Consider the following 66756-nt stretch of genomic DNA (forward strand, 5'->3'; position numbering starts at 1 on the left):
ACGGTAATGTCCCCTGCTTTCACTGAAAAGGGGATATTAATTTGGGACCGTCTGTCCGTCTGTCACAGATGAAAATGAACCATCGGATATTTTGACAATTATTTTTTATATTCTCAATGAATTCTACGTATCTGTTATTAATTTAATGAGTCGTCATAATTGCTTCAATCAGTCAGATTTATCGATTTTGAAATGTTTATAATTATCTTACTTACCCATGAGTGATATGACCAGATGAACTGTGCTTTGCGTGACTTATTTATTGTTTATTACAATGATCATAATCTTTAACTCTACTTGTAAATCATATAACTCAGGTCATATGTTACTCAAGTTCTTTATTGACTTTGAGCTGTATAGCTCATCAGTACAAACAAATACAAACATGACTGTGCAGGTTTACAGGAGAATATGATAATTATGTACATATGATACATATATGTATGACATAAATAATATGACATAAATAATTAATTTAACATTTCTTTTCTACTTTTTAGACTAAAGTAAATAAATTTACCTAAGTTGCATAGTTCTGTTACATTTTCGACATTAAAAAGTTGCAACAATTTAATCATATGTTACTCAGAATCATCATTTATTAATCTTGTCTATAAATACAGTTTTTTGTTAACATTCGGAGAGTTGGAATCGGGACGCGCTTGTCCTTGATACTGTCCGACCCGACGAGAAAATTTAATAAAGGTCTGCAAATCGTGAGGCGGCTTTATTTTCATTTACCTATAGTCCACCCTAGTGGCTTTCCAACAAGCACACGCATCTAAAGCGAATGTGTGATACGCCCGTCCGTATTTCTGTCTGTCTGTAACGCTTTCGTTCTATTAGTTGCAGAACTGTTTCTCTCCGAAAAATATATTGACAGACTGGAGAGCTATAGTGCCACTCATTGGAAAAAAAATGTACATTTTTTGCGCACAAAAAGTGCGCTGTCTCTTTATTTATTTCTCCAAGTTTTAAACTGTTGTCTCAAAACATTACTAATCGTATGTTCGTGGTCCGTGTAACACTTAACAATTCAAATTTCTAAAATGGTTTCGATTTTTAGAATGTTAACATACTAGTTCAACTTTCTAAATTTCAAAACTCAAACTTATTTGGTATATTGAAATTTGATATTTTAGTTCAAAAATCTAAAATTTTCAAATTTCCAAACAGGTTTTAGAATTATAATATTTTAGATTTTTACCTTAAAAATCAAAATTCAAATTTCCAAAAACGATTTTTGTTATTTAAAGCTTTCAGTTTTTAGTCTACCGTTTGTTCAGAAAGTTTACATTTAACAATCTATAGTTCCTGGTGCGTAGCCAGGCGTACGTCCACATCATTTTTCAACAAAAAGAAAAGAAAGAAAAAAAAAGAAAGAGAGAGAGAGAGGAGAGCGAGACAGGTAAGTATTCTCATCATTTTGCATAATATTAGAAAATAATTTTAAAAAAGAACTTAGAAGCAATTCAGAATTAACGAAAAAAAAAATAAATAAATAAAAAGAAAATCACCAGAATCACTTTTAGGGGAAAATACGAGAGTCTACACCTCTCTGACATCAAAAGATTTTCCCGGATTTTGGTTTACTATCGAATATTGCTGAGAGTTTTTCCAAGTGTAATTACATTCTAAAGAGTTTCTCTATTGTAGATTTCACACTATGAAACCCCAGTCGACTCTCTTAAAACAAACGATAATTTTATTTAATGCCAAAAATTTCATTTTCTATTACTGGAAACTAACTTCCGACCGTAATGCTTAACTTCTGTAACGATATCCCTCCCCTTCCCGAGGAGTGAGGAGAGATAGTGAGATTGAGGAGAGAGAGATAGTGAGGTTGAAGCTGCAGAACTGTAGCTCTCTGCTTGAGCAAATTCGGAATGATAAAGCAGAGAGCTACAGATCCAAGTTGTAAAAACCTTCCATTTACGCCGACGATTTTTTGTCGCTACTTCAGGTATTTATTTCGTGTAGTTTAAGCTTTCTCTGGCTTTTAGAATGGTATCTTATAATAATTCATATATCTAACTCTTATATTTGATACTTTGTTTACCTTTGAACGATCCGAAACAGTCCTGTATATAGTTTTGTAATGTAATTCAATTTCGACGTCCGTAACCACAAACAGCCATTTGTTAGCGTTGAGAGATAAGTAATTGATCAGGAATTAAAGTTGAGAATGTAAGATTAATTATTTTATACCTTTTAAAGTAAATTCAGAGTATAAAATACACGAAAAAATACCCATAGTGAGCTACAAAAAATCTTCGGCGTAAACATAGGCGCTTGGGGTATGGACCCCCCCCCTTTTTTCCATTTTTTTTTCTTTTTAAATCTGGGGTTGAGTCACCTTTTTCCTATTTTTCGATTCTAATATGCACTATATGTTATTAATAATGTAACTCTTTTGTCTCTACAGGCTGTTTTTAAATATGTCGTTTTCGACTGATACATATAAAAGGAAAAGGGGGGTCCATACCCCAAGCACCTATGGGCGTAAATCGAATTTAAGGTTTTTACAACGCTTATATCTGTAGCTCTCTGCTCTATCTGTCCGAATTTTCTCAAGCAGAGAGCTACAATTCTGCAGCTAGGAGAGAGGTAGTATGTGTGAGGAGGTAGAGAGAGTGTGAGGAGAGAGAGATTGAGAGTGTGAGGAGAGAGAGTGTGAAGAGTGTGAGGAGAGAGAGTGTCAGACTGAGGAAAGAGAGTGTATGAGAGTGAGGAAAGATAGTAAGGAGTGTGAGAAGAGAGAATGTGTGTGAGGAGAGAAAATGAGGAGAGAGAGAGTGTGTGTGGGGAGAGAGTTTAAGGAGAGAGAGTGTGTGTTTTGGGAGAGAGTGTATGCTTAAAAATTTGTTGAATGTAGAAGATCGGGTAAGACAACTCAGATTAAACCATGTTTATAATATATACCATGGCAATGCACCATCTTACTTATCAGAAAATTTTACTCTAAGATCAGCTGTGTCTTCACGCAACACCAGGGCATCCACTAATGAAGATTTTTTTATACCTCATGTGAAAACATGTCAAACAGACACTTTTTATTATAATGGCATAAAGGACTGGAATTTTTTACCAGCCTCTATTAAGTGTACAAAAGGAAAGAATACTTTTAAAAAACAAGTAAAGAGTTTTATCTTACAAAAAGGTATTTTAGAACATGAAAGTGATATGTTTCAATACTAGTTTATAAAATATATTTTATATTTTATTGATAATGCCAATGTTGTCATACTTAAACCTAATTTAGATGTGTATGCTAAAATTATTGTGCCAAAAGTATCATAGTGCTGTAATGATAGAATATTTATTACAATGTATTGTTATTTATTTTTTAAAGTTATTTAAGATAGGACCCCATTGGAAATAAGCTCTCGAGCTTTAATGAGTTATCCTGGTATCTATCTAGTCATGTTGAATAATTTATTTAAAACATCTTGATTACCAACTTCCTTCTTTTATAAGATATGTATAATTATGTGTATTTGTTTTATGTATGATGACATGATACCAAATAAATACTACTACTACTACTACTAGGAGAGGAAAGAGTGAGGATAAAGAGAGTGGACAGAGAGAATGTGTAGTTGAGTGGAGAGAGTTGGGGAGGAGGGAGAGAAAGATGGGGGACGATAGGAGATAGAGAAAGAGGAGTGGAGAGAGAGGAGAGAGTAGTGAGAGAATGGTAAAACAAAACAGATATGCACTGATCAAAATCGGGACAGGGGTGGGGGTGGGGTTGAAGCGGAGATCCAATCACAGAAACACCACTAGGCTATACACACAATTAAGTAAAGCCTGGAACTGTGTGCTATTTTCTAATATTATACTTTCATGTAAATTACTTGAATCTGATTCGTCGAGAAACATTTGATAAAAAAACAATACTACCTGCTGAATAATGAAGCCACGCCCTCCTGCGTAGCAACAGTCAACATTGCTTGACGACGGGTGGTATTCCAAAAAATAGCGACTGCGCGGAATTTATCCGCGCACGGTTCACTGTAATATGTATTTGTATAAAACATTCAGTATAATATAATAGATATTGCATGCAGTTGAGTGTAACATTGAAAATTTTCACCCCTCGAAAACCACTGTCAACCTCGGCTGCGCCTCGGTTGACAATCGTTTTCTTGGGGTGAAAATTTTCAATGTTACACTCAACTACATGCAATATTTATATAATGTCTATTTAAACTGTTATTCCAAAACAAGTTTTAATTTTCGTGTACTTTGAATTATACATCGAGCGATATTTTTGTCCCCGCTGAAAGTGAATATTAATTTCGGTGCGTCTATCCGTCCGTCTGTAGTTCTGTCTGTGCGTAACAATGACTCTCTGTGGTCTTAGGTCGCTATTGGTTTAAAGTTAAAAGGTCAAAGGGAAAGGTCAGAAATAAAAAAAAAATCAAAGTTTTGCTTTCGCATTTTATACCACAACCCCCTATGGCTTAAAGGAGACCCCTATCAAATTTTGAGGTCAAAAGGTAAGGTCGTAAATTCATGAATTATATTGTGTGTGTGTGTGTGTGTGTGTGAGAGTGTGTGTGTGTGTGTGTGTGTGAGTGTGTGTGTGTGTGTGTGTGCGTGATAATTTCATTTCCGGACGATATCTCAGCAAGCTTTTGAGTTTTTGCCATCAAATTTTATTATAAATACCATTACTCTTTCTGTTTCCCTCCCGCTCTTCTGTCCGTCCCTCCGGACTGTATTTCTGTCTGTCTGCATCACTTTGATTTTCAAGCGATATCTCGAGAAGCCTTTGAACTTTTGTGATTAAATTCTACATGACAATTCCCTATGACCTAAAGAAGACGCCTATTGATTTTGAAGTCAACAGTTTTAGTAGAGAATTAACTAGACACACCTGGATTTATATGTTTACATCACGTTCTACATTGTCAAAATTTTACAAAAACGCATGAGTTAACGTGTTCAAACTTTTATTAATATTGTATGATAAATATTTTATAATTTAAGAAATTCTGCAAATCCGTGGAAGGGGAGGATGGTCGACCCCCCAATTTAAGCATCTTCACCTTTTTTTTCCTTTAGCGGGGGGCACAATTCCCTGAATTAGCTTGTTGTTATTACGACTACCACTAAGAACTACGATTTTTCATACTAAATAAATTCGTGGATACAAAAATCGGACTGAGATAAAGGATATGAAAAGCTTAAGCATTATCATCAAATTATTGAATGTAAAGGCAATACAACATCTACATTGTTAATAATAAGAGTCTAAATGCTGTCAAAGACAACAAAAATTAACATGATACAAGAAATATTTAGACATTAGCATGAAGGACTCCACATGATTTCGTAACTTGTTACGAACACACTTTCTTGATAAATTGCACAGTTTATGAATGTTTTTTTTTTTTTTAGATACATCATTTTAACCCTACAATTGCTCTTATTATTATTTCAATATATTTCAATTTCTATCTGTTTTCTCTGTGATAACTCTTTGAAAGTTATTGGAAAGTTAGTGGAGTTGCTTTCTTGATAATTCCACTGGAATGTAAATTAGGCAGGCTAGGAGCTTAGGTGGCCTAATGTACATGTGAATCTCGTCTGCGTATGTCTTTGTGTTTAACGTCAGTGGGTGAGGACAATTGATATTGACATGGGTGTAATCTAACTCTATTTCAAATACTGGTAGTTATGCAAATTATCCCAAGTTTCCCACTATCATTGATGTCCTGGCATACTCTACTAAATAGACAGTGATTCCATGAGTAAGTATGATCAAAAGATTTTTTAAAAATTAAATAAATGAAGTTTTTCAATTCTTTGTTACTTTGGTAACGCTAGTACATGTAAAGGTTCTTTTCCGAAATATTTTTAATACTTACTAGACTCCCTATTATGTTCTAAACTTTTGGATAGCGACTGCTAATTGACCATAGGCGCTTGATTTCAGGATGGTGTTTTTTGTGTATTATGTGTTTTTCTAGGTGTGTCTAAATACTCTTTTTATATACAATAAATATGACATTTTTAAAACGTGCTAATTTCAGCGAATTTTTATTTTTATGTTGATAATAGTATTAAGGCACACCTAGAAAAACACATAATACACACACAAATAAAAAACACCATCCTGATACCAAGCGCCTATGGTCAAATTCAGTATAAAAACAAGATGTGTTTGTGAAAACTATACGCCCGGCGGCAACAAAAATCTAAAATGCTATTTTTAGCATACTAGCATAAGTAACAGAAAAGGTCAAAAGGTCATTGACCTTGGTGTCATTTAAAAGAACTTGATTAGTGGAGTATGCACATCAAATATGAAGTCTCTATCTTTTATGGTTCAAAATGTATGGTTCAAGTTACGAAAAAGATATTTTTAGCATATAGCATATTTTAGCATATAGGTCACTGTCAAGGTCACTAGGTCATTGACCTTGGTGTCATTTGAAAGCACCTCATTAGTGAAGTATGCATACCAAATATGAAGTTTCTACCTTTCATGGTTCAAAAGTTATGGCGAAGGTTAAAGTTTGGAGACAAACAAACAGACAGACAGACAGACAGGACAAAAACAATATACGCCTCCCGATCTATCAATCCGGGTGCATAATTAACAAAATGCCTAAAAATTAGTATGAAACAACATCGGCCATAATTTTATCTCTCCTATGCGATGTTTTTCTTATTTTACAATGATTTTACAAGAAATATATATACCAGAGTCAAAAATCGGCCACAAACAAATTTACCATAATTGATTCTTTCATGAAGCAATTAGAAATTGTATTCTTATATTTATCTGTCAATTAATATATCCCTGTGACATTAAACATTTGAATGCGACATTCGAGGATTTTCTTCAATACATAATACATGTAAACTTACGGGGAAACATCCTCCGGTAGTGTAGATTCAAGTTTGTTCAAATCATGACCCCTGGGGGTAGGGCGGGGGCAAAAATGGCTGACCAAAGTTTTATATAGAAATATATAGGAAAAATTTTTCATAAATCTTCTCAAGAATAGCAAAGCCATAATTGATCATATTTATATGGAAGCATCTTCAGGTTATAGATTCAAATTTGTTCAAATCAGGACCCCCGGGGGTAGGGCGGGGCCAAAATGGCCGATCAAAGTTTTACATAGAAATATATATAGGAATTTTTTTTTTGAAAAAATCTTCTTCTTAAGAATTGCAAAGCCATAATTGATCATATCTATATAGAAGCATCCTCAGGTTGTGTAGATTCATGTTTTTTTCAAATCATGACCCCCGGGGGTAGGGCGGGGCCAAAATGGCCGATCAAAGTTTTACATAGAAATATATATAGGATTTTTTTTTTTTTAAATCTTCTTCTTAAGAATTGCAAAGCCATAATTGATCATATTTATATGGAAGCATCCTCAGGTAGTGTAGATTCAAGTATCTTCAAATCATGAATCCCGGGGGTAAGGCAAGGGCCACAATGACCGACCAAAGTTTTACATAGAAAAACTATAATTGATCATATTTATATTGAAGAATCAGCACATAGTGTAGATTCAAGTTTGTTGAAATCATGATCTCCGGGGGTAGGGGTAGCGAAAATGGCCAACCAAAGTATTACATAGAAATATATAGGAAAATTCTTTTAAAAAATCATCTGCTCAAGAATAGAAAAGCTATAATTGATCATATCTATATGGAAGTTCCTCAGATAGTGTAGATTCAAATTTGTTGAAATCATGACCCCCAGGGGTAGGGTGGGGCCGAAATGGCCCATTAAAGTTTTACTTAGAAATATATAGGAATTTTTTTAAAAAGATTTTCTTCTCAAGAATTGCAAGGCCATAATTGATCATATCTATATTGAAGCATCCTCAGGTAGTGTAGATTCAAGTTTGTTCAAATCATGATCCCCAAGGGGTAAGCCGGGGCCAAAATGGCCAACCAAATTTTTACATTAGACATATATTGGAAAATTCTTTAAAAATCATCTTCTCAAGAATCACAGAGCCATAATTGATCATATTTTTATGGAAGCATCCTCAGGTAGTGTAGATTCAAGTTTGTTCAAATCATGACCCCAGGGGTAGGGCGGGGCCACAATGGCTGATTAAAGTTTTACATTAGACATATATAGGAAAATTCTTTAAAAATCATCTTCTCAAGAATAGCAAAGCCATGATTGGTCATGGGATTACTTTGGAACTTCAATAATAAACCAATTTCTACTTTTTCCTAGCCAGTGTTCAGGTGAGCGATGTGGCCATGGGCCTCTTGTTTTTTTTTTTCCATTTTTTGTTCTTTCTGGGGTAGTGTAGATTCTGAATAGTTAAAACCCCCAGGGGTAGGGCGGGACCACAATAGGGAAATCAAATTTTATATAGAAATAAATAGAAAATATCTTCTACTCAAGAACCAGTGGGCCAGGAAAGCTGAAACTTTGGTGGAAGCATCCTGAAGTAGTGTAGATTCTAAATTGTTCAAATCATGACCCCGGAAGGGGGGGGGGGGGGTAGAAGACCACAATAGATATAAGAAGAGGGGAAACCTGGTAAACAACTGCTTCACCAAAGTTACTCAAGTGAGCGATGTGGCCCATGGGCCTCTTGTTTTTCTACTTATAGGCATCAACTCAAAATTGTTAACATTCATTTGAAGAGAGCAACAAAGTTTCTTAATAAAATATTAATTTTGCACTCATTGCAGCAAAACACTGCAAGATGAATTGATATTTTACAATGATTTTAGAAAAGTTTGATCAGCTGAGTCTACTGGCACTCCATACATCCAGTGATGTACATACAGTGAAACCTGTCTAATCTGACATTAACTGGGAGATCAATTTTGTGTCAGAATAGACAGGGTGTCAAATTGCAGTGTAAAAAATGGAAAATAGTAAAATGGGAAAGAAATTTAACTTCGGAATTCAAAGGATTGCACGTGTCAGTCAAATTAGACAGTTAACACCAAAACTTCTCCTCTGCTTTTAAGGGCTTGGAACCTTCTGCTTGAAATAACATGTAAATATGTTATTTCAAGCAGGCAGCATTAAAAGTATTGTGCCTTTTTTTCAGTTTTGTTACGTTCTCTCTTTTTTTTGGCTTTTTTTTTTGTTGTTTTTTTTTTATTTTCTTTCTTTTTTTCATTATTTTTTGGTTTTTCTTCCTTTTTTTTTGTTTTTGTTTTGTTTTTTTTTTTTTTTTTTTTTTTGTTGTTGTTGTTTTCTTGTTTTGTTTTTTTTTTGTTTTTTTTGGCACAAAACTTGCCAATGAGATTAAATAATTTCACATTTACAATTCACAATTTCACATCAACAATTCACAATGTCACATTAACAATTCACAATGTCACATCAACAATTCACAATTTCACATCAATAATTCACAATTTCACATTAACAATTCACAATGTCACATCAGCAATTCACAATTGCATTAAAGAATCATGATTTAACATTTCAAATTATGATTTAATTAACATTAACAAAATCACAATTTAATATTTACCAATTACAATTAACATTTTTAGAGGCAAATCAATATCTTGCATTTTCAAATGCAATTAATAATTTTACATCCATTTCTTTCACTGCATATTTAGTCACATCAGTATATAATACATTCATGCAATTTCACAATAAGCTAATAACCAAGAGATTACACAAATTATTATTGTTACAATAGCTGGAAAAATTTACACATTCTAGGAATACTTATGTCATATTTAGCAATCATTACATCTGGAACATATTCAACTTCATCTAAACAATTACAATAATGAACTATCACCTCATTGGCATAATAATGAGGAAAGAGAAAAGTGGGGGGTCAGTGTGGGAGGAAGACGGAGTACCCGTAGAGAACCCACGTGTCCGAACGGGTGACCCCATACCCTAACATAATTCGGACACCCTTTACAAACATATTTTAAAAATAGTCTTTGAGAAAAAACTGTTACTAGAATGCATAATGTCATCAGTGCTTTGAAGATTTGGATTGATCCTGCATTAATTAAGTCCTGCTTCTTCATCCACATATGTTACTTCTAAAATTTCTTTTATTTTCTGTAAATAAACAAGGCAAGATATAATTGTAAGGTTTGAATTAAAAAAAGAAACTAACAAGAGACCTACGTTACATTGCTTAACTGAGCATTACTGAGCACTAAGGCAATCAGTTCAGTATTGAAAAACTTAAACTTGAATCTACACTACCTATGATTTGAACACACACTTGAATCTTCACTATCTGAAGATGCTTCTGAATTAATATGACTTATCATAGCCTTTGCTGATATTAAGAAGAAAACTTTATTTGATATTTCTTTGTATAACTTTGATCCCCAGTTGTGGCCTCTTTTTACTCTTGATGGAGGGATCATGGTCTGAACAAACACTACCTGAGGATGCTTCAGTAAAAATATGACCAATCATTGCTTAGCTGTTCTTGAGAAGAAAATATTCAAGATTTATTCATTGTACAAGGTCCATTCAATAAGTTAAATTTCTTTTTTTACATGTCAAAAGTTCATTGAAAGAGCTCCTAAACACAGAAAAACCCATGAAATGTCCTCACAAAGAAATTCACTTTTAAAGTAAGCATGATCACTATCCACACTGTGCTGAAAACTTCTTATATGATCTCTGCCAAGAAGATGAGAATAAGAGCAGAAATGTGAAAACTGTGCTTTTCACATAAATTGCAGCAGAATTCATATTTAAGATCTGACCAAGTTGTTCTTGAGAAAATGACTTTTAGATAAAACCACCTAATTTTTACCATTTCTTAATTATTCCCACTTAGAAGAGGGTGTGGCCCTTCAAATGAATAAACTAATAACTCCCTTTACCCAGGATATCCTGTGCCAATTTTAGTTAAAATTGGTTTCATGGTTCTTCACACTCAGAAAAGAAGATGAAAATGTGAATTAAAAGTTTATGACAACAATGACTCCGACAACAACAGACATCGGACAAATTTTGATAAGAAAACCTAATGCACTTGAGCCTTTAATTTACTCAGGTTAGCTAAAAGATACAAAATAGCAATCAAGGTCATTTTCCATACCTGAAGGATTCTCATCCTTGATAAGGTCAAGAAAATCCACATAATGACATGAATCCAGTTTTATTCCTTCAGTCTGTTCTCCAAATCTTAAACCTTCAAATAAAAGGAATATATTCAGAAGTATATACATACATTAATTTTAATAACATGATTTTATAAAAAGATTCTGAGAAACTGAAGACAATTATAAGTAATAACACAAAATTGGTTGTTTCTATATGGCATAGTAGCATTAAAATAGAAGTATGTCCATCGGACATGAATGTCCCTCCAAGGGTATATTAGTAATGCAACATGAAAATTTGTAAGAAATTTGATCAGAATATCTTGAAAAGTGATGCAGTTGAATTGCTTACATCAGTATGTATCAGCATATGAAGTTTAACACTAATTTCTGAAAAGTGAGGTTTAAGGTCAAATGAAAGGTCAAGGTAAAACATGTTGAAGCAGTTGAATTGCTTACATCAGTGTGTATCACCATATGAATTTTGACACAAATTTAGGGAAAAAGAGGTCAAAAAATGTTGTTTATACAGTTGAAAAGCTCTCATCAGCATGTATCAGGATAAAAAGTTGAAAAAAATATGGTTTCTTCAAAACTGATATAAAAACATTTCAATAAAAGTGAGGTCAAGGTCAAAGGAAAGGTCAAGGTCAAAATATATTGATGTAGTTGAATTGCTCTCATCAGTATGTATTAGCATATTAAGTTTGACACTAATTTAGGAAAAGTGAGGTCAAGGTCAAAGGAAAGGCCAAGGTAAAAAATGTTGATGAAGTTGAACAGCTCTCATCAGTATATGAAGTTTGATAAAAATATCTTAGATGGTTTCCTAACAAGAGGCCCACGGGCCTTATAGGTCACCTATATCATGTAACAACTTTCCAACAATTGAATTTGGGCGTGTTTTAAATCAAAGGCCATGAAATTCAAAATATTTAAAGAGGCACTATTGCTTATAATAACTATACACTTAGCTTGCATACTTTGGTTACTTAAAACCCAGAGGTAGATCAGAGTAACAAAAAGAAAATGCATTTCCACTTAAAAAACCAGTTGTGCACCCCACCCCACAGGAACCTCTGACCCTGCGTGCAAATTTTCAAAATTCTGGAAATTTTATTATAAAGAGCAAGAGCCATGTTATGCATAGAATGGCCTTGTACTTATATCAATTAATTAACTATCACCCTCTTTCCCATTTCATATATCAAAATAAAGTAGACACTTGGTGCTTTCATTTTCTATAACAAAATTTTGTTTTGAGAATCCAGATACATGTATTGGAAAACAGGTTTGAGAAATTGCAATGTTCTTAAAATTTACAGAAAAATGTGTATTTGACTATCTTTAGCAAAGAATTAAAATATGAGCACAGCCCTCGATCAAAAAAAACATAAAACATGTTTTTTGATCTTCAGAAACACAGCTTTCATTATGTATTAACATATTTTGGATCCGAGATTGTGTCTCTATATGAAATATTGAAAAAATGCCTTAATTTTAGGTCATTTTCAAAGGAATTTACAGGATATGGGGAAAATGATGCATTTTGTGACGTCATAATACATTGACTAGATGGAAAATTATGTCACAAATAATAGATACGTGGTCACCAACATTCCAAGTGATAAATCTGCATTTGCAACCTAAACTGAGCGTTTTTGATTTTTGAGAAATTCTCAGGGCAAAATGAGGCCCAAAGTGGCTCTTGCTCTTTTACTTCATCATAAATGGTTGATTAATACTAAAAAGTAGATTTCAAAGCATTAATTCATTTTCAGACTATGTAATCCCCACCCACCCTCCAGTACCCTGATCCAGGGGTCCTGAAATTAACCATTTTGAAAGAGGCACCTTTCATCATCATTAATATGTACTTAGAACATTGGCATCATACCCAGGAGCAAAGGAAAATGTTTTTGAAGAATTCATGCATTTTCACTATATACCATTAGAGCCCTGCCCTAACACCAAAACCCCTGACCCTGGGGCCCTGAAATTCACAAATCTGGAAGAGGCATCCTTCTTCATCATAACTATGTACATAGTTCATTATATTAATGCTCAGGAGCAGAGAAGAAGAAGATTTTTAAAGAATTAATGTATTTTCACTATATAATCAATAGAGCCCCACCTAACCCCTGACTCTAAGGCCATAAAATTCACAATTTTCTTATGCAACATAAATATGTACTTGCCTGGTTAGTTTATTTAATACTCAGTAGCAAAGAAGAAGATTTTCAAAGAATTTATGCATTTTCACTATATAATTAATAGAGCCCCGCCCTAACACTAGAACCCCTATCCCCGGGGCCAAGAAATTCACAATTTTGGAAGAGGCAGCCTTGTTCAACATAACTATGTATTAGGTTTGTTTATTAAATACCCAGGAGCAAAGAAGATTTTCAAAGAAATAATGCATTCACACTATATAATCTATATTGCCCCGTCCTAGCACCTTAAAACCCCTGACCCTGGGGCCATGAAATTCACAATTTTGGAAGAGGCAGCCTTATTCAACATAACTATGTACGTATTTTAGTTTATTTAATGCCCAGGAGCATAGAAGAAGAAGATTTTCAAAGAAATAATGCATTCTCACTACTGTAAACCAACTTTTATTCGCGACGACTTTATTCCACGATTTACCATGGATAAATTAGTTCGCGATGATTTATTTTCACGATCAAGCCTTTTTGGATCTGTTGTTAATAGACACATTCACACTAAGGACTGGTTCATGGCGAGAAATATTCACGATGACGAGGCTCTCGCGAACTTCGCGAAAATTTCTCGCATGCGAATAAAAGTTGGTTTACAGTATATAATCTATATAGCCCCACCCTAGCACCTAAGAACCCCTGACCTTGGGGCCCTGAAAATCAAAATTTTGGAAGAGGCAGCCTTATTCAACATAACTATGTACTTATTAATTTTATTTAATGCCCAGGATCAGAGAAGAAGATTTTCAAAGAAATAATGCATTTTCACTATGTAATCTATTTAGCCCCACATTAGCACTAGAACGCCTGAACCCAGGGCCATAAATTTCACAATTTTGGTAGAAGACTCAATGCTGATTACAATCATGCAAACAGTTTGACTGCTTGATGTCTAGGAGTAAAGAAGAAGATTTTTAAAGATTGCATTAATTTTAGTGGATTTGGTCCCCCCCCCCCTCAGGCCTCAGGAACCATGAATTTCACAATATTTTTACCCTTCACCCAAAGATACTTTATGCCAAATTTGGTTAAAATTGGTTGAGTGGTTGCAGAGAAGAAGCTGAAAATGTTCAAAAGTTAACACACGATGCACAACGACGGACAAAAACGGAAACACTAATATAAGAAATGTGATCAAAGGAAAGGTCAAGGTAAAAATGTTGATGCAGTTGAATAGCTCTCTCATCAGTATGAATCAGAACATAAGGTTGGAAAAAAATATCTTAAATGGTTTCTTTAAAACTGAGCTAAACAGTAATTTACGAGGGGCGTTCAATAAATAATGTCATTGGGGCACAGAGAAAAACAAAAAACGCTTTTCTATGACTTAGTTTTTATGATTTAACTAAAATATTCTCTTTCAATTAAAACGCATATCCGTAACATTTTCATTCAATTTCTAATTGTTTTTCGAACACATATTTGAGCATGACCCTTCATATACTGGAATATGGCAGATCCTATGATTCGCTGTTCTTGTTTTTTTTCTTTCTAATAGATGTTTTTCTAAGTTTAGGAAATAAAACAAGTCAAAGGTTGAAAGATCTGGCAAATTTTGTTGGTGTGACAAAACATTAAATTTCTGTTTATCCCCAAAACTCCTTTACTCTTCATCGTCTGTGGGTTTGGCCGCCGTCATGAAGACATTTAATGTAACTTGTATTCCTCTGTTTCCTTCCTCTCATAAACCTTTCAATTTTTTGCAAAAAAATGTTTTCTAGACTCCTAAAACTAAAAATGAATTTGAAGAATAAGACCGCTAATATTTAAGAAAATGGCATATTATTTTATGCTCCTGCAATTCTTTGCTCTTCTTAGGGCTTTGCAGTTTTGTCAAGTGCATCTTATTGTAAATTTGTTTTGAGGGCTTAAAGAAAAATGCATTCAAGTTTCATTATCTGCTAGAATTTCATACATACATGGATAAGTGCAATTTTTTATTTTTTTTAAACAATTAATTGTTTGGATATTCTTAGAATCAAAGAAAATTCATACAAGCATGGATATAAGTGCAATTTTTGATTTTTTAAAAATAATTGTTTGGATATTCGTACACCGTGTCATTTTCACTCATTTTTTATAATATAGGGTGACCTTTGAGTATTAAACTTTTTTACTATAAAATGTTTATTTAAAACAGTATGAACTATATGATTTTTATCAATTTTACTATGTGTCTTAAAGTCAATAAAACATAATCAGTAAATAATTTTTATTTTGCAAATTTATATATATTTACTATATATTTTTGTTTATTGAAATCTACATGTTCACCTGTCTAAGTTTTATTTCAGTGAATATAGATATTAACAAGTTTTACAGCTGCTTTAATGAAGTGTTTAATTTTACTCAAGTTTATTGATTCTTGACCATTAATTTCTAATGCAGTGTCTTGAATAGCCATTGATTTCCAGCTTTCCACAATGAAATAATGCGATGAAAAGTTGTCACACAAACTGTTATCAATTTATTAAAGATTCAATAATGAGATAAAGTCAAGCTTTATGTCATATGACGTACTATGTTGTATGCCATCGAGCTAATGACATTATTATACCCCCGCTGAAAAGTGGGAGGGTATAATAGTAATCGGTATTTCCGTCCGTCCGTCCGTCCATCCGTCTGTTATGCTTTGGGGTACCCATTTCTTATCCGCAACTCCTCTCATATCACTGAAGGAAATTTAATAAAACTTTCTCAGATTCTTAATTACATATTGCCATTGTGCACCTTCTATTTTACTTTTTGATCTGACATATATTTTTGATTTTCCAGAGCAAAACATGGGCACTGCCATTATATTATATAAGAAAAAGATTTTTAAAATATACTTCTCAAGAACCAGTGGGCCTGAAAAGCTGAAACTTATGTGGAAGCATCCTGGGATAGTGTAGATTTTAAATTGTTCAAACCATGACCCCTGGGGGTTGGGCGGGGCCACAATAGGGAATCAAATTTTTACATAGAAAAATATTGGAATTTTTTTTTTAAACTTCTTAAAAACCACTGGACCAGAAAAACTAAAACTTATGTGAAAGTATCTTTGGGTAGCATAGATTCTAAATTGTTCAATTCATTATTGCCCAGCAGTAGGGTGGATCTACAATAGGGAATAAAAGTTTTACATTGAAAAGTATTGGAAAAACTTTAAAAATCGGTTTCTCAGGAACTACAAGGCCAGAAAAGCTGAAACTTATATGGAAGCATCATGGGGTAGTATAGATTTTAAATTGTCCAAATTTGATGGTCATTGACCCCTGGAGTCACAAAATGTAATACAAGGAGGAAATCTGGTTAAGAACAGCATGGTCAAAGCAAATCAAGTGAGCGATGTAGACCATAGGCCTCTTGTTTAAATTTTGCAGGTATTAATTTTGCGCCTGGATCGATAGGTCCGAGGCGTATACCCGGGTATTGTTTTGTCCCGTCTGTTTGTCTATTTATCTGTTTGTCTGTTGTCAACCTTAACCTTCGCCATAACTTTTGAACTGTTAGAGATAGAGACCTCATATTTGGTATGCATACTCAACTAAATAAGGTCCTTCAAATGACACCAAGGTCAATGACCTTGACTGTAACCTATATGCTAAACATGGTTTTTGGGAACTTTGTTGCCACTGGACGTTTGTGTTTCAAAAACGCATCTTTTTTATAGATTAATTTTAATGCATATTTTGGACATTATGATGCCACTGATCTTCAAATCTTGTCAGCTGATGCATCTTTGGGCCTTGAAGTGTGTCAACTAAAAGTTTGGTCACCATGAACCATTTTGTGAATTTTATAAATAACCTTGTTCTAGAGTATTTAGTTCATCATTTCACATGCTGAGGTTTACAACCGTTCAGCCTTGTAAGTTGTACCATCACAGTAACTCAGTTGATAAAGAGATTACTCCCTGATCAGAAGGTCCTGGGTTCAATCCCTGGAAGCAACTGACCTATGTTGATAAAAATAGGTAGCAAGTGTTTGTTTGCTAAGCACTAGGCACTGTGAATTAAAAGTTGCAGGTTCTTTGAATAATACTTTAACAACCCAAGCCCTGTGTCAGAGCAGGCATTGGCATCCCAGACTCTGCAGTAAAAGATCTCTAACTGTTCAATGACCCCAAGTGCTGAGTAAAGGTCTAAATCTGAAGCCATTTGTTGGTATATGATGACATCTCTATATAGTGTAAAAAAATCTCTAATGGGAGGGATGTTAACAACCAACTACCTTGTAAGTTGATGTACCTTGGAGTCTTGAAATGTTTCTTAGAAAGTCTGATCATTGATCATACCTAAGTTTCTGAATTTTTCAGGCATTTATTTATGGATTGATTTTGATGCAATTCTATATGTTGGACACTGCAAAGTTTGGGATCATCATCCTTGTCAGCTGACATGTCCTAAGGTCTCGGAGTATATTAGCAAAAACGCAATTTTTTATTTTTACTAAATTATCAATAGAGTATGTGCCACTCTTATACACCAGAACCATGAAAATCACTTTACCCTGACCATTTTCACAATAACCCCCTTCCACTTTTTTTAATGGGTTTGAAGCACATTTTAAACTAGAACTGTCCAAACGGGACAAAATACCCCCCAATGGGTTTTTCAGAAGTAAGTTTTTCCATAATAAAGATATGTATCAAACACGAATTATGAAATTTTTCTTCCAGTGACCTTGAACTTCCCCAAATGACATTGGGTCAAGGTCATGACACACCCTTGGGTCATGGGCAATCTTTGAGTGAAATGAGAACCTACCAAGTTTATCCATAAGAAAGATATGGACCGGATACGAATTATGAAATTTTTCTTCCAGTGACCTTGAACTTCCCAAAATGACCTTGGGTCAAGGTCATGACACACCCTTGGGTCATGGGCAATCTTTGAGTGAAATGAGAACCTACCAAGTTAATCCATAAGAAAGATATGGACCGGACACAAAATATGAAATTTTTCTTCCAGTGACCTTGAACTTCCCCAAATGACTTTGCGTCAAGGTCATGATACACCCTTAGGTCATGGGCAATCTTTGTGTGGAGTAGTAGATTCTAATGTTCCGCTTAAGGGTGTGTATGACCTTGAAAGATATGGACCGGACACGATTGCGGACATGATTGCACAGACGGACAGACAGACAGACGCACAAGGTGATTCCTATATACTCCCTCAAACTTCGTTTGTGGGGGGTATAAAAATATAGAGCTTTTGAAAACTTGTAATGTTTGTCTCTGTTATATCCATACCTGGAAGTAAAGATCATTTATCTCTTCTCCTGCTGCAATTATTGAGGAACTATAGAAAGGTTTTGACTCCAGAAATGTCAAAAGGTCCTTCATCTGTTCACAACCAAATATCAGGACTGTGATTATATAACTTCATGTCGGAGGCACCCTGACTCATGTGCATCTTTAAGGCATAAACCATACGGTTCAACTTCATTTCAATTTATTTCAGGAATCTGTGAATAAAATGGAAAAAAAATGAGGACAATGAACATTATATAAAACAAGAGATGTTTGTAAAACAATTATGCCCCCTCCTCCAAATGATTGGAATTTTTCCAAGTCCAAGGGGCAAAACTCTGTCATCAATAGGTTGATCGTACTCAAAACAAAACTTGACTTAGACATTTTTATGATAAATATATCATAATGTGTGTCAAATTTCATTTCAGCATGTGCAACTGCTGCGACAGGCAGCTGCAAAGCAATATGCCCTCCCTTTTTTGAAGGGTGTATAATTATTTTATGGTTATGTATAATTATGAAAACATCATTGTTCAATCTAAAGTGTATGCATTATAAAACAAAAGTAGATACAATACTAGTTATACGATCATGTTATGCGAGCAACGAGAGGTCTTCCGTCCGATTCATGAAAAAAAAAAACATGTAAAATCGAGCTAAAAAGTGATTCAAAATTTTGATCACAAGGAGGAGTGAATCCACGTCGCCAACGTGAATGCGCCTTTTTTTCTCTTTTCTTCCCAACGCGCGAACCATTTAGCTATTGGGAATACTGCTTTAAATATACTTGTGTATACTTTGGCAACAGTACACCCGTCTAAGAATCATAAAAGGCGGGCCACTATTCATAATTTCGTGTCAAACGCCACGCGTAAATATTCGCATCTTTCCTTTGTACTGATCTATTAAAGAGGTGCAATAGCTTCAATGAAATTAATTAATAAAACATTCTTATCAGTTAGTTTATTTTTTCGGCGTTAGGAAAGTATATTCAATAACACATTGTACACATTACATATCGTATCTAGCCCAGTAACACTAAAGCAGTGAAACGGAAATTAAGATTTTTAAGATTGACACTGAATTGCAACGTACTACTACGTAAGAGTTACAAGTAGTTTTTTGCATTTCATGTATCCTTATGTCAGAATGGTTTAATCAAAGAATTTATGAATTTTCCTATATAACCATAAGCCCCCCCCAACACCGAAATGGCGGGGCCATAAAATTCACAATTTTGGTTGACCCGCATCATAACTATGATTTTCAAATATTAATATCTAGGAGCAGAGAACAATATTAAAACAACTATATATAGTAAGCACACACATAGAAGTGTCTCTAAAATTCATAATATTCCAAAAATAAATGAAAAATATTAAAAAACAAAGAAAAGTTGAAAAATTTCACTTTTTCAATTGGCTTCCCCCAACACCAGAATCCTTGACCCTGGGGCCATAAAATTCACAATTTCCTGGAAAGTATCAATCATCATCTATAAACTTAATACCCAGGAGCAGAGAAAGTTTCAAATTGATATATTTTACCGTTTTTGAGTTTAATCGTGGGGCCATAAAATTCACAGTTTTTAAGGCAATCATCAAAATGTCCAAAACTTTGTTGGCACCAGAGAGGAGATTTTCAAAGAAAACTGCATTTTGGAACTTTGAAGAATATCTTACAGGGCCATCTTTCACAATTTTGGAAAATTTCATGTAATTACAATCATCAAACAGTTTGACTGCTTGATGTCCAGGAGTAAATAATAATATTTTTAAAGAGAAACAGTAGAATCACCATAAGGTCTTCAGGGGGGGGGGGGTGGGCAGGGATCAGAAATTCATAAAATCACCTTTAAAAATCTTTGTGAAATTTGATATGACACCCTTCAGTTCAGAGAACATGAAAATGTTCAAATGGAACACACTGGACGAATAGATACCCATAGATTGAATAGCAATAGGTCATGATACTCACAAATCTTGTGAAGCTGGTCCAGTTCAGCAACATTATTCACGTGATAAAACTCGGCAGCTTGTCAATGACAATCTTATAGTCCTTGTGCTGGTCCTCAGATATTACGTGATAACTGGGCAGCTTGTCAATGACAATCTTACAGAGAAAAAATTAAATGCACATCCTCCTTCTGTAACAAAGTAGTTTTGTCAATTTAATAGGCATAACACATTGTATGAAAAATCAATTTTCTCAAGAACACAAAAGAAAAGAGAGATTTTATTATCCCTGTATGGTGCAGATTCATATTTTTCAAATCATAGCTTGGAGTACGTAGGTTGGGCAAAAACTGAGGGGTATGAATGCTTCACATGGAATTCAGATACTGTAGAAATACATTTTTCTGCGTGGTATTAATTTATGCAGTCACAAATTTGTCAAAGTGTACTTATATAAAAGTAAGGCATATAATAACAGTCTAAGAGATATGCGTAATTTTCAACCCACAGATGAAACAGAAATTGAGATTCCACGGAATTATGACCCCCTGGAAAAAAAGTAACTCTACAGTATCTATACTGAAAAAATCTAAAATTACATATAGAGATAGACATGGATGTCCACAGTAATGTACATATAAACATCAAAACTTCTCCTCTGCTTTTAAGGGCTTGGAACCTTCTGCTTGAAAAAACATGGTAATTCAAGCAGGCAGCATTAAAAGTTTTGTGCCTTTTTTTCATTTTTTATTCTTTCTCTCTTTTTTCTGCTTTTTTTTTTGTTGTGTTTTGTTTTGTTTTTTCACAATTTTTTTTTTCATTTTTTTTTTTTTTTTTTTTTTTTTTTTTTTTTTTTTTTTTTTTTTTTTTGTTTTTTGTTTTTTTTTTTTTTTTTTTTTTTTTTTTTTTTTTTTTTTTTTTATTTTTAATTTTTTTTTTTTTTTTTTTCTTGTTTGTTTTTTTTTTTGGCACAAAACTTGCCAATGAGATAAAAATAATTTCAAATTTACAATTCAAAATTCAACATGACAATTCACATTTTCACTTAACAATTTACAATTTAACATTCTAAATCATTAATTTAACATTAACAAATCACAAATTAATTTTCATTTACAAATCACTGGCAATTTAACATTTTTTAGACGCAAATCACAATTTTACATTTTCAAATGCAATTTTACAATTTTACATTCATTTCTTTCACTGCACATTTAGTCACATCAGTATATATACGGCATTCAATTTCACAATAAGCTAATAACAAAAAGGTGACAATACAAATTATTCTTTCTACAACAGCTGACAGAATTTACACATTCTATGAATACTTATGTCCTATTTAACAATCATTACATCAGCTGAAACATATTTAATTTCATCAAAACAATTACAATAATGAACTATCATCTCATTGGCATAATAATAGCTAATGAAGAAGAAAGAGAAAAGTGGGGGTCAGTGTGGGAGGAAGACGGAGTACCCGTAGAGAACCCACGTGTCCGAATGGGCGACCCCATACCCTGACATAATTCGGACACCCTTTACAAAAATTTATATTTTTAAAATAGTCTTTGAAAAAAACATTGTTACTAAAATGGATTTACATCAGTGCTTTGAAGGTGTGGATTAATCATTTATTCCTGCTTCTTCATCCACACATAATGATCTCATGACAAGGATGTTCCTTCTAAAAGTTCCTTTGATTTTCTGTAAATGAACAATAGGCAGAGGTATAATTGTCAGGTTTGAATAAAAAAAATTAAGAAGAGACCTATATGCTACATTGCTCACCTGACCTCTAAGGCTAGGAAAAAGCAAAAATCAGTACAGTACTGTAGATCACCATATTTTCACACCTTAGTTTAGTGACTTAGGTATTGGGTATTTTAAAATTAGCGAAACAACATTTTCGCTAGCGGTTGTTTCTGTTGTATATAAACATTAATAATGCAAATATACACAAGAATAAATTTTTTGCGAGCAGACAGCCCCTCTTGAGTAATTTTCACTCATATAGTAATGCAACATTTTTCAGGGGAGGGCTACAAATGTAGACCTATACTTGGTATTAAGGCTATGGAGCAGTGAGGGATTTTTTTGCACCTACTGCAACATGCATGACAGCACAGTGTATATGATCTCAGTAAAAGACTGGTCTTCTTGTCCCACAGTGGGATTCGAACCCACAATAGTAGGATCAACTCCTTTAAACTATGCTACTCTATAGCTGATTCTCTTAAATACCACTGTACAATGCAACAACAAAAAATGTGAAAGAAGATGGGGGAACAAGGCAGGCAGAATGCCCATAGCATCAGATATTAAAAATCATATTCAATATGTGAATTGAGTATTTACATTAACTTCTCATTATTGAAATTATGTAATTTTGTGGAAAAATACTTTTCTGAGAGAAAAAAATCTGGTATTTATAAAAATATTAGATGGTATTCATGGAATTCGAACCCTAGCAATAAAAATCCAACGTATCATACTTTAATCACTTTGAGACCAACGCACTAACCACTATGCTACATGCCTCATGATGATTTCGGGCATTTGATTCAGGTTTGTGATATGACCCTTGACTAATGGACTTAAAGTATTTCCCAAAAAGATGTGAATGTTTTGACACAAAATTGTATTTTTAAGGTATAGTGGGTCTTCGCTCCTTTTTTTTGTAAACCAAAAAATAGGATTATCTTTCAAAAAAAATCACAGTCTTTGTGAAATTTTTTTGAGACTTTAATATTAGATGAAATATCAACTAAAATTTTGGTATAATTGAGTTTAAATTTTCACTTCTTATCTGTTGCACTATAGGCACTTTGTCCGCCTTATCCCCCAATCTTCTTTAATTAGAATTTCACAGCATAAATTACATCAGATGTATCATTCTTGTGAAAATTAAATCCAATTGGAAACTTTTAGGATTATCTTTCAAAAAAATGGAGCGAAGACCCACTCATATTAAAAATTTTTGTCAAAGTATGAGAAACTGATCGTTTTTGTTCTTTTTAGTGTGTTTATGCTTTATTCCTTAAGATTATATAGAGCAATAACCAGAAATTCGTGAAAATTTTGTCTCGCTAATGAAGAGTCAATGACTATCTTGCAAAAATAAGGTGTCACGAAAATTAAGTAATCTACAGTAGTCTACTAGTTAACTAGACCTTGCTTAATATAAAAAATAAGATGATTTGGAATATGAAAATGTCATATACCTGATCAGTATCAGCTATCCACTGTGGTATGTCTTGGTGGAAAAGTCAACATCCATCAGGCATAAATTTTGTCCTCCGGGTGTTTCCACCAAGTCTTGTTGGGGATATCTTGTGGTTTCCACATTTTGAAAATCATTGTCCATCAAGCTTGTCTGTGTTTATAATGTTTCCACCCATTTCTTTTGGGTGTAGCTGGTGTTTTCACATATTGGATTATCATTGTCCATCAAGTTTGCCACAATATTAATAATGGCCTTGCCTCCTTTAGATTTATTTCACCAAGTCCTTTTGAAAAGTATTTGTTGTTTTTTCATCTCTCCACCAATTCCTTTTGGGTGTATCTAGTGTTTTCACATATTGGAAAATCATTGTCCATCAAGTTTGCCTAAAGATTCATAATGGCCTTGCCTCCTCAAGATTTATTTCATTAAGTCTTTTTAGAAGTATTTGCTGTTTTCCCATCTTTCTACCAATTCCTTTTGGATGTAGCTAGTGTTTTCACATATTGGATTATCATTGTCCATCAAGCTTGCCGCAATATTAATAATGGCCTTGCCTCCTCAAGATTAATTTCACTAAGTCCTTTTAGAAAGTATTTGTTGTTTTCTCATCTTTCCACCAATTCCTTTTGGGTGTAGCTGGTGTTTTCACATATTGGATTATCATTGTCCATCAAGTTTGCCACAATATTAATAATGGCCTTGCCTCCTCAAGATTTATTTCACCAAGTCCTTTAAGAAAGTACGGTATTTGTTGTTTTCTCATCTTTCCACCAATTCCTTTTGGATGTAGCTGGTGTTTTCACATATTGGAAAATCATTGTCCATCAAGTTTGCCAAAATATTAATAATGGCCTTGCCTCCTCAAGATTTATTTCACCAAGTCCTTTTAGAAAGTATTTGTTGTTTTCTCATCTTTCCACCAATTCCTTTTGGGTGTAGCTGGTGTTTTCACATATTGGAAAATCATTGTCCATCAAGTTTGCCTAAAGATTCATAATGGCTTTGCCTCCTCAGGATTTATTTCATTAAGTCCCTTTTGAAGTCTTTGCTGTTTTCCCATCTTAAAAGAGGTTCATCAAGCTTGTCTATTCCAGTTGTGTTGGCTGCAGCTGCAGTAAGAGTCAGAAAATAAATGGTTAAAATACATCACTGAAGTTTTTAAGGAAAATCCTCATTTAAGTTTTTAAATAATTGTTATGTTGTCTCAACAGTGGTTTAACATATGCTTTTTATTATTAAGCAAAAATTCAATATTGGTGTAAAGAGTTGGTTTATCTAGCTAAACACCATAACAAAAGTCAGCTATTGCGGACTTTATGAAATAAGACCAGCTAAAATTTTAGCCAGCTAGTTAATAAATAAAATGATCTTCGATTATGATAATGTCACATACCTGATAAATGTCAGATCAGCATCCTTTGGCTATTCATCCTCCAATTGTTTCTGTCAGGTCCTTTTGGGTTCATCTACTGTTTCCATCATGTACTGTTGGGTGCATTTGCTGTTTCCACATCTTGGAAGATCAGCATGTACTGGCTATGTATCATCCAGTTGTTTCTATCAATGTCCAGTTGGATGCATCTGCTGTAACACGTCTTGTTGAGGATATCTGTTGTTTACACATCTTGGAAGATTAGCATCCATTGGCCCTGTCTCCTCCAGCTGTTTCCACCATGCCATGTCCTTGTTTACTATAACAAGCTTTCTTGTCTCTGACCAGTAGAGCTAAAAACAAGTCAGGCTAAAAATAAAAAGTCAGCTAGTAAATTGACGTGGTTAATTAAATGATCTTTAATATATAAATATTGAATGTAGTTGAGTGTATATTACCGTATAACTGGTTTTTAATGTGGGTGGAAATTTTTGCGATTTGATCCTGAAATAGGTATATTTATTTTTCGCGATTTTAATTTTTTCAATTTCACTTTGACAATAAAGTCTATATTTATTGAATAATATTACTAGACTGAATTTGATTCTCTATCTCTCGAAGTTTTGATTGCGCCTGTATACACGCCAATCAAGCGAAAAATAGATGTGGGCTGGACTTACCTGGAAACATTAAGGCCTAGGGCTGTTAATTGGGTGTTTACATAGATGACACTATAATTGTGGGTCGTCCATGTGTTCTTATAACATATGGGTTATTATTCACAGGGTAAATTAGAAACAAAGTCACAATTATTTTGAATTGAAACCGAGACGTTAATTCTTTGAAATTAATTTATAGAAGTTCATTTCAGTAAGTTCCCACAGACTATGAACTTTCATTTATGATTATAAAGAGTTTATATAATCCCAGTATAAGAAATACTACACAAGAAATTATTTTCTCAAGGACAGAATACCGGTTAAGAAAAATATGGTAAACACTGGTGAAGGACCCGATCAAGCCGCGGAATAGCCACACCGACAATAGTGCTATTCGGGTTTCATATAAATAAAATCATGAAATACAATGTAGGAACAAATAAATATTGAATCTTAAGGAAATCGTTTTATTTATTCGAAAAACAATCATTGTTGTTGATACCAAGTAAATTACCTGTAAAATACGATTGAAAACTTGCAGTGGCATTATTTACATATACTTCTGGTATCTGTAAAAGTAGAACTTCGAAGATCGCAACTGAAAATTCCAGATTTTATTTACGTATTTTTTGCGATTGAATTTTTTGCGATTAAGACTTGGGGAATCATCAATTCATTTTTCTCAACAAAACTTGGGATAGGTTCTATTATTTCAACCTCATCCTTAAATAGAGGGTTAGCTACCTTTGTAGGAGCAACATAATCACAATTGGGAGGATTTTCAATATCCTTGGCAAGACTTATCAGAATTTCACAAAAAATAGCAAAATAGAAAAATCCAGTTATACGGTATACTGCATGTTTTATACAAATACATATGTATTTGTGAACTGTGTTCACATATTTGTGAACCTTGTTCACAAATACCACACTTCACAGTGAACCATGCCTGCATAAATTCTATGCAGTTGCTATTTTTGGGAATAGCACCCGTCATCAAGCAATGTTGACTGTTGCTATGCTTGAGGGCATGGCTTCATTATTCAGCGGGTAATAGTGTTTTTTAACAGATGTTTTTCAACCAATCAGATTCAACTTATTTACATGAAAGTATAATATTCTTGATTATCTCATACACATGTACCTGATCAGTGTCAATAATCTCCTTTGAAATGTCTTGTTTGGAAGGTCAACATCATCAGGCAAGTCTCCTCCAGTTGTATCCACTATGTCCTGTTGGGCCCATCTTCTGTATCCATCAAGTCCAGTGGAGTGCATCTTCTGTATCCAACAAGTCAAGTGGAGTGCATCTTCTGTATCCACGAAGTCAAGTGGAGTGCATCTGCGGTTTCCACCAAGTCCAGTGGAGTGCATCTTCTGTATCCACGAAGTCAAGTGGAGTGCATCTTCTGTATCCAACAAGTCAAGTGGAGTGCATCTGCTGTTGCCATCAAGGACAGTAGGGTGCATCTGCTAAAAATATCAACAGCTTTATTTCACTGCATGCACTTTACACTAAAATACCCTATTCAGTCCCTTTCAACTAAGATTTCCTTAATTTCTTACATTTACATTTTTATTCTGTTCTTAAATTTTTGGTCTTTGATTTGTTTAAAATGAATGCATAATAAAGGTGACCACTTATAAAAAAGTTTTATACAATATTTCATTGAAAAATATAAAATGACCACCTAAGAAAGATCTCTGCTGTATTACTATGAAGTTTGGCTGTATATTATTGATTTGAAATGGAACATTATAAATCTATAATCTAACAATAATACTTCATTTCAGTTTTCTATAAACAGCAAAACTTGTTCAGTATGAACAAGGATATTGCTAATTCACGGTTATAGTGAAATTATCTTGGATCTCAGGGCTTAATAAATTTAACAAATTCCTTATATGAATATAATGAATTATGGATATAGTGAAGTAATTTTGTAAGTCCCCATGACTTTGTTTTAACCAAGTTTTACTGTATTTTTCAATTACTGTAAACCAACTTTTTTCAATTATTTCGCGATCAATTTTCAATGTGGAGCTATTCTTAATAGAAAAAGAGACTTACCCTATCAATGAATGGAAAATTCGCACGCGAATAAAAGTTGGTTTACAGTATTATCAATTCAATATTTCCTATCTTACCCTATCAATGATGGTTTCGAATTTGGCTTATTTCTCTATTTCTTTAGTGTATTGTCCGACTATAAAAAACTAACAAAATTTTAAAATAGAGTTGAAATAATAGATACAGTAAAACTCATTTGGTACAAACACAGATATTGTGACTTCACAGATACATATAGTGAAATTATCTTGAATCCCTAGCTGTATAAATTTTATGAAATCATTACACGGATATAACAAATTATGGATATAGGGAAGGAATGTCATAGGTCCCAGTGACTTTGTTATAATCGAGTTTTACTGTAATAAGGCCCTCATTAAGACAGGTGTTCTGGGTGAAACACACTGTTTCCTCATTATCCAACATGTATAATGATGATGCTAATGCACAACACAACAATGAACATTAGACATATTCTTAGGAATAATAAATGCAATAACAAATAAAAATCACAACAATAATTAACAAAAATTCATAACTATCATAACAAATAATTAATAAAAATCTCAGCTAAAGTAAATAACTAAAACACATAACTATAACAAATAACTTAACTCATAACAACTAATTAAAACTCATAACAATAACAACTAACTAACACTTATAACAATAACAAATAATAAAAAAAATTACAACAACAGCAAATAACTAAATCTTCTAACAACTAAAACTCATTACTGCCACATTTCAATCAACTAATAAAAACATCAAAAACAAAATGTAACAATTAACAAATAAAACATCAAAATTAACAACTTCTACAACCCTCACAAACAAAAAACTATAATAACAACTCAATAAAGAAAAACAATTATAATAAAAACGTAATGTACAAATAACAACAAATACTAACAAAGGAAACAAAATATACACATAAAAGAAAGAACTAAAATAACAAAAAGACCTAACATCAAAGACAAACAAAAAAAAACCTCCACTCCAGCGTTGTTGGCATGCTGTTCCAATCCAATATGCCCAGCCTCCTCCTCCAACGATGAAGAGCCAACAGCCTCCAAGTGCACCATCTCCAACGATGATATCCCGGCAAAGAGAGAACAGAGAAGATTAGACAAAGAAAAACCAACAGAACAAAAAAAAAAGAAAGAACTACTACAAAAAATGTGTTGAGAGTGGGGGAGGGGAGGGAAATGTTAGTACTAATTAGTAAGAGTGCAAAAATGATAATGAAACCAACTCACCTCTGCTCTTCCTTAACAACTAAGCAATACCTCTGTTCCAGCGTTGTTGGCATGCTGTTCCAATCCAATATACCCAGCCTTCTCCTCCAACGATGAAGACCCAGCAGCATCCAAGTGCACCCTCTCCAACGATGATATCCCGGCAAAGAGAGAACAGAGAAGATTAGACAAAGAAAAAACAACAGAACAAAATACAAAAGAAAGAACAACTACAAAAAATGTGTTGAGAGTGGGGGAGGGGAGGGAAATGTTAGTACTAATTAGTAAGAGTGCAAAAATGATAATGAAACCAACTCACCTCTGCTCTTCCTTAACAACTAAGCAATACCTCTGTTCCAGCGTTGTTGGCATGCTGTTCCAATCCAATATACCCAGCCTCCTCCTCCAACGATGAAGACCCAGCAGCATCCAAGTGCACCCTCTCCAACGATGATATTCCGGCAAAGAGAGAACAGAGAAGATTAGACAAAGAAAAAACAACAGAACAAAATACAAAAAGAAAAAACTACTACAAAAAATGTGTTGAGAGTGGGGGAGGGGAGGGAAATGTTAGTACTAATTAGTAAGAGTGCAAAAATGATAATGAAACCAACTCACCTCTGCTCTTCCTTAACAACTAAGCAATACCTCTGTTCCAGCGTTGTTGGCATGCTGTTCCAATCCAATATACCCAGCCTCCTCCTCCAACGATGAAGACCCAGCAGCATCCAAGTGCACCCTCTCCAACGATGATATCCCGGCAAAGAGAGAACAGAGAAGATTAGACAAAGAAAAAACAACAGAACAAAATACAAAAAGAAAAAACTACTACAAAAAATGTGTTGAGAGTGGGGGAGGGGAGGGAAATGTTAGTACTAATTAGTAAGAGTGCAAAAATGATAATGAAACCAACTCACCTCTGCTCTTCCTTAACAACTAAGCAATACCTCCGTTCCAGCGTTGTTGGCATGCTGTTCCAATCCAATATACCCAGCCTCCTCCTCCAACGATGAAGACCCAGCAGCATCCAAGTGCACCCTCTCCAACGATGATATCCCGGCAAAGAGAGAACAGAGAAGATTAGACAAAGAAAAAACAACAGAACAAAAAAACAAAAAGAACGAACTACTACAAAAAATGTGTTGAGAGTGGGGGAGGGGAGGGAAATGTTAGTACTAATTAGTAAGAGTGCAAAAATGATAATGAAACCAACTCACCTCTGCTCTTCCTTAACAACTAAGCAATACCTCCGTTCCAGCGTTGTTGGCATGCTGTTCCAATCCAATATACCCAGCCTCCTCCTCCAACGATGAAGACCCAGCAGCTTCCAAGTGCACCCTCTCCAGCGATGATATCCCGGCAAAGAGAGAACAGAGAAGATTAGACAAAGAAAAAACAATAGAACAAAATACAAAAAGAAAAAACTACTACAAAAAATGTGTTGAAAGTGGGGGAGGGGAGGGAAATGTTAGTACTAATTAGTAAGAGTGCAAAAATGATAATGAAACCAACTCACCTCTGCTCTTCCTTAACAACTAAGCAATACCTCTACTCCAGCGTTGTTGGCATGCTGTTCCAATCCAATATACCCAGCCTCCTCCTCCAACGATGAAGACCCAGCAGCTTCCAAGTGCACCCTCTCCAACGATGATATCCCGGCAAAGAGAGAACAGAGAAGATTAGACAAAGAAAAAACAACAGAACAAAATACAAAAAGAAAAAACTACTACAAAAAATGTGTTGAGAGTGGGGGAGGGGAGGGAAATGTTAGTACTAATTAGTAAGAGTGCAAAAATGATAATGAAACCAACTCACCTCTGCTTTTCCTTAACAACTAAGCAATACCTCCTTTCCAGCGTCGTTGGCATGCTGTTCCAATCCAATATACCCAGCCTCCTCCTCCAACGATGAAGACCCAGCAGCATCCAAGTGCACCCTCTCCAACGATGATATCCCGGCAAAGAGAGAACAGAGAAGATTAGACAAAGAAAAAACAACAGAACAAAATACAAAAAGAAAAAACTACTACAAAAAATGTGTTGAGAGTGGGGGAGGGGAGGGAAATGTTAGTACTAATTAGTAAGAGTGCAAAAATGATAATGAAACCAACTCACCTCTGCTTTTCCTTAACAACTAAGCAATACCTCCGTTCCAGCGTTGTTGGCATGCTGTTCCAATCCAATATGCCCAGCCTCCTCCTCCAACGATGAAGACCCAGCAGCTTCCAAGTGCACCCTCTCCAACGATGACATTCCGGCAAAGAGAGAACAGAGAAGATTAGACAAAGAAAAAACAACAGAACAAAATACAAAAAGAAAAAACTACTACAAAAAATGTGTTGAGAGTGGGGGAGGGGAGGGAAATGTTAGTACTAATTAGTAAGAGTGCAAAAATGATAATGAAACCAACTCACCTCTGCTTTTCCTTAACAACTAAGCAATACCTCTACTCCAGCGTTGTTGGCATGCTGTTCCAATCCAATATGCCCAGCCTCCTCCTCCAACGATGAAGAGCCAGCAGCCTCCAAGTGCACCCTCTCCAACGATGACATCCCGGCAAAGAGAGAACAGAGAAGATTAGACAAAGAAAAAACAACAGAACAAAATACAAAAAGAAAAAACTACTACAAAAAATGTGTTGAGAGTGGGGGAGGGGAGGGAAATGTTAGTACTAATTAGTAAGAGTGCAAAAATGATAATGAAACCAACTCACCTCTGCTTTTCCTTAACAACTAAGCAATACCTCCTTTCCAGCGTTGTTGGCATGCTGTTCCAATCCAATATGCCCAGCCTCCTCCTCCAACGATGAAGACCCAGCAGCTTCCAAGTGCACCCTCTCCAACGATGACATTCCGGCAAAGAGAGAACAGAGAAGATTAGACAAAGAAAAAACAACAGAACAAAATACAAAAAGAAAAAACTACTACAAAAAATGTGTTGAGAGTGGGGGAGGGGAGGGAAATGTTAGTACTAATTAGTAAGAGTGCAAAAATGATAATGAAACCAACTCACCTCTGCTTTTCCTTAACAACTAAGCAATACCTCCGTTCCAGCGTTGTTGGCATGCTGTTCCAATCCAATATGCCCAGCCTCCTCCTCCAACGATGAAGACCCAGCAGCTTCCAAGTGCACCCTCTCCAAAGATGATATCCAGGCAAAGAGAGAACAGAGAAGATTAGACAAAGAAAAAACAACAGAATAAAAAAGAAAAAAGAAAGAAATACTACAAAAATGTGTTGAGAGTGGGGGAGGGGAGGGAAATGTTAGTACTAATTAGTAAGAGTGCACAAATGATAATGAAACCAACTCACCTCTGCTTTTCTTTATCAACTTTACAATACCTCCGTTCCAGCGTTGTTGGCATGCTGTTCCAATCCAATATGCCCAGCCTCCTCTAAATCAGGTAACAGAAGTTTATAAATGATTTATTTTTCTGTCATTAAATTAGTTTATCAGAAATTTGCAATAAAATTTTCCAGTGTCAAACATGCAGCTCATATTGCTTTAACTGGTTGCCCATCAAGTAAATTATATGGAAAATACATATGGGGTCCAGCATCAGAAGCAGGTCTATCAGTGTCCATCCCTTGATGTATCATTCATGCAAGTTTGGTCATCATAGGGCTCATAGTTACTTGGAAATGTGAGTTGCACCAAAAAAAATAAACCTATTCACTCATCTGGAAAATGTAGGTCAGATCCAGCATCCGTAGCAAGTCTGGTTGTATGTATCCTTAGATGTATCATCCATGCAAGTTTGCATGGTCATCACAGGACTCAAATTAACTTGGAATAGAGAACTGCACCAAAAACATATACCTGTTCACTCATCTGGAAAATGTAGGTCAGATTCAGCATCCGTACCAAGTCTGGTTTTATGCATCCTTAGATGTATCATCCATGCATGTTTGGTCATCATAGGACTTATAATTACTTGGAAATAAGACCTACACCAAAAACTGAACCAAAAATGTTAACCTGCTCCAAAAAATTATCCTGGTCTTTCCTTTGCTGCAATTCTGAAACCTCATCTGGTACAATGAAACACACTAGAAGCATGTTCCATGAATGCATGATCAATATATGACTACTTACAAAGAAAAAAGCTCTATAAAATTTAACATAGGATGCTGATGCCTAAGGGGTATCACATAAGCTCCCCCAAACTTCGTTGAGTTGAGCTAAAACAAGATGCCCATGGGCCACATTGCTCACCTGAGCACAAATGGTAGGACTAGTATAAAATGGCTTTTTATTGTAAAGAAGATTTTTAAAGAATTTTCCTATATATTTCTATGTAAAACTTTGGTCAGCCCTTTTGGCCCCGCCCTACCCCCGGGGTTCATGATTTTAACAAACTTGAATCTACACTACCTGAGCATGCTTCCATATAAATATGATGAATTATGGCTTTGTCATTCTTGAGAAGAAAATTTTTAAAGAATTTGCTTTATATTTCTATGTAAAACTTTGGTCGGCCATTTTGGCCCCGCCCTACCCCTGGGGGTCATGATTTGAAAAAATTTGAATCTACACTACCTGAGCATGTTTACATATAAATATGATGAATTATGGCTTTGTCATTCTTGAGAAGAAGATTTTTAAAGAATTTTCCAATATATTTCTATGTAAAACCTTGGTCGGCCATTTGGTTATGCCCTACCCCTGGGGGTCATGATTTGAACAAAATTGAATCTACACTACCTGAGCATGTTAAATATGATAAATTATGGCTTTGTCATTCTTGAGAAGAAGATTTTTAAAGAATTTTCCTATATATTTCTATGTAAAACTTTGGTCGGCCATTTTGGCCCCGCCCTATCCCCAGGGGTCATGATTTGAACAAACTTGAATCTACACAACCTGGAAAATGTTTCCAGCATCCGTATAAGTTTCATCTTTCCTGGCACAGTGGTTCTTGAGAAGAAGATTTTTAAGATATACCACTAAATTTTCATCTATTCCCAATTATCTCCCCTTGAATAAGGGCGTGGCCCTTCATTTGAATACACTTGAATCCCCTTCACCCAAATACTTTGTGGCAAGTTTGCTCCAAAAAAATTTCCTGGTCTTTCCTTTGAAGCAATTCTGAAAATGTGAAAAGAAACACACTAGAAGCATGTTCCATGAAAGACAATATATGACAAAATGTGATCAGAAAAGCTCACTTTAGCCTTCAGCTCAGGTGAGCTAAAAATCCATACTTAAAGTTGGTATAAGGCCAAAACAACAAATACTCCTGTTTCCTGCTACCCGACATACCCTATTTTTTTGCACCCGACTCTCAAGTTTTTTGAAAAGTTTTGGGGCAAAAATTGGGGAATTTTAGGAATTTCATCTTCAAAAATGTAGAAAAAATATAATAATTGCAGGTGGTATAAAAATTCATGAAACTGTATGTAAAGATATTATAATATCTAATTTTAAAATATAATGTTGACCTATATGACATGTTTTATTTGGTTTTGTATTAGTTAATTCATATCCAAAAAATACCACTGGAAAAAATAAAATGAAATAAAAAAAATGAAATTATTTATATTTCCTATCTACCTATACCCTATATTTACAGGCTGGAAACAAGACTATCATTTTATTTTTTTTTTTTTTTTTTGGCCTAAGTGCACAAAGTCAGAAATGAAATAAAATAGTTGTACCTTTTCTAATTGGTTACGACTGAAAAGTATAACCTCCATTACAGCGGATGCTAGCTGTCCCGGGCCAATTTGCCAAATTTCAGCGCTAAAACGTCAGGAAGGAAACTACAAACAATATTTCATTATAGTCTTTTTTGTGACTGTATGCTGTAGACAATTAACTTGATCATGCTTAAAAACATGTTGCCTGATACAATTTTTTTTACATTTACACTAGAACAAGCATTGTTTATAAAGGATCAATGTCAACTGAGCTTTAGTTAGAGTAATATAACTCTAGCTAGTTTAATAAATCAAGATAAATTTTTACCACTGCTTTTTAGAATGGAATGCTATGTACATTCAGAGGGAAAGTTGCACCCTCAAAATCAATTTAAATGATTGGTATATTTTTATTTAGGAATATATTGAAGAATCGCTGTCTAAGTTGTTTTGTATGCGGCCAGGGCATCAATGATAGTTGGAAACCTGGGATACTGTTCATGTACCTAATTTGGCTTTTTTTCAAAATTTAGTGCACTCATTGGGAATGGAGTTGCTGGTGTAATCATGAATTAGTCAGTGCTACTGTGTATCGTATTAAGTATTCAAGAATTGGTACATCGTTGTCCCTGCAAGATATGCATAAAATATGATGCCCACTTTTTTAGTACACAAAGTAATTTTCATGATGAGTAAAGCCCGTTATATATAAATTATCCCACACCTGACTCCCACTATCATTGATGTCCCTGGCATATCCAACATACTATACTGTGACCTGATGTTTATACATGAATTTCATGGTGAAATAAATTGTATATTTTGATTTTAAAATATGTTGTCTAATAGATTTAAATTACTAGTGGCTGGTTGCGTATCTCAGATTTAAACCTACGATCAATGATTCCGGGTTTAAATCCAAGTTTTCACGTTGCACGCATGTAAGGATTGGCTGAGTACAGCTCAGAATTATGGAAAATTCTTAACCTGTTCTAGGGGTGGTTTAAACCCAGATTTATAACGTTTTCATGGATATTTGGGTAGAATATTTCAGTATTTTGAAATATTTTGATGTTGCAGAAATGATTGATAGTAATGATGGTTGCATTGAAAGATTTTGCAGTATTCAAAAAGCTATTCTACAAGAAAAATTTTATAGCCATATTGCATGGATATTTTTCTTTTTTGCACAACTCTTCAACAGTTGTGCATTGGAAATACATTAATTTAATGTACACAAACAGGAATTTTATAATCACTTTCTAATGTATCAAACTTACATCAAATTTATGAATTTTACACTTTCGAACAGCTGATGATACACATTCCAATAATTTCTAATAATGCCAAATTTCCTAAGGATAAAAGTCTTTCAGTTATCTGATTAATTAGGCTATCCACATTGCTGTAGGAATCGGGCCGGGGAGGGAGGGCATGTTCGTCCCGTATAATTGTGTCGCTGTATAAAATTCTCTAGCTAATATGTGTTTTCTACAAAATAATGTCTTATAAGGTTTTTTTTCATTTGATTTCAAACTAAAAATATAAATTTATACATTGCTCCTTTATTATTTACCTATATATTGTGATTTGATATTGAATCTAAATTACTTATTCCAAAGACTCCCATCCCTGTTTTCTTCTCTTCAGTCTTTTGCAAAAGCTTTATTCTGTTTGCAATTTTATATTTTCTTATGGTTAGAATTTTGATGAAAGATGTTGTGACTTGAATTATATTGTATAGCATTTTATTTCGGAATTTTTAATTTACAATTTAACATAAATTTATATATCTGTTTAAATTATATCCTTTTAATTTCAACCAGTTACTAGTATTAAAACTTGTTGTGAAGTGCTGTAATATTAGGAAATCTATTATCCTTCGACATTTTATCTGAGTAAGTCAAGATTAGGTAAACCTTACTCAGTTTTATACCGTGCAACAGAAATGCGACTCAGGTAAACCCGACTCAACTGGGGTTTAAACCCAGCTTACGTGATCCATGATTCGACCACTGAGCTGTATTTATCTGAGCCATAGATACGCAACTGGCCATATTCCTGTTTTTTTTTGTTGTTTGTTCTTTTTGTCCTTCTTTGTTTGTTGTTTGTTTGTTTTTTTTGTTTGTTTGTTTTTTGTTGTTCTTTTCTTTTCTTTGTTCTTTTGTCTTTTGTTGTTGTTGTTTGTTTGTTTCTTTGATGTTAGAATGGATTTGTCACTTGGTTTCAAGTTTATTGAGAATTGAACTGTTTCAGAAACTTAAATTTCTTGTTGAACATTCAAAATAGTGTTAATCAAATCCAAATTTTGCTCAGAAAACCTCATTTGAGCCTTTGGCTAAGCCGCTAAGGTGAGCTAAAAAGAGAATCCATATAACTTGGAAATTTTAGCAAATTATTGCCTTATTCAGTTATATCATGTCTGTTGAGAATAAACTGGTATTTTTTTTCTTCAATGGTACCATGTAAAAATTTTTAATGTCCCCTATTATGGTCCTATCCTACATCTGAATCCATGATTTGAACAATTTAGAATCTAGACTACCTCAGAAAGTTTTCAAAAATTTGCTGTTTTTTTTATAGGTACAGTGGTTATTAAAATTTCTAAAGTTTTTCCCAAAATGTTTTAATTATAAAAATTTTATCCCACATTAAGACCCCAACCTATTCCCAGGGGGTCATGATTTGAAAAATTTTGAATTTATTGATCACTTTCCTAGTATGAAATATTCACATTTAACTATTTTGGAGGTCAAGGAATTTTTGGAGGTTGATTGGCACCCAAATAAAAAAATATAAAATATGCCCCCCCCCCCCCCCGCTCCCATGTGAAAAGATTCCCTATGGGTGACCCTGATCTTCCTATTCCAAGTCAAGAACTACTAATACAATGTCAATTTTGTTCTCTTTGTAACTGTCATAGAATCTTACCTGCCGAGGACTGCAGAGACACATTTCTCTAGGGAACCACTTCTGGAATGCAGAGATACCGTCCACTGGGCATTTCGGATTTCCCATTTCACCATATCGTCCATGACAACATCGATCTGCTGAACAAGGAAAAATCATTGAAACATGCCCAACTGTCCTGTGTTCACAGTAATGGAACAAAATGCATTTATTTCAAGACAACTCACCTGGGGTAAGAATTTAAAAATCCATGCAACTTTAGAACAAGGCAAAAGATTCAACGGAAACATCTCACGCTCACATTCAGCAGGGCGACGTGTTAACAAAGTTAACAACAGAAATTTCCCACCAAAATGGACACGTGACTAAAGATCGAGAGATCAAAGTGCACCCAATGAAAAACAAGGCTCGTCAACCGATATATTCTATTTATAGCACCAATTGACCTAACAGTGAATAACGTTCACCAGGGGCCTGCAGGCATGTTCACGAAGCTATCTTAGGACAACGTCGAGATACATCTTATGATATGTCTTAAGTTGATCTTAGGATGTTCCTAACTTTCTTCCTAAGGAATAATCTTAGAAGGGATCTTTAACAATCAAACAATTTATAAAACAAACATTTTGAATTATATTTTACATGCGTTCTAAATAAAAATGAGGTATCTGGTGAGATGAACAAAAAATTAAAAATATTAATTCAGCACGACGAAACAACTCATAATTTCAATATAAAACTTTTCACTTTTCAGAAAACTAAAAATTTAGTGAACATGCTTACGGCCTTGCTTGCATGTTCACGAAGCTATCTTAGGACTACGGTGTGTCCTAAGAACGTCTTAGGAAATGTCCTAGTCTTAAGTCAGTTTATCGAGGCTTTTCTAAATTTAAGAACGTTCCTAAGTTTTTCCTAACTTTAGGACAACAAAATACCTGTCCTAAGATCATTCTATGTTTGTTTTGATGCTTGTGATTTGCAAGTAGTAGCGACAATTTCTTGTTTCTCAGCAGTCCTTGTATGAGCTGATGATTTACACACATAATTTAACCAGAACTGTTACCCATAGGCCTCTTTTCATAAATGCTATAAATTTCGCATGTGCTGTTCCGGATATTACCTAATACAAATTTTGGATATTATTATTTATAATGAATATTTTCGGTATTGGTTGGAGAAATATAATTCAACGCTCCTCGGGTGATGAAGTGTGAAGGGGGGGGGGGGGGCAAAAACCCTTTTATTATCAGTCGATCTGCTCATTGCGTATCCAATACAAAGTAAATGAAGACAAACAAGGTTATTATAATGAGGGTTTTCTCAGGTAAGTTGATTTTTTTTCTGCCCCCCCCCCTCCCCCCATTTCATGACCGATGTTATGTCACTGTCAAAGACATTCATCACATGCGTTGTATAATGACCGCCACCCCACCCTTTCTTATGTTTAAAATGTCATAATACATTGTATGAATATAGGAACAAATACCCCCTCTTTCATATGCTAATGATTGGTCTATAGATACAGATACAGTACAACTCAGGCGCGGATCCAGGAATTGAAGTTAGAGGGGGCGCCAAAAGTAGGCAAGGGGTCTGGGGGCCGCCTTGAGGCCCCCAGTGGATCAAGGGCAAAGCCCTGGTGGGGCCCAGGGGGCGAAGCCCCCGAAAGCTCTGGGGTTCTAGAGATTTTGTAGAGTAAAAATGAGGTCTACCAAGTAGACATATTAACATTTTCTAGACGAAACTGTGATTTACGTTAACTTAGACAATTTTATGGGGGCGCCCCCCTTAAATCCGCCACTGCAACTTATGATCATGCTAACATGACTTTTTCGTCATTAATCAAAACTTCCATCATAGATTAATACCAATAAACTTGCCTTCCGAAAATAAGGAGGAGCCAGCCCTCCACCCTCTCCTCTCGATCTGCTAGCATACTACGTGATATTATGAGACACTGAAACTATTGATTTTAACTATTTTGAATCCGCTTATTTATCAAAAAGTGAAGTAAACTTTTATAAAACTTCATCAGGGTAGATCACTGAGAGGTTATGATTTTTTAACCATTAATCTTAACTACAATTTGTTTGTTTCAATACGATTTACAAGCGGTATTAAATATTTTATAATATAAAAAAAAAATACAAACATCAACATATACTGAGGTCACATGATGGACATGTAAATGGATTTCCTTTTTTAATGCCACATGTATGTATTTTCTTTCCCGTAAGAGTCTCCAAATTTATATATTTATCGATAAATGTTAAAGAAACAAAATTAATGTTCATTGTAAGTTAGGATGTCCTAACTTAAGATGTTTCTAAGTCACCTTCGAAATACATCTTATGATATGTCCTAAGTTGATCTTAGGATGTTCCTAAGTTTTTTCCTAAGTCATATCTTAGGAATGTTCTTAGGAAAGTTTCATGAACATGCTTGCTGGATATTAGATCACAACTCGAGTAAAATTCAGTGAAATTGAATGATGTGTTCACTAGGTGGGCCTCTCATCTACTCATGAAGCCATGTAAATACGTACCTTAAATTCGATCAAAGACAGCTTTTTTGTTTGTTGTTTAACGTCCCTTTCGAAAATTTATTCACTCACATGGAGACGCCAAGACACCTCCAAAACACTCTTAATTAAATTTTATTATCGAATTGTTTCAAGGGTGAAGAATTCCAATTAGCTGAAAGTATAAGATTGTTTAAGAAGAGCTAATGCCCTGTAATCATATCTGGACGTCATTTTTTTCCAACAAATGCTTGAAAATCACAGAAGAACAATGTCGGCCGTTCTGATAAAAACTGATTTTGATGAAATTGTATATTATAAAATTTAGTTAACAATAAAAAAAATATTTGAATCATCTTATTTAAAAAATCTTTTCAGTCGGCGCGATTTAATTGGATCGGTCGCGTTAGGGGAAACAAAGTTTGTTTTTTTTTATTTTGGCCCTATTTAAATCTCATAATTAAACAAGATTAATATAAACAATATTTCTTGACATCGTTTCATGTACATGTATTTTTTTATCCTGAAGCCGTTAAAAGCATTTCAAACTTTACTAATAGTAATACATGTAATACATCCCGATTGTAACTGTGACATATTGCATCGCCATTTTTTTTGAAAAATCATGTATGCATAAAGTAAATGTTAAATAGAATATATATTGGAATAAAATAATCATATCCGATCTTCCAGTAAATCTCGGCCAGGATTATCAAATAATTTAGTCTTTATTCCAGTAATCCAGTAATGAAATTTCATCATGATGACAGATTTAGGCATGTGGTACGCGACTTGACCCTAGTTTCAAAACTGTGTTTTTGAGTTCTCTCTCTCTCTCTCTCTCTCTCTCTCTCTCTCTCTCTCTCTCTCTCTCTCTATATATATATATACGAATTAAATTATCACCAAAAATTATATTTATATATTTACTTAAAGAAATATATTAAAAATCACAACTAATAATTTCGAGTGGATTTTAAGATTCTTGGGCTTCTTATAGTTAAAGAGATAACATATATTAATCTATATATATAATATATAAAATCCACTAGCACAATGCACACTACTGAAACTAGAGGTACTGTGAGCAATGAGCTCACTAAATGATACCCCCGCCTCCCATATGAATAAAATGGCAGTGTGCATGTTTTGCTCTAGAAAATCCAAAATATATGTCAGATCAAAAAGTAAAATAGGAGGTGCACAATGACAATATGTAATAAACATTCTGTGAAAGTTTCATCAAATTTCATTCAGTGGTATGAGAGGAGTTGCGGATAAGAGATGGGTACCCCAAAGCGTAACAGACGGACGGACAGACGTACAGACGGACGGAATTAACGATTACTATATACCCTCCCGCTTTTCAAGCGGGGGGTATAATAAAGTTCAGTAATCTGAAAGAGAAAAAGAACCCTGTAAAAATTGACAAGCAAATAAGGGGGATAGTGTCCAATTGTCCAAACGCGAAGATCCTGTTTCGTGGGAAGGTGGGTTAAGAACTTCTATAAATACCATTTTTGCAAACCTTACCACTTACCTTTCTTTGACTATACTGCAACCTGTCCCTGTTGAAAGGGAGACTAACCTACGCCACAATGTTCAATGTCAATATTATGTCTATCTTTGCAAAAAAGATATGAGGGGGTAACCAACACCCCCCCCCCCCTCAACCCCCGTTCAGGCTGAGGCGCCTATTTGCATTGTAACAGTTATTTTGGGATAATTTAGGTGAATTAATTGCTGAAATCTCGATGTTACATTATCTTTAGAATTCAGAGAATTAACAATTTGGCTAAGGAAAGGTATAAGCATTCCTGTTTATATATCATTTTTCATGTGTAGAAAAAATAGATAGCAATATATTGAAGGATTGGAGGACCAAGTTGATTCAGGTGAGTGTTGTGGTCCCTGGGCCTGCTGTTGAGTTTTTACTTCTCATTATATTGTTTCATAATATTATAAGATGTTTTGATTGTAGTATCAAAGATCAAAGCCCTATCGAAATTTCAGATTGCATATCCCAACATGTAACCTTGATAGGCCTCTAATGTATCATTTGATTGATAGCCAATCAGATTGACCGAATGTTACACGACCGGGACAAATTGTTCTTGTTGACTCCTTAGTTGAGAGAAAATGATTCCCTGCTTTTATTGTTATTAGATAATTTCATCAATACTTTTTCATCGCTCCACAAATTTATTGAGAATTATTCATAATTTTAAAATTTTAAAGGAAACTTTGTGTAAATTTTAAACATATAAATTGATTTAGGGAAATCTGGAATAAATCTTCCTACGTACAGATCAACCATTCTCTCAACCAATCGGAGATCGTGTTTGAAAGCTCGGTAGCCATATTTACAATGGTGGACAACCGAACTATTTGAAATACCATTGTGTGTGTTTGTTCATTTATACCTCCGTAATGAACGTAAGTCAATACATCTAACCATTATAATAGAATCCTATACATCCCAATGAAGTCGTCAAAAATATAGATAACCTCATCGGAAGTTAAATTAGCGAGAGTTTTTGTGGTTTATTTGGCGGAATTTGGGTTCCAAAATTAATGGCTTCGTGCCTCCAAAAATGAAAATATTCTTTAAAATTTTACAATAATCATGCTGCAGGTCATTTAGAAGCATTCTTTTTAATTTGTTTATAATTAATATTACTATTTACTATCAGTCCGATAGCTGAAAACTGGCCATTTTCCATGCAATTTGTAAAAAATCATCATAAATTTGAGACCCGCCATTATGACCGCAATTTGCGAAGTCGCCATTTTATAAACATAGCGCTTGATCTTTCAAGATAGAGTCGATGTGTTCTTAAAATTTATTGTAAACGTACTATAAACTATTTGTCTGTTATAAAATGTAAAATATTCACACAACCATTTAGGATATTGAAGGAAATAAAAACAGACGCCATTAATCCTTTTTGTCGGCTTTGGTGACTAAAACATCTTTGTTTACAAATAATATTGACCATTCATCAAAATAAAGACGGAAGTCATGAGCTTTTAATGAAAGCTTTGACCATTAAATGTCTTTTACATTTCAGGTAGAATTAAACGATGGTGTTATCATGATGGGGTAAAAATCCACTTGAATTTAAAACACAAAAATACAGACATGTTAGTGTTTGACTAAAGAACGACACAACATCAGTCTACATTGTGTGCAGACATTGCAGAAAAGGTTATTCATGTCAAAGAAAAATGTAGCCAGTATAATAATTAACTAAGCAATTCTTTAATCGACATGGTTAAAGACAGTGAGAAAGAAAGACTCTCAGATCCCACCTATGCAAAGTGGTTGTTAGACGCCATCAACAAAGTGAAACATCAAAAGCAGCGACCAAACTTTACTAGAATATGTAATGCTGTTCGACAGTTTCACCAAGTAAGCGAGGATTCCATTGCTGAACAGCTTGAACTCACAGTCAAAGATGGAATCATCTTGAAACTTGCCAGCAAGGACGGAATTTGGACATATCGCGATCCTTCGGGGACAACACCATGCAAGAGTAGGAATCTGAAAGTCACTTGCAATATGGATCTAACAAAGATCATCGTGAAAACAATCAAAGAGCTGGCAGATCCACAGGGTGCGAATCTGAAAAAGATCAAGAGTTACATTATCTCAACATATAACTTGGACTTGGAGGAGGGGGTAGAGTTAGGAGAGCAGCTGAAAGTGTCTCTAAAGAAAGGCTTGGCCAGTGGACAGCTCCAGAGAGAGGGGCATTATATCAAAGTGGGGGAGAAAGGTCTGGATGAGTCCACGGCCAGCTCAAGTAACTCAGGATCGTACGACGAAGATTCAGCCAGCGACTTGTCATTCTGCTTTGAACAGAAAACAGTATGTCATTTTCTTATAGTTCAGCATGAATATGTTTTTAATAAATATCTGCATGCTTACAGAAAAACAAAATTTCATCAATATTTTATGAAGATAAAAAATCATTTGGAATGCAAAACTTTAAAATGAGGGGTTTCAAAATCAATTTGAAAAGATTACAATTTTCAATATGTTTTAGAAATAGTTATTTCTTTCCCCTGCTTTTTAAAAATTCTCCAGTCTTCCGATGGTGTTTCTGTGATAGACAAAAAATAAAAAATATTGAATATGTCACAACAATTGCAATGATAGTTAAGTGCCAAATTCATGCTATAAAAGTAGAGGTATAAATTATTATTGCCTTTCACACCTACCAAAAACAACTCTTTTTGTGAAAAACAAGTGAACCTGATTCATGATTCAATGTGATTGTCATTTTATATCAGTTGAATAGGAAGGTTGTTTTTAATTTTTGAGAGCCTTTGTTTTATGTTTGAAAAAAAATTCTTTGAATTAAAAATTATATAATAGTAAAGGAAGAAAATGAGGACTACACCAGAAATTATAATAAAAAAATTAAATGATTAGAAATAAGAATAATATAAAACTAGCACTGGCTGTACTTTAGATTATAGATAAGGATTTCAGAGTCAAAATATGTGTATCAATATGGTGTCAGATTCTCTGGATCTGTCTGTAGGTGATAATTTATAAAACGATAATGTATTATCTTTTGAGGTCTAAGGATGTTTGATAATTGCCTATTTACCTTTCCTGTCAGAGAAAGCAAATGGTGTGGTAATCAATAAATCTTGATAAACACGTCTCAGCTACAGTTGTATGATCTAGTAATTGATTTTTTTCTCTCTCTCACACAAAAGGTAGATTTGCCATTGTGCAGTCATTGCACCAAGCACTGTACACTTCTAGGCTTGTACATTAAGCTTGTGTATAATAGCAATACTGTTGAAACATATTGTTGATGGTTCAGTCAGAAAAAAACAAGAGCAACGATTTGAATTGTGATTCTGGAACTATTTGACTTGTCTCTAGGTTAAATTGTCCAATGACAGCCTATTGATTTCTGCCCACCAGCTTATTTAAACTGTTACTTTAACGGATACTGATCTAAAGAAAAACCGATTGAGTTAAAAATGTTTTTAAGGCAGAAAATAAGCTGATATAATTTACATGATTTTGTCAATCAGAATATATATTAAAATCATTTTAGCAAATCTTGATCTTTGATTTTGAATGAGTTGTGTTTCTGGATACATGTTGCTGTAATACTGTATGAATATTCCGAAGGGCTATCACTACCAGTCAGTTTGCAGCTACATTTGAACTTTGTTATCTCAATCTTTGATATCTTGAATAGCATGGATATGTCAAATTGAGTTAAACTTAAAATATCAATCTTTCCAGCCTGATTAGCTTAAAGATGATGTTAAACTGTATAAACAATTTCTCTTGATTAAACAACAAAGGTTTGATATCTTCCACAATTTCAAATGGAAAATGCAGTGTTCATCATTAATCCATAATCATACTCTCAAGTATTAAGGTTTATTATTATGTATTCCTATATTTCAGAAATGTGCCAAACCGATTCTAATCTGCTGTTTTTGTCTTGGTGACGAACACAAGAACAGGGAGGGTGTACCAGAAGATCTGATCTCGTGTGCAGAGTGTGGCAACAGTGGTACGTGGTTGTGGCTCTATACACTTATTTTGTGGCTAATAGTGCATTGTGGCTAAGAATAGCTATAACTAATTTGCTACCTCTGTATTTTAGGTCACCCTTCATGTCTTAAGTTTTCTCCAGAACTGACTGAAACAGTTCAAAAGCTGCGATGGCAATGTATCGATTGTAAAACCTGCTCCTTTTGCCAGAAATCTGGGAGAGAGGTAAGGATTTAGAAGATGAAATTGTGAAGTTAACTTTTTCGGACTTTGAGAGTATTTGTGAAACATGATGCTTTTTCTTAAGTTACTGCATTGTATTTGTACTTATTTTAGCTAAACTCCTCGTGTTTTGGCATTTCATAGTCAATCCTTTTTGTGCTAATATTAATGCCAAATCACAAATACCACCAAATATTATAGTCAGTATCATGTGAAACTGTATTTCTTGTGGCAAAGACTCATGTTAGTGCCAGACAATTTTGAGACACAAACTCAATTTCCAATGTGTTAAAATTAGTACAGTACATAGATATGTGAAAGACTCCAAAGTGTGATGGTGACGCCAAAGTCTGATGGTCTGGTCAAATCCCGACAGTCTGCGATAAACCCCGATGGTTTGTTGTCGGTACGGACGCCAAAGTACGATGGTTATGCCAAAATCCGATGGCTCGTTTCCTATGAGACGCGCAGCGCCAAAGTGCGATGGTGCGAAGAAACAACACTTATGATGTCACAATAATCCGGTGTCAATGATTGTAAATCATTGACGCCGGTGTCCTGCATTCAAAAGCCATCAATTCAGTATTCGTCCTCCCATACACTTTCGTTGATTTTGCTAATTACCTGCACATTACAGAAATATTAAGATTAGTTCCCTCACGCCACTCTATTGATTAGGGTTAGTCCTTGCTTAGCACCAACCCGAGAGATTTAGATTTGGTCCTCACACACTAGTAGAGTGAATACTGTTAGTCTTGCACCCGACCAAAAAATCTAGGTTACTATCATACTTGTTATACACTTCTAGAGCGATTGGGGTTAGTTCCGCACTTATCCAAGAGGTTAGGGTTAGATTTCACATAATGATACCCCGGTATTTATGTATACTTAGTTAAGATCTTGGCATGATGCTGCATTGCAGTTTTGCGCAGTACTACTATGACGTCATAAACGTTATAATTGTTTTCCGCACCATCGGAGTTAAGCATTTCAAACCATCGGTTTTTGGCGCAGACCATTTGACTTTGGCATCACCATCTGACTTTGGAGTCCCATCGCACTTTGGAGTTCTACATATACAGTCTGACAGTATCTATTTTATTCATGCTACAATAAAGATTTAAAAGAAAAAAATGTTATTACCGGCATGTTAGAGTTAAATATTGAATATACTAATCTATGATATTGTTTGTGTTTGTAGGATAACATGTTGTTTTGTGACCTCTGTGACAGGGGATTCCACATGGAGTGTTGTGACCCACCTCTTACTAAAGCTCCAAAAGGTAGGAACTAAGGAAGTACTAGATACGCTGGGAAGGATTTACTGCAAAATAATTATTGGTCATATTATCTTTTATTCACAATTAGTTTTTTCAGTATTAATCAAAGCTTGAAGATCAATTTTCACGATTGAAAAAAAACATTCTGTACAAATAGAAATCAAAATAAATGGGTTGTGGAGATTATAATTTTCGCAAGTTATAGTAGGTTGTGGAATGTGTAGATATTTCTCACACGCAAAAAAAGTTGGTTTACAGTATGAGGAGAGGGGGGGTAAGAAATACACTGTGAAATAAGCTTAGTCATATACCTATAGGTTTACAAGTAATGTTTATAAGGTAAAACCTGTGATTGTTACCCATTAATGGCATGGTTTGAAACAATATTTATCAGGACAAAAGGTAAACAGTTCCTTATTTATATGTATCAAGCTTGTTTAAAATCAAATGTGGAATTTTTCCAGGTAAATGGAAGTGCAATATCTGTGACCCTGACCGAGGGAATGGAAAGGGCAGACATTTCTTAGAGATGGCAGCAAAACTGGCAAAGAAACCCAAACCAAGCAAAACTAGCCACAAAGAAAAAAGTGATATAGCCAAGTAAGATTTTAAAAGCCAAATATTAAGAATTCTCTCTTTTGTGTGTAACAAAATTTTTAATACATGACGGGGCTGCAAGCATAAGTGCAATGGTGTATGATGTGGATAAAAAAGAGAAGATGTCACACTGACAAATATTATAATGAAACCAACATTCTGTGGATAAAATATTGATATTTAAGACTTGATCCCAGAAAGAAAATAACAAGAATCTCTTTCTTGATTACTTTTCCTTTGAATTTCCTTGTCTAACCTTTTTTAAACAATTTGTTGAATGCATTAAGGTTTTTTTGGCATAACTGAAAATGACAAACAATTTCATTTCTTAGGAATTTCCATGTAAACTTGATTTTGTTTGTTACGTAAATGCTGAGAATTGATAAAAAAAATATGAATTAACATATATTCTGACTATAAATAAAATTGACTTACTTACTTTAAGATGTCCAACTCCTGGGTGTGATGGGACAGGCAATGTAAATGGCAAATCAGCATACCACAGAACGTAAGATTCTATCTTTTTATTTGTGTTTTTATGTGTATATGGGCTTGCATAGGTCTATTTTTGATGTTAACTGTGGTCTTAGAAAGTCATTATAACAGGTTGCTTCAAAGACATTATATAAAGCTATGTTGGACCATTTTGATCAATGACTGGACACAAACCATGGAGATTATTTAGAGTGATGGGGAAAGACCCTTCTTATCATTGTACTGATTGATAAAATATACAGGCTACTGGGGCTATGTTGTATACCCCTACCTCTCAATGAAACATCTCAAGAATGATACATGTAGATATACAACTAAGACTATTTTCGATTATTTGTTAAAATTTGAAGGAAAAAAAAGAATTGGGATTGTTAGATTTGGAGAACATTTGGATCATTTGATTTGGTGCTTTTTTTTCAGACAACTTGCATGTCCCAAGTTAACAGCGCAGCAAAGAAGAATTTGCAGAATAAAGAGAAAATACAACAGCAATAAAAATGGGGATGTGTCCGAGTCCGATGAAGAGACTGGTAATGTTGACAAGTCTAAAAGCAGGCGAACTAACGAGCACCCCTCCTCCTCTACTGTTGGGTCCCGTGATTCTTCAGACGAGGATGTGAGCCACACCTTTGAGCCTTTTTTCAACATTGACAAGCCTAAAGGTTTAGTCGATGGTCTCTCAAAATTTTTCACCCCAACAAACAAACGCACCTCTCGCGTTTCTCTCAATTCCTACAATGCAGATTTGGCAGCCATTCCTAAACATAAAAAGAGTGATCAGACCAAAAGTAACTCTCAACAGGCGGCGAGTCGTCTGATAAAAAGATCCAAATACCTACAGGCCAATAAAGCTCGCAAAAAGTGTGTAGAACCAAAGGGTAGTGGGCAGTTAAAGGGCTTGTTTGATGGCTTGTCCCATTTTTACACAGCTCGGGGTGATAGAACCAAGCCCAATGAACATTTAGACAATAGCAAAAAAAATTCTAAATATGACTTTATTCCAGTTATTGATGAATCAATGTTTACTTCTGTGAAGGACAAATCAGTAGAAAGTGATGATTCCTCAGTTTCATCATCATCATCATCTGGAGGTTCATCATCCCCTTCAGATGATGAACAAGAAAAATCTTTTGATGCCCCGTCCAAATCCAGATCTAATGGTCTTTTGACTGGAAAACATCAGGGGATCATAAAGAGGAGGGGTGCAGGGAGAGAAAATAAACAACTGTTTGAAAGACAATTTGGGTTGGGACGGGGGATTAAAAGGGGATTTGGAAGGGGACCAGGCAGGCCACCTTGGAAGCATTTAATTGGATCAGTGTATAAAGGGAGGGAAAGGATTATTGACAAAAACAGTTTGAAAAATCTTAGTGATAAGTTAAGCAGAGGAAGTGGCTTGAAAAGGGGGAGGGGCAAAAGTCATAGTGGAAGTGTAAGTGAGAGAACAGGATCAATCAAGAATTTCTTCACTCCAAAATCTGCCTCCACACCATCCCCACGAGGAAGAGGGCGGGGAGCCGTGTCGCATAAAAAATCCCTGGCTGGCAAGTCGCCCCACACAACGCCCCGCGGCAGAGGACGTGGTTCAGCGGCTGGAAAGCGCCCATCCAGTGTCAGTTCACCCTCATCGGGTAAGCCAGACTGGGTCAACTTTCCTCATTGGTAGATGCATTCTCCTGTTATTGTTTCAGGAGGCATTGTAAATTCGCCTGTGTAGTGTAGCAAGCAGAAGGGAGTGCTTTTGTGCTCAAGTTGTTGACTGGTATCCTAATACTTTTCAGATCATCTTAGTATGTATTCATGTAAATGCATGCATTCATTACCATTTTGACTCTCTCCCTAACCCTTCATTTCAGCATGGATAAGCCGATATCAGAAGCTTGATCTTTTATCATCTGTCTAAAATAGTCTTTTCACTTTAAAAAATGGGTTCAAAGGTGTTGCTCATGCATTCGTCATGAAGATCTTGATGACAAAACTGAAGGCACTTTAGTGTTCCTTAGTTTGAGCACAAATACATATTGACCTACTATTTGGTGTGTGGAATTTTTTGAATTTCTTTTTGATTTCTTCCAAAATTTGTATTTATGAAAATGAAAGCCTTAAGGACTCTTAACATAATTTTTCACATTTCTGTTTTGGCATGTATTTGCTAACTCTTTTGGGGAATCCTTTGCAAAAATATTTCCATCAGCAGTCTAGATATATGTTCTTTGCAATAAAAAGGAAAAAATAATTAAATTGCCTTTAAGGTCAGAAAGTAAATGTGAGAAATAGAATTCTGTGGTAGGTTCCACATCCTTACGCTCCCACGTGGTGGTGGTGGTGGTGTGTTTGGTGTATTTATGAGATTTGTTGCTATATCAGTGAGAGGCTGAGACCTGAGAATTTGATATCTGTTTACAGACAACTCAGACCAGGAGGAGGTGGACACGTCCTCGGGACTACCCCCGGGGGTCACGGACGAGGATGTCCAGTTGTTCAAGCAGGCCCAGGAAAAGGCCCAGGAAGCCCTGCTGGAGGTGAGCAGATGTTAATTTTATTTCTGTCAAGGAAAAGGCTTATAAATTTAAGTGAACAAGAACATTTCTTGCAATTTTTTACTGGAATAGATTTAACTGAACACTTTGTTTTGTTTTGCTTATTCTACATTTAAAGAGTGGCCTTGCTTGTTAACCATTTCATATTTATAATATGAGCTACTCAAAGATACCATTGATGAAATGCTTATCTGAATAAACCGTCCCCTTTCTTATTTTCTACTTAATACCCCAAATTAAAACTGTTTTCATGGATTTTCTTTAATTTCTTTTTGGCTACAGTTACCAGCTAAATTGCCAATAGAAAAATGGCCAATATTGTCCCCAAAAGGTTTACACTTACCTGTACAGCTTAAAAGTTAAGCATCAAAGTTGCTAAAATGTAATCCAAAATTAACTGAAAGTGCTTTAAAACAAAACAACTTAGTTTTGGCCATCAAATTGAACATCATTTTGAACATCATAGAGAATCCCAAAATGAATTTTAAAAAAAAGGAGCAAAGTAGGGTAGTTATTCAAGGATTATACCATGTCATTCAACCTTGTAAAACACCTAGTCTTACATTTCTGTCTCTCTGACCAATGTTATTTTTAGAAGGCTGTTTTTGACATTTTGATATTCAGTAAAACATTACACAATGAGAAGCATAGTAAAGTCTTACTGTGAAAATGTTTAATCAGAACAGCATTCATGTGCATATGATTTAAAACTTTTACTTTAGAAATATTTTTAAGCTGAATGTAATAATATCTTCAGACTAAAATGGTGTGAAAATTCCTAATTTCAATGTACCTGGTACTCTGGACCCCAAAACAAAATAAAGATCTCTTTTAGTTTTCTCAATCTTATACTTAATTTGTATTGTCTCCTCCATGAGTATTATTCCTAGCTAGACTGACAATACTACCAGAATTACTGTAAACCTTGTGGATCAGATCATCATAATTAATTTTTTTTAATCTTTTTCCTCTGTCTGGCCTCCTTCATTTAGTTGAAGTTTTTACCAGTTGTGTGTGCACATGTTAAAAGAAAGTGTTTGTTTTTTGTTGTTTTTTTCATAAAACTGGATAAAATCAAGATAGTTTGAGTGAAGTTTTTCTTACACTCCGGAGATTAAAAAATCTCAAGTGTTTAATTACATTTGAATGAAATTATTTGGCTTATATAAATGTATTGCATGCTTATTATTCATTTATATCACAAAGTCACCATAGATATGCTTAATAAAATGAGATATGCTCAATATTATGCATGCTTGTAGCAGTTTCAGTTAGGGATGTGCAATTTTATCGGTATACCGGTATATCGCGATTTTTCGTTGCGTGATACGTATCGTGATACGGAGACCTAAATACCGGTCTTTAGGTACTTATTATAAAGTCCAGAAATTATTCATTTATTCTTTTAATCTTTCAAATTTCAATTACAGAAAGTATAAAAAATGTTGTAAAAGTGAAGAGAACAGCATCTTAACGTCCAAACATAATTGATTTTATATACATAAAAATTTCAAGATAGAAGAATTTTGTTTTTCTCGCATATTTTTTAGAAAAATAATGACTTTTCATATAAAATCATGGTGAAAACTGCTTTTAAAAATATCATGATATTATCGTGATATTGTGGGGAAAAAATCGTGATATATCGCAATACAAAATTTTTGGCGATACCCATCCCTAGTTTCAGTAGTACATGTATTATTGTGATGGATTATGGAATTCACCTGGCTCATTATTTGCATCAATCATAAATAGTATTTCCTACACTCAGGGACGCAGATAACTGTGTATCTCACCATCTCAATAATGGGGAGTAAATAATATGGAGGACTAAAATATTTGTTTTGGAGTCCAGATAGTTACTAAATTTTAAAGTGTTATATAACTTATTTCATTCTTGAAAAATTTTGAGGTACCTATATGAACTTCAAACCTTTATGCCTGCATGTTTATCATGAAATATGTTAGTGTGGAACAATAGTTTATGTCCTCAGGGGCTGGTAATAATACACTACATTTGATTTAACGTAAAAACCTTCCTTTTCTTGGCCTCTAGTATTTCATGGAAATCTGCATCCCTGCTGCAATTTCATTTCTGTTTTGTTAGAGTTTTCCTTTCATTTATCATTTGTTCATTTGCTTTGCTTGATTTAGTAGTCAGACTTATTATTAATCCCAATTCTTTTGGGTTACAGTTGGAATTTGCTTTACAGGATGCTGCCAGACAGAATGGGGATTCTGCACCCTCACCTGCCCCAGCCCCCCTCCCGGCTGTCCCGGGGGGTCCAGGCAGGTTCCCACCATGTATTGAGTTTGGAAAATATGAAATTCAGACATGGTATTCCTCCCCATATCCCCAGGAGTACGCCAAGTAAGTGATGTGTTTGTTCTTTGTACTTAACATTTTGCACAGTTTCAGAGAGCACTGGTTAAACTCACGTTGTCTAATGACTGGATTGGGGTCCTCCAGGAAGAAAAGTAATAAAAAAGAATATTATACGAGGTTTGGTAAAACAAGATTGTTACTGGTGTTTGTTTAAACTAAATGCTTGTATGAACTTGAACATTAAGCTAAAGAAATGATTGAGAAATGCAAATTGATATATCAATAACTGATTGCTAAACTTTCTTTCCATTTCAGAGCTGGGTAACTGGTTTTCAGATATCCTGCTTATTTGGTTATTGTAGTGGTTGTTGTTGTTAAGTTTTACCCTCGCTCTTTTCTTGCCTTTCCTAGAATGTAATTTTCTGTTATGAAAGCTAATATCCTTATTCTAATAAATTCACTTTGATTTTCACATTTTATTCATCTCATTTCTGAAAAGCCAAAGAAGGCAAAAATATAATTTTTTTTTTTTCATTCCATTTGTTATTATTTCTATATCGATTTTGACATTGTTTTATAAAAATGCTGATGTTTATGATTTTAATTTTGTATCACAGCATGACTTTGTAAACTGTCAAATAAGAGAAAGGCTAAGCAGTTAAAGAGGAAACTATTTTTAGAAGATAGTTTTCATTGCCAGTATCTGAAGCTGCCTTTTAGTGCATATTATTGTGGCATAATTTGTAGAACCTCTGATATGAATTATCGATACCTTCTTCATGAGTGCAGGATATAATTGCTGAACAGCTATTTCGCATGTTGTTTTTATGAAGTTTTATTTGATAAAAGGCAACAAACAAAAATCTGAGTAGATTTTTAAATTTTTATTCTGTTTTGGCTGTTGTAGTAGTATGAAGAGAGTTTGTGATTGAAGCTCTTATTTTGGCAAACTTGTGTATGAGAAAAATGTTTACTGCATGCAAAATCTAGCAGAATTGTGATTGTGTGCAGAAAATATAGATCTAAATGATGTAAAATTTTTAATACTTTCGCCATTGAAGACTTGTAAAAATATTTGAATAGATTTTGTGGAAGCTTTGATAATTTTTTGTTTGTTATTTTTAATTTCTCTTGAACATGTATGTCTGTCTCCTGGTCCCCTGTTAAGATATAGAGTTAATCTGTTTACAGGCTTCCTAAGCTGTACATCTGTGAATATTGTCTGAAGTATATGAAAAGTCGCAACATTCTGCAACGACATATGGTAAGCTAGAATTTTTAGACATTCATCAACTATAGACTTAATTTGTACATAAATTCATCTACAGTGGAGCCTCATTTATCCAGACGCTTTGGTTTCTACAAAATTTGTCCGGATGTGTGAAGCGTCCGGATACCTGAATTACCAGTCTAACAAAACAAATTAACTTAAAAAAATTCCGTTCCAATGAAAAATCGTCGGGATACTGAAGCATCCGGATATCTGGCGTCCGGATATCTGAAGGTCCACTGTACATACATATGTAAATATAGGTAACTAAAAAATTTAAAATAAATCCCTTGTTCTACAGGAGAAGTGTGACCTCTTACGTCCCCCTGCCAATGAGATTTACAGGAAGGGGGAGCTATCTGTGTTTGAGGTGGATGGAAATGCCAGCAAGATTTACTGCCAGAACCTTTGCCTTCTAGCCAAACTGTTCCTCGATCATAAGACACTTTATTATGATGTGGAGCCCTTCCTCTTCTATGTTCTAACCGTGAATGACGAGTATGGCAGTCATCTGATTGGCTACTTCTCTAAGGTAAACAGCAGATTTTATACTAGTACAGTTCCTAGAGCACTTGTTCAACAAGTACATGATCTTTTTTTTAAAAAAGAAAATTAATGTTGTAAGCCAGCCATTGATTGTGAAGAATTCCTCAAACAAACTATCAGCTCTGATATCTCCTGTTATTTAAAGTAAAGAAAATGACTACCAAGTTGATTGAATATTTAAAACCTTTAAAGACTATTTTAAGTTAAACTTACACAGAAAAAGGTTACAATTTGATTTATTTAAACATTAATATTTACAGGAAAAACACTGCCAGCAAAAATACAATGTATCATGTATTATGACTATGCCTCAGTACCAAAGGAAGGGATATGGAAGATTTCTCATTGACTTCAGTAAGTTTCATGTATATATGGTTGAATCTGAACTGATATCCACAAGAAATTTTGTCCTAGTCTACCAAAGGTTATTTTTGTCTGAAACTTTGTCAGTCATCAGTTTACTTTGTCGTGATTACCATTCATAAGTCTTGACTGCTATTTAAAACTGAAATCATAGTAAGTGTGTGGAATTTTCACTCATGGGAAATTAGTGTTTAAACAGTATAAAATTGATCTTGTTAGAGTGTGCATTAAGACAGTTTTCCATTACATCTTTCCAGACATGTATTTGAGCTTGAAGTTCTGTTTTCTTTCTTGTAGGTTACATGCTGTCTCGAGTGGAGGGACACCCTGGGTCTCCTGAGAAACCCCTCTCAGAGCTCGGCAAAGTCAGCTACCTGGCTTACTGGAAAAGTGTCATCATAGAATACCTCCACAAGTACCAAGACTCCAGGATCACCATAAAAGGCAAGGCATTCATACATTGGTCAGAAAAGAAGATCTTGTACTCTTAAGATTTATCATCCCTTTGTTCATGCATTCTGATTTTTATGCTATTGAATATTGATGTTCTGAAAGAAAAAGACACCAAATTTTGACATACCCAGCAGTACAGACTTTGACAGAAATGGCTTTGTAAGATTGACAATATTTTAAAGAAGTAATAATCATTCTGTTAAATCTGTTGTAATTTCAGGGATGAGTCGTGCCACTGGTATGTGTCCACATGATATTGCTCACTCCCTTGAGATGTTAAATATGATAGCTCAGAAGGAAGACAAGTAAGTGTGTCTGATTGTATGAAGAAAAAAACAAATAACTCTTAAATGACCCAAAATTGTTTTGTGATATAATTTTGAACTATTGTTTGAGAGATCAGAGAGTGTGATTTTGACATTAAAAAAATCCTGTATTTATCATTTAGGATTGTGATTGCTGTGAATAAAGAGCTAGTTAAGGAACACATGGAGAAATTGGAGGCCAAGAAGCACCTCAGGATAGAGCTTGACCAGGACTGTCTGCGCTGGACACCACTGATATCTAACTACGTCATCAGTGAGGAAGAGCGCAAGGCTGAATCAGAGGTATGAAGTTAAAATTCAGAATCGAGGTCTGTCAGGATCTCTGATGATATATAGGTTGATTTGTAGTTTTAACAATATTTTCAATGTTTTTGCTAGCTGAGAGAAATGACCCAGATGGTGAACAGTATAGCTGAGGACATGGAATGGATTGAAACAGTCAGTCCCACAGTCAGTCCAGAGAAAAGTCGCCTCTTTCTGGATGTGCGAAGTCCTAAAATCATGGATGCTTTAGCAAGTCCTACAAAACTGGCAGCTGAAGCCAAAAATTCCACCAGTCCATTTAAAGCAGAGGAGACCCTGATAAAAACTCCACTGAAGGAGGACAGTGAGGACTCGTCAGACTCTGAGGAGGAAGACAAGCCTGTCAAGTCAAGGAAAGAATCTCCTAAAAATGAGGATACACCAAGTCCTTCAAAGAGAAAGGTACAAATTGTTTAACTCTCATAAATCGGTAAATAATTAAATCACAAATACATATATTTCAGCAAACACGGACTTTTGTTTTTGTGTGCTAACTTCTTAATGCATGTTCATTTTAAAATTAGTCTTTGATGTGAACAATCATTCTTGTGAATTTCTGCACCAAGAAAATATTGCAAAAGAAAATACTGTAATAATTTTTATATCTTTAATTTTGAGAGGAAATTTAAATATAAATTCTTGTATTTGTGACTCTAAAACTGTTTTTGGCTCCTTTGTAGGTTGGACGACCTCCAGGTTCTAGGAAAAGAAAATTGCCAGAATCTGTTTTGGATTCTCAAGAATCCAAGAAGAAAAAGGAGGAGAAGGAATCCAAAGGTGATTGTTCAATATAAGTTTGAGACCAGAATACAAGATATAACAAACGTACCACAATCATATTGAAAATTGTATTGATTATTGCAGATAAGGATGAAATGTGCTTATGAATATATAAAATAAATTCTAAATTGATATTTAACACAAATAACAATTGTTTCAGACAATGACTCTGTGGATCATAGTGGAAAAGAGAATGATGAACAGCCAGTAAGACAGAGCAGCAATTCAAAGAAAACTGAGGATGTGCCTAAACCCAAGGGCCGTAGGGGCTGGCCTAAAGGAGTACCAAGGACCCCCGTAGGAAATGTCCCTCCCAAGAAAAAGGGAAGGCCACCTAAGGTATAGCTTTTTAGTTTTGAAAATTCATATCTTCTCAAAAATCAATTCAATTTAAATTTGAAATATTTTTGTGAATCATAATTCTAAAAATCTGTTTGATTTTTGTTTACAGAATTCAAACAGAACACTGGCAGAGTCAAATATAGGAACCACTTCAGAGAAAAATCACACAAAAACAAATGAAAAACCTGAAAACTGTGACAAAGGCAGCTGTGATATTAAAGACCAGTCTTCCAGTAGAGAGAGTGCTTTGTTCTCAAAAATCAGTGATGAACACGACGGCAGTGTTAAGTCGCCTGGTGGTAATATCGATCTAGACGATCTGTCCAAAGAGCTGGCTTCTGGTCCTAGAGATTCGGATAGTTCAGACAGTGACAGTGATAGTGACAATGAGAATGTGAGCCGTGAGATTGAGGAAGCCGTGCAAGCTCTGAAGGACGCTGAACAGTCGGACATCGAGGACATGCAGAATGATCTGCATGACATCGTTAAAAAGGATGACGATGAGACGGAGCAGCAGAGAGAACGTCAGACTCCCGACGACCTGCCTATTCCTGATCCCAGTCCTGCTCCTATAGCAATAGGAGGAGACTGTATATCAGATACAAACAGTGATATTCCAGCTCCTTTGACACCTCAGGTTCCTACCCCAAGCCAAGATCCCTCTACACCTGATAATAGTTTGGTGAAGTCCCATTCACAAGAAGAGACCCCTTGCATTGGACCAAATAAAGAAACTTTGCAGGAATGCAAATTGGATAATAAGTTGGATGGTTTGAAATCCTCTGGATCACCACTGGAGGACCCAGCACATGAAACAGATGATGATGATATTCCCAGTGATGATAATTTCCCAGAGGATGACATCAACTCTCCATTGTGTAATGCAAGGACTTTTGAAAATTCTTTGAACAGTGACATACAAAGCAATTTTGAACAAATCACAAACACAAGTGCAAATAATTCAATCCAATCCAATGAACAAATGACTCCTCAAAGTAACTTAAACAATTGTGTAGAAACTCCCCCCTCGGTCCCATCAGTGAAGTTGTCTCCTCACCCCACCACTTCACAGCATCAACCAAACTTAGTTCAGCAACCACACTTACAAAACCAAACTTGTTCAAACATGCAGTCTGTCTTCACACCACAACCAAATGGCATGAACAATATTCAGCCAGGTTCAAACCTTGGCAGCAGTTATGGAGGTGTTGACATTGATGTTGTTACTCAGATGGACTTAGAATCTCCAACGTCAATCAGCAGTAGTGAACTGCAGAATCCCATCAGTTCTGGCACTGATACAGTGGGTGTGTCCATTGTTCAACAGACTCAGACCCTGAACACCATACAGAATACAGCACCTGCCCTGATAGGCAGCTACTCCGACTGTGCACAGCAAATGCCTCAGCCCTACCAGCAAGTTAATGTGATGCAAGGAGCTCGCTATATGGACATGGTCAGCAGTAATTCTGGTGGTTACAGTATGCCAATGGTAGCCCCTTCAACAAATCCGATGCCTTACTGCTCCACACCTGGCAGTTCATATACTTCTGTGTTATTACCGCAGAACTCCAACCAGAGACTGACCCATAGTGCCACGCCTTGTCCACTACCTCAGGTACCCATCAATAGACAGAACAGTGCCCCGGCAGGCTATTCAGCAAATGGCTGTAATCTGTCCAAGCTTCAGCAACTGACCAACAGTTTAGAAATGAATGGCATGCCCGAGAACCAGATGACGCCTCCCCCCACAATGACGCCACCTCCGCCTCACATGACACCATCACCCTCCATGATCCGTAACCTTGCCACACCTCCCGTCCCTAACCTCCCCTCACAAACAGTTTCTGGTGTATCCCTGCAGCAGGCCTACAAACAATACCAGAGGCCGCGGAACACTCGCAAGAGCCCATCTGGAAACCCCAACATGACCTCATTTACACCAAATGTGACAATTCGTACAGGATCCAACATGCTCGTCAGCAATTACGGTAACATTCAGGACATTTATCGAATGCAGCAACAAACACTGAACCCGAGTTACATGAATCACCATGGCTTCATCAACTCTCGTCTACAGACCCCCCAGCTTTCTATGCAGATGTTCCCCAATATGAACATGAATGTGAACCCCCAGCAACATTTTCAGCAACATATGCAACCCCCACAGTCCAACAACATGTACACTTATGGCTATATCAACAGTCAGCTGGGGCCCTCCCTTAACAATGGTGTCATGAGGAGGTAGCTACTAGAGGAACTTTGTGATATTAGGTGTAGAATAATATTCCTTATTTATTTTGTTTGCCTTTATGTGAACAATTTTGTGAAAATGGTACTGTGTACACTAGTTTTATTCCAAGTGACCTAATTAAAAACCGCAGCATCATTTAAGTTAAAATGTAAAACTGTTTAAATGAGATTTCCTGATTTTTTAGGTGCAATACAAAAAAATGTATGGAACACTAGGGGGGGAAAAATCAAACCATGTTTACATGCTGGGATTTTCAATACGCAGTTATAAATATTATAGGTTCAAAAATCAGTTTATTTTTAATATTTATTTTTTTTTTGTAGTGTGCTCTACCTCACTAAAATTATTTATGTAAAAAATACTTGGTAGGCCTGATTGTCTTTGAATTGGTATACTTGGTATGTCTTATAAATTCTAATAAAAAGTGCTAAGAGATGTTTTTCTAAACAGGAAAGCAAAGATAATTTTTACACATTGCATTACTACAGAGTGAAAGTAAAAATTGTAGACCTTTTGTTATTGGAATTTCGTTGAATTGTGTTTTCAGTTTTGGTTAAGCGAGGAAAGCAAAGATTGTTCATCCTCTTCTAATTTGTTAATTATTTTTTTTTATGATAAGTACCAAAGAAATTGTTACAGTAAAAAAGTACTGGGTGCAGGTGCTTTTCCAACAGCATTGGGAATAATTTAGTGTCAACATGTCACACTGTTGTGTATTCTGGTTTTATACTTAGTATTTATTTCTTCTTATACAAGGAAGGTCAAAGTACCTTAATTATTATTACTGGCTATTTTATTATTTTTTTTCCCATGGGCAAAGCAAACCAAACAAAATAAGTTACCAGACTCCTTTCTAATTCTGTAAATATTTTGGCAAATGCCACTTAAAGGTAGAAAGGTTGTTGAGGTATTTTTGTTGTTCATCTTTTTCATTTAATAATCATGATTAACATTTTGAAATTATCACTGGTGACTTCTATTTTTTGTGCAGTTTGTACATAATTTTTCATTCATTTTGGAATGTGCATTTAATTGAAATGAATAATAATAAATTATGATTTTCCTTACATTTATTCTTTTTTATTTTATACAATTAGATACCAACTATCTTTCCATTTTCAATATGTAAGTCCTTGGAAAATAAAACCACAATATAGAAGATGACTGACATGGATCCCTTAGTAGTTTATTACTTGGGTTAAAGAATATAATAAATCAGCTAACAAGAGATTTTGAAAACTTGATGCATGTCTGGGACAAAGGGAAACATGGTCACATTATTAACTGAAGTTCATTACTCCATCCCAATCGTCCATTATAGCTTGCCTGAGCTGAAACCTGTGAGCTTTTCTGATTGCCTTTGACCAACATCTGTTTGGTATCATTTGTAAAATTTTCAAGAACACCTGGACAAAAGTTGGCATAAAGCAACCTTGTGTAAGGAAATTCATAATGGACAAGCCCGATTACAAGGGAAGATATCCAGTAATCAAAAACTTGTGGTACTGACAGCACTGAGTGTGCTAAATGATTCCCCCTCTCTATATATACTAGTATGTCAAAATCATCCTACCCCCTCCACCCACCCACACACAATGTGATTACATGACATAGTATGAAATTCGTTATTTGCCATGACCCTCCCCCTCCCACAATAAATGTCACTCAGCTAGTTCATTAAACGTTACTCCTAAGAGTAATTAAACAGTAGATGCACATTGACACTATGTTCTGTGAAAGTCTTGTTAAATGTTATCGGGTGGTATAGTAGGTGTTGCCGATGCTAAGTAACAGATGAGTACGCCTAATATATAAAGAATCTTAGTGTCCATTTTTAGCTCTACTGGTCAGGCACCAGAAGAACTTGTGCGATCAAGATCTGTCTAGCTGTCTGTCTGTAAACAATTTTTCAAAATACTACTCCTCATACAGTTTTGGTCTGATTTCAATATAACTTGGCACACAAGTAGATTACACTAAGATCATAATTCAGTGCATCAGTTTTTGATTTCGATGAACGGTGTTGCCATGGTTACTGAAAATAGAAATTTCTTTGAAATTCCTTTAAAATGCTACTCCTCCTACAGTTTTGGTCTGATTTTAAAATAACTTGGTACACAGGTAGACTACACTAAGATATATAATTTAGTGCATAGAATTTTGATTTCGATGAACGGTATTGCCATGGTTACTAAAATAGAAATTTCTGTGAAATTGTTTTAAAATGCTTCTCCTCCTACAGTTTTTGTCTGATTTCAATACAATTTGGGACACAAGTAGACTTTACAAAGATACACAATAAAGTGCATCGATCTTTAATTTCGATCAACGGTGTTGCTATGGTTACAAAAATAGAAATTTATGTGAAATTCCTTTAAAACGCTACTCCTTCAGTTTTTGGTCTTATTTTAATATAACTTGGCACACAAGTAGACTACATGTACACGAGGATAAATAATTAACTGCATCGGTTTTTGATTTCTATGAAAGGCGTTGCCAAGGTTACTAAAAAAAATTCTGTGAATTCATCGTCTCATCAGAGACTTCTGGTTTGCTACTGTAAACCCAAAGTACCTGTTTGATCAGAATATAAAGTAAGAGTTTTACAATGACACTAGAAAATGAAGCTCCGAGAAAGCCTTTTATACCTGCCGGGAGGGTAAATAGTGATCGGGATGTCCGCCCATCCGTCTGTTACGCTTTGGGGTAGAAATTTCGTATCCGCAACTCTTTTACCACTGAATGAAAATTTAATGAGACTTTCACGGAAACTTTTTAACATATTGCCATATTGCACCTCCTATTTTACTTTTTGATCAGCCACATATTTGGGGTTTCCCATAGCAAAACATGGACACTACATGTACCATTATATAGGAGGCGGGAGTATCATTTTATTTTAGTTAGCTCATTGCTCACGGTACCTCTAGTTAAAACTTAAATAGGAGAAACGAAATGTCACTGCTGAATGCGAAATCCATTTTACATCAACATATTTGTCAGAATCCTGTATTACGGCTTGGTCGTGCACAGAAGATGCTCTTGTTTACTGAATCAGTTTTGAAGACATAAACATCCAGTAGAACTTCAGTTTTTCCATTGACGAAACCATTTTAGTTTCTTGCAATGCATACATTATAAAATGTTTTTTTTTTTTTACATCTTCGAAATATTTCTTCAAAATCTGATGTACGATATCAATCCTTATGTGTAAATTTACAACTGAGGAAGGCTTACTGATAAGTTGGTTTAATAAAAATAATGTGAAATACAGGTAGACGCTATCGAATCACTGATAATGTGTCTGATAACATAGACAGGAAGTTGTGGTTTTTTTTTGTTCTGAAGGACAATCGAATGGAAAGTATGGGGACTTGATCAAAAAATCAACGACGTAATGCTAATTCAAGAGATTGGACTATGGATATTCTGTTGTGTGTCATAGGACTTCTGCTCTGTATAATGGATATCAGTAAGTAAAATTATTAAGACAGGAGTAGTCCTGAATTAAAACAAACAATTCATGTATGTAGCACCCCCCCATTCTTAACGATATTATATTTATACAAGATCTTTCTTTAGATGGTACAGTATGTGTAGAAACATTGCATTTGTCAAGTCTTGTGATCGATGGTACGGAGCTTTCGGATTACGAAAAGATGGCGGCGTTTCCGTGTGATGGACATTTGATTGGATGGCGGACTATAGGCGCCAAACCTGAATTTAACATACACCTGGGAGTATGGATCCCAAATTATGGTTCTGAAAAACTTCTCACCCTTTTAGACCGTGCAAACCAGGGAAGCGAAGACAACATGGAACCTGTCATTATCGAAAAAGGAGATTTCATGGGTCTCGTTTTGTTAAAGAATGACTCGCTCACTGTGCCTGATTTGAACATACTACCCAAAAAAGACAATAGTATTGCTAATTTAAATTCCAAATACTCACATCTTGTAGCTGTTGTCCCTCAGAATACTACAAGAGGAAGTGTCATTTCATTTAAGGACATATCCTTCTTACTGATGCCCTTGAATTTCACAATTCGTGTAACGATGGATTACAATGGTAAGAATGCTTCTGAGAAATTACCAGAGTAACTTCTTGGCTTTATTGCTATTTGATGTTGCCAAGAAATACATTTTATATAAACTTGGATGACTCCTAATATCTTATTTTTCGGCTTTAGGTACATATAAAGCCAAATGGGAAGCTTCTCGAAAAAAGAGCCACAACAAACGAAATAAATGGAGAAGTTGTACTAGTCACAATCTCCCAAATTGTGAAACGTGTAGAAAAGTCAAGGGCAAAGTCATCTGTACATTTTGCAAAGATGGATTCTTCGGACAAACGTGCAAGAGACCTTGTCCCGAGGTTTGTTCTGCCTGCATTCAGAACAGCGGCAGTTGTGATCGGTGTGCCACGGGTTACTTCGGGGAGAACTGTAAGGAGGTGTGCCCCGTCAGATGTAGTCCCTCCCTGGGCTGTAACGCGGACAGCGGCTGTGGGGAATGCCAGCTAGGGTTTCAGGGAAAGTGGTGCGAGGAGTTCGTCTCTAGATGTGAAGAAGGGTATTTTCCTGGAGCTAACTGTAAAAACGAGTGTCCGGAAAATTGTGTATCGTGCAATATATCAGATAGTGAGTGCATTGTCTGCAAAAAGGAATCAGAATGGACACAATGTATGAAAGCTGGTAAGGTTATTTCTGTTGAAAGAGAACAGAATTTTTTTTTTTTAAAATAATGCTAATTTTAAAAAAATCTTACTAAAATGGGGGAGGAGAGGGATTTTTCTCAGAGGAATAAAAATGAATGTGACCCTTTAAAAATTACATTGTACATTAAAGTGAATAATTTAATGCATGTATGTGCATTCTTGATAGTGTCACGATGCCTCCCCCTACTGTCCTACTGGTTAGTTAAAGAGGAAACTGAAATACCCGGTAGCAAAATGGGGCGAAAATAGGGAGATTTGACTCGAAATCCAGTTAGATAACAAGTCCTTTTATATTTCCATCATGTAAAAGGTCTCATCCTTAATTTTTCTTTGCTAGTTGTAGCAAACAAGGACGCATCAGAGGAGGGATCTAGTTCCCTGGGGGCCATTCTGGGCTCTGTCTTTGCCCTCCTCACCCTGGGAATGGTCGTGTCGGGAGTCGCTTTCTATCTAATAAGGTACACAACTCTCCTGGCAAAATCTCCAGTTATTCTCTAGTTGTTGTTCCCCACTTTCGCTAAAAGAAGGGGATACATGTATAAATATTTGTTGACAGCAAAATAAAAGTATATTTGATATTTTCGTGTTTTACAGGCGTCGACGCAGAAATATTTCGAAAAAAGCCAATGCTAACACAGAAACGGTAAATGGACTTCCCTCGCGGGAAACGTTAGAAGAGAAAGCACGCCAAAGCAACCCTTACATTATAAATTTTTCAACATCAAGTAAAAACCAAAATAGACAACTTCCTTTACCCCCAGGCGAAGACGAAGACGGCTATATGGAACCTCATGCTGTATCAAAACCGGATGTGACATCACCTCTTCTTCAGCAAGAACAACGCTCGGATGCTAAGTTAATATTTGATAACATTAGTATTTTAGAATTTAGCTGTTGTCCAACCCTTTCCAATTCTCAATATTAAGGTTTCGTTAAAAGTAAAATAATTTCGAACACGTTAATGGCTTTCAGAAGTTTTTAATATCTTTTCAGTTAGCCTTCCCGCCTGTTTTAGCTGTAGACTTTTTAACATTTGAAAAAATAAGCACAACTGGAAATCAGTTGCAACATTTAACTAAATATTGTCAAATTCAAAAATACTGAACCAGATGAAAAGAACAGGAATATGCAGTGAAACAGTTTGATACATAGATTATTAGTATTTATTATAAAGTGCAACAACCTTGAGTCGTCCTTAAGGTAAGTTACTCCTCAGCTTTTTAGAAAAGTTCACGCAGAAGCTTTTGCTTCAAAACTACTAATCATAATTCAATTTTTATGACATATTTATATTCAACAATGTAAATTTTTTAACATTCAATGAAAAATCTGCTCAAAAATCAACAAAGAAGCAAGATTTATGAGGGACTATTTCTTTTGAAGGATATTTAGCAGAAAATTCTGCAAATCTGCACATTTATAAAATTTAATGTAATGGAAATTTAGCCTCACATACTTTTACTTGGAGAATATTTTCCGTTTTGATATTGCTAAAAATATTTAATATAGGTCTTAATTTATATTTTAAGACTAAGTTTTACACCTTCCCTCAACAAACTTTCCCAAAAAATGAAAATTTTTGAAAGAAGTCAAGGTCAAATTTACACCATTTTTAGCCTGAAAATCACATATTTTGACAAATATTTCAAAATTAACATCACTGACCATACCTTTTTCTTTCATTATTTTAAACTACTCGATACTTGTGACTGATCAGCACTCAAGTCGTAAAAAGTTTGATATAAGAAAAATTTTTATTGCCTATTAAGTTTTTGAATACCCCAAATATGTTATTTTTTAGTGCAAAAAGGTCAAACAATAATTTACGCGCATTAATTTGCAAGATTTATTTAATGTTAAATATTATTCAAACTATTTTACGGAAAATATGATTATATTTATTGCCTTGCTTACATCTTATCAAATATAATAAGGGTTAAAGTAATTAACCAAAGAGATGAAGTTTAAGTGCAAAAAGGTCAACTTACTCAGTAAATGTACCGTAGATCAGTAGGATGCACACTGACCCCCTATTTTCTTTGCAATTTTGAGTTACACTTTATGAGTACTTATCAAAAATATACTTCTCAAAAAATCCTTGATATAACAAACTTGAGGAGTGACTTACCTTAACACTAAGTGGCTTTCATGTATTTGTAAAAACCTCTCTAAAATTCCAATCGTCTCTGATTACTTGAATTATACTCATTTCTTGCCCTTTTGCTAATTTCAGACCAGTCGCCAAGTTACTTGTCAGTCCACCAGAGCCCAGTGTGCCGGAGTCCCACGGAGAAGATGTTTATG

General features: G+C 34.9%; 2 protein-coding genes and 1 long non-coding RNA gene across 6 annotated transcripts; 2 read left to right on the plus strand and 1 right to left on the minus strand.

Moving 5' to 3' along the window:
* Window positions 1-21899: 21899 nt before the first annotated feature.
* LOC134258092 (uncharacterized) lies at window positions 21900-27194 on the minus strand. Its single transcript, XR_009990071.1, has 4 exons — window positions 26873-27194; window positions 25091-25422; window positions 23696-24806; window positions 21900-22178 (listed from the first exon to the last, which is right to left on the minus strand). It is a non-coding gene; the product is annotated as an uncharacterized LOC134258092 (long non-coding RNA).
* A 15215-nt stretch (window positions 27195-42409) lies between these two features.
* Window positions 42410-60160, plus strand: LOC134258159 (histone acetyltransferase KAT6B-like). 4 transcript variants are annotated; one of them, XM_062740712.1, is made up of 20 exons: window positions 42410-42542; window positions 43178-43977; window positions 45550-45658; window positions 45752-45864; window positions 47063-47144; window positions 47606-47741; window positions 48184-48246; window positions 48654-49864; window positions 50640-50755; window positions 52969-53144; window positions 54291-54363; window positions 54671-54901; window positions 55176-55269; window positions 55576-55722; window positions 55952-56036; window positions 56180-56339; window positions 56436-56762; window positions 57041-57137; window positions 57301-57479; window positions 57592-60160. In XM_062740712.1, the coding sequence occupies exons 2-20, from the start codon at window positions 43378-43380 to the stop codon at window positions 59728-59730; spliced, it is 6138 nt and encodes a 2045-aa protein (XP_062596696.1). In that variant the 5' UTR covers window positions 42410-42542; window positions 43178-43377; the 3' UTR covers window positions 59731-60160. The 4 variants fall into 4 exon arrangements, with proteins under 4 accessions (XP_062596696.1, XP_062596701.1, XP_062596706.1 ...); XM_062740717.1 differs by having other exon boundaries at window positions 52987-53144; XM_062740722.1 differs by having other exon boundaries at window positions 48654-48763.
* Window positions 60161-63058: 2898 nt separating this feature from the next.
* Window positions 63059-66753, plus strand: LOC134258101 (cell death abnormality protein 1-like; the record flags this gene model as incomplete). The annotated part of the gene is made up of 6 exons (XM_062740663.1): window positions 63059-63208; window positions 63319-63804; window positions 63926-64429; window positions 64790-64910; window positions 65047-65307; window positions 66686-66753. Coding segments are annotated over exons 1-6 (1492 nt in total), but the record flags the coding sequence as incomplete, so codon positions are not given.
* Between the last annotated feature and the right edge of the window lie 3 nt (window positions 66754-66756).

Source organism: Saccostrea cucullata, unplaced genomic scaffold (genome assembly GCF_032062105.1).
Source record: "Saccostrea cucullata isolate Sc308-1 unplaced genomic scaffold, CSIRO_AGI_Scuc_v1 ctg517, whole genome shotgun sequence".
Taxonomy (NCBI): Eukaryota; Metazoa; Mollusca; class Bivalvia; order Ostreida; family Ostreidae; genus Saccostrea; species Saccostrea cuccullata.

Excerpts from the sequence above, each read along its gene's own strand:
- LOC134258159 (XM_062740712.1), top strand. The coding sequence starts at position 43,378 with ATGGTTAAAGACAGTGAGAAAGAAAGACTCTCAGATCCCACCTATGCA. Across the intron at positions 55,723-55,951 it reads CTCCAGGATCACCATAAAAG|GGATGAGTCGTGCCACTGGT; the intron begins GCAAGGCATTCA and ends TTGTAATTTCAG. Across the intron at positions 56,037-56,179 it reads ATAGCTCAGAAGGAAGACAA|GATTGTGATTGCTGTGAATA; the intron begins GTAAGTGTGTCT and ends TTTATCATTTAG.